Raw genomic sequence first — 70,966 nt, forward strand, 5'->3', positions numbered from 1 at the left:
GTGTCCCTGGTGGTTTCCAAACTCTTGATTTTTGTTAGAGCTCTAACTGACTTCCTCTTTTCTTTTAGCATTCAAATTGCTTGCTTTTCTCTCAAAGTCAGCTCCCTCGTCTTCATCCTGGTTTGTGTGTCATCATCGAATGCAAGATTCAGAATGCAGAAGTAATGGATATAACTGATATGACACATTCCCTGCTTTTAATATCTGAAGAATTAATGCAACAGGACACAGCTGATCACTTAGAAAGATCTGTGAGGCAACTGTTCCAATACTTATGCTCACATCAGATAGAGGGATGAAACTCTAAAAGTGCTGAACTTCTTAGCTGGTAAAACATCTATGTGTTGAATCATCCAATAATAAAATGTGACATTCTGTAGTTTTGTCTCATATTCATCTTTTAATCATATTTGCAAATGTCTTGACTCCACAGCCAACAGAGCAATTTTGTCTTTACTGTTCCAATACTTTTGGATGTATATATGGACCTAACTGTATAATCTTGACAAGACTCAGAATCACAATTAAATTAACCAAGCCTGCCTTGGATATCAGTGAGTGGTAAATCATATCAATACACACAATTTTTCAAGTTTAAGTCCACCAAAGTCAATCTATACTCTCCTGTCTGATGTGTTTGTCGGACAAAATGGCGGATTCAACTTTATGACTGGTCAGATTGCCTGTCAATCAAGCTCTTTGCGAAGGGTCAAATAAGCTGCGTAACAGCATAAAGAAATTACCTATACACAAGCGAGAAGCAAGAAACAGGCTGGGCACTGAGCTACTGCAACTTATATCCTTGTGGCTCGGTCTGCATCAGTTAAGGCTAGAAGGGATACAGCAAAAACTACTGGTCATGCGCACATCAGTATAGTGTAATTTTTCTCACACTGTAAAATTTTATTTATTGTTAGCTTCCGGTTTTTGCTGCATCCCTTCTAGCTACAACCGTCTGCATCATAACGTAACGCTGTTGACTTAGTTTTCTCAACCTATCTAGCTAATGCTGTGAGTGATTATCCACTAGTCTAGTGCTTTGCACCGACTCTGGCGGTCAGGAGGAATGAAACAGAACTTCCATTTGTTCAAAATCTCATTTTAGGTTCAATTTTCTCAACTTACTCTTGCTTTGGTGAAGAGGTCGTTTTAAACCATTTTTAAATTGGAGAGCTTAACTGAAAGAGACATTTTTCTTTTACATTTGAAAAATCTCACAAAACAACAAATCAGTGCAATCCATTATGCATCCAAAACATCATCAGTTTATGACAATTATCAAACATTGTACTCTCAGGGCATGTTTCCAAGTTCATATACATTTCATTTTGATGTGTTCAGGCATTGTCAAGATACATCCTCACTTTCTGTTTGGCACCTTTACCATCCAGTTTGAAATATTTAAAAATATTTTAATTACTTTTGACTATATGCACTGTAAAAAATCTAAAGTTGAGAAAACTTAAAAGTTTAAGGCAACCAGCTTCAGGAGATTTTTGTCTTTTCTCAACTTGTTGCTTTCAGTTTATACAACAAAAAGTTGAGTAAACTCAAAAATCTCCTGAAGCTGGGGTCATCGGATGAGAAATGCACTTTTACATGTTGTTTGAACCTTAATGTGTGTTGGCAGTGTGTCTACACAACCACCCTATAATGATAAAAATCCACCCAGTGCTTTTTTTTCAATCTACTAAAATCAATACCCCTTTCTCAAATCAAGACGTTCTCAGCTTCTTGTTTCTGTGATGTCACACAGACCCAGGTCCTCCCACGATAGTTGATCGACACTAGCTTTTACCTAAGACCTGCCCTGAGTGAGCTATCAACAGTCCAACCGCCATTGTTTCACCGCCGGAGCAGATGTAGACAAGAATGACTCCATAGCGATCAAAGTTTTGTTGTTGGATGTAATAATGAACATAGCAGTCGTCATTTACTCCCGACATCTGAGCCGCTGAAGACGCAGTGGTTTACGTTTGTTTTTGAAGGGAATGCGCCCCCGATCTGCCTAAATGCATTTATGTTCGCGCAAATCATTCGTGATCCAGCTTCACCTACATAAGAAGTGAGTATACGTTTTTTTAAATGAATTTTTGCAAATCGCCTTTCCTAATAATGTCCTAATTAGCAAGTTTCACGATGAATGCGGCTAAAGTTTACCGTCTCTCAAGAGAGCGGCTCGGAAGAGAGGGGCAGGGTGAGCAGAGCTCATTTGGATTTAAAGCGGCATGCAAGAAAACGGCTTGCTCTAAAAAGAGCTGTTTTTGGCAGGGTAAAAAAAGTGTTGTTTTACACTACCATTGAGAAATTTTAACCAAAGTATGTTATAGATTTTAATTAAGACCCTAAATAATCAACTTGTGGAAAATGGGCATCCAATGACCCCTTTAAAATTTAAAGTTTTCTCAACTTTTGGTTTTTCACAGTGTGGTCTGAAGATCCTAATCAGTGTACTATATTTCACAACATAAATAATGAGCTTTTTTTTCCGCCATATCCACTTAAAAAAACCCCATTTACTTCATGTAAAATTAATAAGGGAATAGAGTCAGGAAACTAACTCATACACAAGTAAGTATTCCTGATGGGTGAAGCTTCAACAATCCAGCACAATCCAGCACTGAGGTATGTTAAGACGGTCATTTCCATCGCAGGTTATGATGAAACCATATGAGGTCAGCATGGGAAACTCTCACATGTGTTGTGGCTTCAGTGAAGAGTGAGTTTTCACTGGTGGGTCTGTCGTAAGAGTGGAGATTCATACTTCAAAACTTTCACTTCTTACACAACAGGCCGGCTGACTCATGTAGCCGTGCCGTGCCAAATCCTGCCACACTATGGGGGGAGGGTAGCACTTTATTTTCAGAAAGGTCAGATTCAGGTGAACATGAATACTAGTCTATCATTCAAAAATTTGGGGTAATGTTTTTGAGAAAGTATCTTATGATTACCAAGGTTGCATTTATTTGTTAATAAATGAAAAATTTGTTAAATACAGCAAAAACTACGGTGGCCGAGAAGATTTGCAAAACAAATCACAATTCTGAAAACAAAATAACAAATTACAAAAGCAAATGCAAATCTAAAAAACAAAATAACAATTCAGAAAACACAACAACAATTCCGAAAACATAAGTCAGAAAACACAACGACAAATCAGACAAACCGGAAGAGGTAGGTATAGTTTGAGACCGCGCCATTGGTTTGGGAATAGATTACTCACCGCTGACAGGACGAGACATCTGTCAATCAAGGTGTACAGGAAAAACCAGAAGAAATACAGCAGAGCTGGATAAAGCATCAGCTCCAGTGGCGCAGATGGTCAATTACAAGTTATTGTGTTTCTTGACATGATCGACCCGGGTTTGAACCGCTTTTGCCGAACTTTTTTTCCCTCCCTTTTCAAATCTCATATCACATCGGAAAGGCATTTATTTTCAATAAAAATTAAGGAAACAATCAAACAGTTGAAAAAGTATCGGGTAGGGTTAGGGTACGTGTAGGGAGGGCTTTATTGTACCAATAAGGTGGCATCAATTTGAATTAAAATTATAATTTACACTCAATACGTTATTGCATACTGTTTTTTTTTACTACAATACTGAGGTGCAGATAATTGCCACTATTTGCAACAAGTATACATAACACAAAATCCTGCTATTTTCACTTAGTGTAAATACGTTAGCTGCTATCGCTATTTGACAGAATTGTCTAATTTACCCTCACTCCCATACACTGTATTAGAAACACCCTCGCATTAGCTTTAACAAGTTTGTTTTGTATTCTGATTCAAAGGTAATATAATACAAAGTACAGTGTTGTAAATGTACATGCATGTATATTTTTACGCAGCAGCTATTTGCACTGTGTAAATAGAGATAGAGGCTATTTAACTAAGTGCAAATACCTATTTACACTATATTCAAATAGCAGGATTTTGTGCTATGTATACTACTTGTTGCAAATAGTGACAATTATCTGCACCTCAGTATTGTAGTAAAAAAAAACAAAAAAAAAAAAACAGTATGCAATAAGGTATTGAGTGGAAATTATCATTTTAATTCAAATTATTAAATGGATGCCACCTTATTGGGATAATAAAGCCCTCCCTACACGTACCCTAATCATACCCAACACACAATTTACTATCTGCGCCACTGGAGCTGATGCTTCAGCTGACTCTGCTGTTTTTCTTCTGGTTCTTCCTGTACACCTTGATTGACAGATGTCTCGTCCAGTCAGCGGTGAGTAATCTATTCCCAAACCAATGGCGCTGTCTCAAACTATACCTACCTCTTCCGGTTTGTCTGATTTGTCGTTGTGTTTTCTGACGTTATAATGTTTTCTGAATTGTTGTTGTGTTTTCTGAATTATTATTTAGTTTTTTAGATATGCATTTGCGTTTGTAATTTATTTTGTTTTCAGAATCGTGATTTGTTTTGCACTTCTCGGCCACCGTAAAAAACAGCAATATTGTTAAATATTATAACAGTTTAAAATTACCTTTTTTTCTTTCTATTTTGTGTAGTTAAAGACGAAGGAGATCCAAATTTAGCCCAAAAGAAAATAAGTGAACATTAACATGCTCAGTTTTCATATACACATTATTATATTCCAAATGTTGGAGACATTTTACTGAATTTATGCTTCTCGTGGACCTGAAAACCTTTTGATTCACTTACACTTAAATGCTTGAATTACTTTTTTTACTTTTTATTTTTTTAAAACAAAAACCAATAGCATGATTTCTTAAAAAAAAAAAAAAAGGTTAAAAAAAGGTTTTACTGTATTTTATTAAAAATAAAGCACATTTTGACCACATAGTGAAGGAAAAGTTGTCAACAAGTGTTCATCATACATGTCAACTCTTAGCACAGTTTAAAAATGATCCCAGCATGCACCTCATGAAGTTTTGGTTACAATAGAGAGTGCAGAGCTATGATTGATGTAGGTCATAAAAGAGGCTGCTGAGGTATTTGTTTAGTGTATAATGGTAGACTTATCAAAGGATCAGAAGAAAAAGTTAAACAATGTGTAACATAGTTCCCACCCCTCAACAAAGAGTGTCAGAAAAGGGTGTGCGTTAACGGCTCAGAAATACGCCAAAGAAATGACTGTGCAAACAGCTGGTTGGCAGATTGCCCTGCTCAGATAAAGCATGAGTCTGCTGATATAACATCATAGTTGCTGGGAGGTCTCCCTGCACGCCATTACACAAAGGTTTAGAAAAATATTTCAGTGGATTTTACCACCATCTAGTGATGGACGGAAAAAATATTTACTTGTTAACTATAGTGTTACCTTTTCTTCACAAATGTACTCCTCTTTTTGTCCCATTGTAGAGAGTATGTAAAGTATGCTGAGATGAGATAAGAAGGACATGGAACAACATGTTAGAATAATTTGCACAAGTCACGTGCAGGCAGGAGGGGATATCAGTCTGTACATCAAGTCTCTAACCCGAGTATCTAACCCAGGTGTCATAACACTTCACATTCATGTCATGACACATAAAGGCAACACCAGCTATTAGAAATGTAATTGCCAGCAACTACAATAAAAAAGGAAAGTTTATGAAGATGAAAAACACATGAAATTAAACTACAGAGAGTCATTCCTTACAGCTGGATAGAAATAAACTAAAATATACTACTAAAATAAAATGTCTTTAATTCATAATCTGTTCTCACAAAATAAAATTAAGAAAATTTAAATAATTAGTCTTTTTTACGACGTTTCCGTGACTTGTCTAGGTCTTAAAAGACAGAAAAGTGAAATTAGCCAAACTAAGTATGATTTCAACAGATACATCAAAATTATGACAATGTTATAAGGTTATATAATTTAATAATAAATAAGGTTACCCTAGTAAAAAAAGTAATATTTAAAATACACTTATTTCATAAAGTATAGTTCAAATCTATTAAAATATTTACTGACATATTGCGCGAGACTTTACTGTATTATAATAAATTATTTTTTATTATAATAAAATTTATAATTAAACTATATTTGGAGTATCACTTGTGCACAATGCACATTTCTAAATGTCAAGCCTAAAATGTGTTTTAATGTCAATATTTATGAGGATTATATAATTTTTTGAATAATATCAGTCTTTAAATGTGAGAGAATTAAAGTGTACCCAAAGTATATTTGCAATAGTTCTACTTTAGCACAATCAAATATACTTCAGTAAATCTTTAGTTGGACTTCAGCACTACTTCCGCACAATTAAAGTGCATTAAGTACAAAATGAGTTGTTCCAATTTAACAGACTTAAGTATACCAGATTAGTAAACTAAAAGTACAGTTGCAGGGTACATAAATATGTAAATGTATTTGTAGTATAATTAAATTGAAACAAATGTATTTCAAATTGTAATGAGGGGTCTGAGGCATGGGGATCCATTTGCAGCTTTATTAGTAAGACGGGGTCACACAGGCAGGGATCAGACAACAGCGACAGGGGTGTCAGAGAAAAATCAGAATCCATAAACGATAACCAGACTTAAGTCGAGGCAGACGGCAGACAGGGGAAATAATCAACAGTTCAGAGATCGGGTCACAAAGGTAGGTAGCAGAGAATCACAGAGTCAGGAAAACAGTCCAAGGTCTAAAACGGGAGATCAATAAACATAGACGAAGCCCTGGTTTCACAAACAAGGCTTAAGCCTAGTCCTAGACTATAATGTAAATCTGAGCTGTTTCAACTGAAAGGAACTTGTACTGACTGATCTTAAAACATGTCAGTGCCTTTGTTTTGTCTTAAGATGAACACCAGTAATGCTTTTTTCTAAGGCATGTTTATAAAAATTACTTAAATGTCCTAATTGAACTATGGTTTAATTCTGGCTTAGTCTAAGCCCTGTCTGTGAAACCGGGCCTACATGTTCAGTGGCGTAAGCCGGGGTAATACAAGACTTTGCGAAGGGTATGAGGTGAGTGCAGCTTATATGGGGAAACAGATGGGAAACACCTGTGCCACAATCAGTCTCAGGTACAGGGCATTGTGGGAAATGCAGTTCAAGTTAATACTCCGGTGACGGTGCCCTCCGGTGGTGTTCAGGGAGGGCCACAGAGGCCGCGTTTGTGACAGAAATACATTTTAGTATATTTACTTTTCACTATAGGGTATAAATTCTAAAACACATTTCCCCGGTTTCACAGACAAGGCTTAAGCCTAGTGCTGGACTAAAATATAAGTCTGAGCTGTTTCAACTGAAATAAACTTGCACTGACTGATCTTAAAATATATCAGTGCCTTTGTTTTGTCTCAAGATGCACCCCAGTAATGTTTTTTTTTTTTTCTAAGCATATTTAAAAAAAAAAAATTACTTAAATGTCCTAATTGAACTATGGCCTAATCCTGGTTTAGTCTAAGCCCTGTCTGTGAAACTGGGCCGTTATGTCAAAATTATGACACTGCTGAATACTAACTGTTGGATACAGTTGAGAGTCATGAAAGTGGCCCCATTTACACTGTAAAAAATAATAAATTAACTTGCAACCAGTTGAAAAGCATTTTTTAATTTTGCTAACTTTTTTTTAGACCAGTTGTTAAGCCAAACTAACATTTTAAGTTAAATCGACCTTCATCAGTCTGCACACACTGTAAAAAAAATATATATATATATTGAGCCGATTTAAAATGATGGCAACCAGCTTCAGCAGATTTTTGAGTTCTCTCAACTTATTTTTGTAGGAGATTCTCAACTTTTTGTTGTATAAACTTAAAACAACAGGTTGAGAAAACTCAAATCAGCTGAAGCTGGTTGCCTTAAAATTTTAAGTTGGCTCAACTTTTTTTTTTTTTTTTTTACAGTGTAGATATGCTCAGGTACAAGCTTTATAAGCTTTATTTAAAGCAAAGGGAAACTGTCCATTTTACAGGTAAATATATATTGCAGCATGTGTGTGACAAAATAGAAGTTGAATCTCTTACACAGGCTGTGTTTTGTCCGTTTGTTTCTCTCTGTGACAGGCTGGTTTAATTCCTCTACTGTAATCCTATTACATCACACCATATTATTACCGAGATGCAACCATGATGTCCATGGTATTACTATCGGAGACATTACACAGCAGAGACAGGTACTCACAGCAAACACTCAGGTAAGAATGACATTTTCTGCCTATTCTACCTACATGCAACAGATTGAAATACTGAAAGCGTTAATGACCACTTAAACATGCTTCTCTGAGATATTTCTTTCAGTATTATTTACTGTATATGCAGGATACTCAAACAATACAAAAAATGTGGTGCTTTTGAAAGCGCTACAACACTCTACTTAAAATAAATAAAACCTGGTGAACAATATATTTCAACTAATAAGGTTTAATTACCGCAAATTTTTGGTGTTTACTGCAACAAAATAACTAAATGCATGCTTGATGAGTGGAAATCTGAGGTAAAATAGAGGAATGACAAAGCAATCTGTAGGAGCTGGATTGAAAAATATTACTTCTGACGTATGTCTTGTTCGTAGAATCCAGTGTAATATCTTATCAGCACATTTCTTTGCTATGCTCACATGCACACTGATAGTGTTTTGAGAAAACCACATAAATGTAGGTGGTTAGTTTAGATAGAGATGCTCAACATTTTATTATTCAGGTTTCATGTGCGTGTAGCATTAATACAATAATTTTACACGCAAGAAAACATTACTCACTCCAGTGTAATCGGATTCTAATTCTAATCCAACACCTACAAGAAACTAATCTGCTAATTCCACCTCAACCTGGATAATTGTAACATACTCTGACAGTATCATGAGCTCATGTAACAGAAATAAAATCTACTTTGATTATGTAGACTAACCACACTTGCGTATCCAATCATAACTTCCCATCTGCTTCTTCATCTCATATCGTCTGGAAATATACAAACCCGATTCCAAAAAAGTTGGGACACTGTACAAATTACGAATAAAAGAGGAATGCAATAATTTACAAATCTCATAAACTTATATTTTATTCACAATAGAATATAGATTACATATCAAATGTTGAAAGTGAGACATTTTGAAATGTCATGCCAAATATTGGCTCATTTTGGATTTCATGAGAGCTACACATTCCAAAAAAGTTGGGACAGGTAGCAATAAGAGGCCAGAAAAGTTAAATGTACATATAAGGAACAGCTGGAGGACCAATTTGCAACTTATTAGGTCAATTGGCACCATGATTGGGTATTAAAAGAGCCTCTCAGAGTGGCAGTGTCTCTCAGAAGTCAAGATGGCAAGAGGATCACCAATTCCCCCAATGCTGCGGCGAAAAATAGTGGAGCAATATCAGAAAGGAGTTTCTCACAGAAATATTGCAAAGCGTTTGAAGTTATCATCATCTACAGTGCATAATATCATCCAAAAATTCAGAGAATCTGGAACAATCTCTGTGTGTAAGGGTCAAGGCCGGAAAACCATACTGGATGCCCGTGATCTTCGGGCCCTTAGACGGCACTGCTACTGTAATGGAAATCACAACATGGGCTCAGGAATACTTCCAGAAAACATTGTCGGTGAACACAATCCACCGTGCCATTCGCCGTTGCCGGCTAAAACTCTATAGCTCAAAAAAGAAGCCATATCTCAACATGATCCAGAAGCGCAGGCGTTTTCTCTGGGCCAAGGCTTATTTAATTATTTAAAATGGACTGTGGCAAAGTGGAAAACTGTTCTGTGGTAAGACGAATCAAAATTTGAAGTTCTTTTTGGAAAATTGGGACGCCATGTCATTCGGACTAAAGAGGACAAGGACAACCCAAGTTGTTATCAGCGCTCAGTTCAGAACCCTGCATCTCTGATGGTATGGGGTTGCATGAGTGCATGTGGCATGGGCAGCTTACACATCTGGAAAGGCACCATCAATGCTGAAAGGTATATCCAAGTTCTAGAACAACATATGCTCCCATCCAGACGTTGTCTCTTTCAGGGAAGACCTTGCATTTTCCAACATGACAATGCCAGACCACATACTGCATCAATTACAACATCATGGCTGCGTAGGAGGAGGAAACGGGTACTGAAATGGCCAGCCTGCAGTCCAGATGTTTCACCCATAGAAAACATTTGGCGCATCATAAAGAGGAAGATGCGACAAAGAAGATCTAAGACAGTTGAGCAACTAGAAGCCTGTATTAGACAAGAATGGGACAACATTCCTATTCCTAAACTTGAGCAACTTGTCTCCTCAGTCCCCAGACGTTTGCAGACTGTTAGAAAAAGAAGAGGGGGATGCCACACAGTGGTAAACATGGCCTTGTCCCAACTTTTTTGAGATGTGTTGATGCCATGAAATTTAAAATAAACTTATTTTTCCATTTTTAAACATTTGATATGTCATCTATGTTGTATTCTGAATAAAATATTGAAATTTGAAACTTCCACATCATTGCATTCTGTTTTTATTCACAATTTGTTCAGTGTCCCAACTTTTTTGGAATCGGGTTTGTAAAACCGAGTGAGGAAATGTCAACCACCTCAGGTCATTTCATAGAGGAAGTTGCACAAACTGGGCATACTCAGATGGGGCAACAACTTACTATTATTTAAACTGAAACCACAAGCACAAACAAATGAATAAAGACAAAATAAAAAAAAAGTCTCTTAGGAACTGTAATTTCTATCATCAGGTCTCTTTAGAGGATTCATCATGTCAGGTTCACCTGAGATTGAGGAACTACCAGCAACACAAACAGGTGAAAAAAGATTTATTTACTGATATCCAAACAAGGAAAGATCTACATTCTAGAGAGTATCACACTGATTGCAGAACACATCCTGCAAACATCTATTCCTTATATTACAGTAATGAGGCAATACTGGAGATTTCCCTAATTATGCTTTGATAATTAAAGGCCGCATTATACAGTAGATCTGGAAACTAGATTTATCCACTGATTGAAATGACAAATTCAGATCTTAAATGACAAAACATGTTTGCATCTCAGGGCCTAAAGGTGTGATCCATGACTGGAGGAAGTTCAAACTTGAGAGTGAGGACCATGAAAGCGTCCCTCCAAAAAAGAGAGAGCTCCTCAGACAGATGTCCAACCCCAAATCCAGCAATGATGACACCCGGGAAAAATTCAACCGCAAGGTAACACAAAAAATTCCCAACTGGCATTTACATATAACAAGCACAATAAAATTAGTAATTTTAATTCCAAATACATCCCATTTTGATAGCTACTCATTCTGTATAATTAGTATTTTCCACATATTAAAATTATAGAAAAGTCATCAAAACTGTGAAATAAATTATTGCAGTGATCAACAAATCTTAAGTATATCTTCATGAGGTAATCACAGTGCTTTAAAATTGTGTTAACTATATTACCATTTCTAAAGACTGCCCTAGTGAAAAAATATACTTAAATGTATTTCAAATACTTAGTTCAAGTACAAGTATACTTCAGGTAAACTTTAAATATTTTGCATTTATAGTCTGATATTATTCAATGATGATACGATCCTCATCAAAAGTTAGATTAAAACACATTTTAGACTTAATATTAAGAAAAGTGCATTGAGCACAATATGCCAAGTAAAGATTAATTATCATTTTTATGTCAGTAAGTCTCGAGTTATCTGTCAGTAAATATGTTAATAGATTTGAACTAAACATAAATGTATTTTAAATATTACTTTAAGATTTTTCAATAAATGTCTTTTGAAAGACATCTCTTATGCTCACAAAGGTTGTTTTTATTTGATCAATAATATAGTTCTGTGATGGCAAAGCTGAATTTTCAGCAGTCATTACTCCGGGTATCACATGACGATCCTTCAGAAATCATTCTAACATGCTGATTTGGGGATTTGTTTTTTGGAAACCACAAAACATTTTTTAAGGATTATTTGATGAACAGGAAGTTCAAAACAACAGCATTTATATGAAACAGAAATCTTTTTTGATCAATTTAATGCATCCTTAATTGTTTTCTTTAAAAAAAATCTTACTAACCCAAACTTTTGAATGGCAATGCTTTTCCTTCACTATTTGGTCTAATCCATTAATTAAAAATAAATAAAATAATAAATACAAAAACGTATTTGTGTGTTTAACACTATAAAAGGTTTTTAAGATAATCAGAATCAATTCATTTAAATTTGTCCAGTATGTTGACCAGCAGTGTAGGAGTGCTTTGCATGTTTATTAAAATTGCTGTGTCTGACCACATGTAGATGAGCGTTCAGGAATACGAAATGATCCAAGAGGAGGACGAAAGGTGTCTGCGTAAGTATCGCAGGCAGTGCATGCAGGAGATGCACGAGCGCCTGAGTTTTGGGCCTAAATTCGATGCGGTGTTTGAGTTGGATAGTGGGGAGGCCTTCTTGGATGTCATCGAGAAAGAGCACCATCTGACCCTAGTGGTTGTGCACATCTACGGTGACGGGATCACAGGATGTGACGCTCTCAACAACTGCTTGACTTGCCTGGCAGCAGAGTATTCCTCTGTCAAATTCTGCCGAATCCGAGCCTCTGCCACAGGAGCAAGTGAGCGCTTTTCAGACGACGTTCTGCCCGCCCTGCTGGTGTACAAGGCTGGAGAGCTGCTGGGCAACTTTATGTGCATTACAAAGCATCTGAATGAGGAGTTCTTCGCTACAGATGTGGAGAACTTCCTAAATGAGTACAGTCTGCTGCCAGAGAAAGAGTTTGCAGCCTGTCCCGTTGAGGAAGAGAATACCGACGTGGAATAATTGAGGAAATTCAAAGGGTGGAAGTGAATTATATTAGTCAACCTGTCAGACTTGTTTCAGAGATAGATCGAGTAATGACGCTCTGACTGGGCCAACAAACATGCACACCTCAAAGCATTTACTAACACGTGATTTACAGCGGTTAAATACTTCATAGTGTTATCAAAGGCACACAGTCATGCTCGTTTCACTTGCCAGGGTTCCCACAAGTTTTGACTAATGAGTTTCCGTGACTTTTCCATGCCTTTTAGCTTGTGATTCCTGGATAAGGATTCTTCAAAAACTATTCAAATTTAGATTTACAGACTCATGGATCATTTTGACCGATTTATGAAGCAGATTTGCAGTGAAAGTAAAAAAAGGGTGATTCAAGAATGATTCATCAGATCGCAGTTGATCGACTAAGTGCTTACTTGATATCCTTTCCCAATCCTGTTCCCCTGCCTCTCCTCAAAACTAATGACTATTTAAAAGGCAAAAAAGCCCCAAAAATTGTATTCAAAAAACAAGGGAAAAAAGAGATTCACTCACAAATCGAACATTATTATGGTTTGCAAAGAAGCTGGTGAAATATTTTATTAAGGAGATAACCGTTTATACTGTGTTCACGGGTTTGGGGTCATTATTTAGTTTTTAAAATAAGATGATATCTTCATTCATCAAGAATGCATTGAATTGATCAAAATAAAGCCATTTATAATTTGACCAAATTTTTATTTCCAATAAATGCTATCTTTTGAAAAACATTATTCAAAGAATCCTAAAAAAAAAAAAAAAAAAAAAAAGGAGGATTTGCACAAAAATATTTGGCAACACAACTGTTTTCAATACTGGCATTAAGAAGCAGTGTTTTGTGAGCACCAAAACACAATATTTCAACGATTTCTGAATGATCATGTGACACTGGAGTAATGGCTGCTGAAAAATTAGCTTTGCCATCACAGAAATAAATTACACTTTAAAATATATTTATAAATATTTCATTTGTAATTCAAACAATATGACTGTATTTTTGGTCAAAACGTCTTTCAAAATATACTGACCTCAAACCTTTAAACAGTAGTGTACATTCATTACAGAAATGGAATTGTTTCCTCTGACATTTTTCAGCTTTAGAAAACAGAATTTTTAAATCTTATACAATCTCCTGGTTTTCTGCGATTATGGGAACTCTGATTTGCAGAGAATGAGTAGCAATCTTATTTACGCATGCTTAGGCTTGCCACATGAAAGTCGAACTGTCACACTGTACTTGTTATCCATTGTGTATCGAGCCGCTATCTGCTTAATGAATAAAAAATATGAAATAATGTGATTTCATATGGTGTAATGCTGCACTACATGACATCAGGGTGACTTCCTTCAATAAAACACAAGAAAGGCCAAGGACACTCCTTTATGTCTTCATGACTACTTTCGTGCTACAAATGACATTCCGGGTAAAACATGTCCTGACACTTCCCCAACTAAAATCACTGCTAAAACACTCTCAAATTCCAGGATTACTGTGTGTATGAGTATTCAAGTGTAAGCGCTCGTTTGAAGGTGCAGGTGAATATGGTTTTAGGTCAGGGTAACATTGGTAAAACTAAATGACTTTAATGACGCAACATGATGATTTTGGTACTTTAGAACAGGGGTCTTTAAAAGGGGGTCCAACAATTATGGTTCGATGTGAAACTAGAAAAAAAAAGAAAGAGGCATTAACTAAGAACAAACCTAAAGTTCCTCTAAATGTTTCAGTGCCCAATCACATTCAAATGTGAACAATTTTAATGGCTTAGCAATGTAGAAATCATAGGTCTGAAAAATAATTAAGTCCCCTGATTTAGAAGGAAGGAGCATCATTACCATTCCATCACAAAAATAGTTTCCAGCAATTATATTTCATGCCAAGGGCATTTTCCATTCAGTTAAACTTAATATAACAGTTTCTTTATGCCTTTAATGCTGCACTGTTACAGAAGCCAGAAGAAACTGGTTTGATAATGACTACATGATAATGAATATACTGAGGGAAACCACAAACATTCTACAACAACACATGCAGGATGACGACAATGAACGTTTTTCTTTTGATCTGTTATTGAGGCTGTATGAGTGCAAACATGTCCCTAGTGAGCAATCTTCCAACAAATATTCCAAGGAAAAAATCTAAACACATAACTGTAATTTACATTAAGTAACCAGTATATTATTACTCAATTAATCGGTTTAAAATATATATTTTGATGGCCAAATATAGCAGAACGGCCTCTTCGAATCAACAGGTTTGTCTATTCCACTAATTTCAGCTTTAACTTTTGTGACAGTTTGTGAAGTGTTTCTCAACAAACATTTAATTTCAGAAGAAAATGAACCTATCAGTGGGGTCAGACAGTGAATGTTGGGGACACAATTCTCTAGATTGTAATTGCATAGAGTAACATTAAGATTTGACTTTACCCAAATTGCCAAACCTATTGGTTATAAGGGAGTCTTCATATACTTTTGCCTTATTTAGCATTTTATATAATCCTATATTACTCCAAATTTAAAAATTATATTTGAAATCATATTTCGGATCATACAGTGTATTAAACAAACATGCACACTCACTTATGCATACAAACATGTTTGCCATTTCCATTGTCATTAACTGAAATACAGTAGAGATGTGGCTGTGGCAAGAAGAGCAATGGCTGCTGCTACGGCCACACCTGTGTGTCTGAGAGAGAGAGAGAGAGAGAAAAAGAGGTCATCAGTCATCAGGAGGTAGAAATGGACCGATGGAAATGTGAGAATGTCTCTAGAAATTAGAGGAATCACACACAGAAAAATATGGTCACATCAGCCCAACATGGAGTCACTCACACTGTATCATTATTCAACCTATTGTTATTGTTAACTAAAGTCAAACAAAAATTTAATTCAGACACCTTCAACATCTCACAATATCACAGTTTATTCACTTTAGAAAAAAGTAATAAAATATGACAAGAACTCAGAATTAAACTGTCAGAACAAATTCATCTTGATAATGTCAGATAACTTCGATAGAAAGGTATGTAATGAATTAGGTTGAACAGCTGTCAGCAAATTTAAGTACACAATTAGATAATACCAATTTAGGTCAACCAATTACCAAGCAATGCTTAATTTTGTTCAGTCTGTGGTGTAAAAAGGGTCGCATTAGTAATTAAAGAAAAAACACTTAAGCAAAACATGGTCAAAATGTCAAAGTGTCTGAATCATTTTTAGTCCCAAATTTTTTATACATTTTACTGGTAGTACACCGTGTGAAGAATTTTTGGGTATAATACGTCACAGTTTACTTTATTTTGCTATCCTCACTAATATAAATTAACTATGGCGTCCTGCACCCACTAGTAAAAAAATATAAATTATATCTGGTGTCTGAATAATTTTTGGTTTGACTGTATATCGTTGAGCCCCATTTATGATAATGTCATGATGGAAAGAGAATCATTTATTTTATGAATAAATTCATTGCACACATTCATCTATTTTAAAATGAATAATTCGGAATAACTTACCAGCATAATATTGAGGGGCTTTTTGAATTTTGGGATTTTCAGCTTGGATTTCCGAGATGACATGCTTATTGGAATCATCATCATGGCTGTTGGTCATTTCCGATCCAGAAACAGCGGAAAATACTAAAGATAAAAAACATGCACAAACATGTAAAAAATTTAATTACTAGGTATGGTAGGCTTGTACCACTGAAATAAAGAAATGGCACCAAGAGAAAAAAAAAAAAAGGTTTTAAATTATCTCCTCTTTCCAAGGTGGAGGTTGTGTTGTCCGAGACGATAATCCAAAGCTCCCGAAGGGCTTGTTATTAGAAGGGATCAGATATTCTATAGCCTGCGGCTAGTCATATTACCTCTTTCACATTTTTCCTTCTAACCATACATGGAAACCATTTGTGGGCAAACTTCAACTGGTTTGAACAAGGTGTAGCTGGCTATTATTTTGGAGGAGAAATGAGGCGTGTGTCACAAGAGGGCTGTATGCACCCATCTTGACTAGGTTTATCCTTTGGTATTCTATAGTCACACACCTATACACATTCTTTTACCATAAAGCTCCTACAATACTTGAGTTCAGTCATCTACATTGCACAATGGCCTAGTCACACATCTGAGGCCCACTTCGAAAAGCCTAGAAGTGACACTTGTAAATCAATACATTAGTGCAATGCCATAAGAACTGACGTTTCATTATTCAAATAAGCCATGTTATAACATGAGACACTCAAATAAAGTGAGAGACTTAATTAACCCTAGTCTCCTACTGAAATATGGAAACCTACATTGATTGCTCTCCAAACTAGTATCTATGTCCTCTTCTGGTGTGTCGCAGTCCAGCATCTCTTTTAGACGCACATCAGCTGTACTCTCGTCTGGGAACATGTAGTCACACACAGTCAGGCCGGAGGTGGGCATTGGTGCAAACACACGCCGAGGAAGGGCCTGCTGCCCACTGCACAAACCTAGAGAAACAATATGGGAATTATGAATTGGAACTATGAATACATTGATGAATTACGAACACATTTATTTTTGTGCTACGCACAAAAGCGGTCACTCAATGAAGACAATTGCGGCAACCTACTGCTATCTAGTGGTAAGTCTGATGTTTGCAAAGGTTTGTTGTGGGCTAGTGCACCCAAAAATCGAAGATTCTGTTATCATACTCGCACTCATGTCATTCCAAACTTGAATGACTTTCTGTCTTCTGTGGAACATAAAACAAGACATGTTGGTACCCATTGCAATGGATGTCAATGGGAACTAAAACTTTTTGGTTCCTAATATTCTTCAAAATATATTTTATGCAACCCAGAAAGAAGAATGTCAAACACATTTGGAACGACATGAGAGTAAGTAACTAATGACAGAATTGTCATTTTTGGGTGAACTATCCCTTTCACTACTACTTTACTACTGTACCTTTGTGACTCCCTTCGTTTATTAAAAGATTTTCCAGAAACATCTCCACTCTGGAGCAAACAGTGTTTATGATGTCTCTCTTAATGGCCTACCAGTACAAGGGAGAATTTAAATCAGTATTAATCTTCTCAAAGACAGTAAATAACAGGCAAACAGGAAAAAAAGTCAGCTTTCTAATCGTGAAAAACATTGTGTGAAATAACTTTCATGCTACGGCTGGTAACCAATAAATGGCTATGATTTTAAAATCCTTTCGTCTAAATAAGTGAATAGTAAAACAATAAAAACTGGTTTTAAATTCTACAAATGAATTCAGGCATTACAACATCATATTGTATAGTATAGTATATAAAAAAAAAATATATAATATTTACTTCATTATTAGTGTTTAAAATGTTTTAAGTTAGCGTTATATGATGACAATGGTAAACTAAATGTAAAAGAGGGGAAATGACCAAAAACAATTAAATACCCAACACTGATTTATTTGATAGAATATTGTCTCATAACAATATGGTAGTGATACATTGCACATCCCTAAGCATAAAGCAGTACGAGTAGGCATTAATGACCTGTGCTGCATGTCTGGCTTTTGGTTTGTTGTTGTGGATGTAGGCACTGCAGTGAACCACCCCTCGAACCCTTATGGAGCCACTGCACACCTGAACCAGAGCACTGCTCCGCTCATCCAGCTCTGACTGTTCCGGTGACATTGATAAACCTATTAAACATTTGACAACACACCCCACTGATATGAAGACACTATTATAAGATAAGACACTCACATCTGCGACAAAGATCCGTGCAGGCAGTGTCTGACGATTGGCTGTTTTTGGGTTCTTTTTCTGAAAAGAACAAACATGTGCCTCAGCTCAAATGTAGAATCAACATGACAGAGGAATGACAGAGCTTTTACCTGTCCTGATATGAGTTCAGAGTCATCTAATGTCTGTCTGCCATTTATGAGACAGTAAGCAGCCTCGATCTGTTTAGCCCACCTCCTAAGACCATCCTGGACAAGGGGGGCAAAGAAGATTAAATTCAAAACCTGTCAACTTACTCTGCTTATTTCCTTTTTTCAAATATTCATTCTAAACAAAATCCTTCACAGGGAAAACACTATATTGTTTTCATATGTACCCATCTCACCTTCATGCACTTGTCTGTGTTATCAGATGAAGATCCTGTCACAGGGATCTGCAGATTCACCTCAACAGAGCAGGTCAGCATGGGCCAGGATGATGAGATGCCTGTCTGATACTTCCAGTCTGCTGGCTTGGCCGAACTCTAGAAATTCAACAGTTAATAAAACACAACTAAATACACTATTTGCCAAACTACTCCAAGCTTTAAGACAAAAAAAAAAAAAAAAAGTGTCTCTTACCTTTGGATCTTTTACAGCAAATGTTTTGCACACAAGTCTGTACACTTGAAGTCAAGGATCATACAAACGTATGTGGTTATTCATATAAAGCAATGCTTTTAGATCACAGAGTTTAATATGTAGGTTAATAGCTGGAGGTAGTGCGCAGGATACTTCTTTGTTTTGGAGCAGATATGCAGGGTGACTCGATCAGTCACATCCTCCTCTGACAGTTCCCACAATCTTCCTTTAGTTATGCATTTATCCAGCACAAAAATAAGTGATTAAGTGACGATGGCCTACTAAATCACCTTTAATAATACAAGCTAAAATGTGATCCAGTCAATTTCTATATTATTACTATAATGTATTTAATTAAACAATTCAATTATTGAAAAAAATATAATAAATTAAATCATTTTTATTAAATAAAAGTAATTAAGAAAATGAATAAACAATACATCAAAGGCCATACCCTTTTTAGTGCATTTTGGGCATCTTTGGAGAGTTCGGGTGGGGTCACTAAAAACAGGCCAAGAATACAAAGACCTCCTGGTAACATGCGGGACACCTAGAACAGGGAAAGTCAAAACCCTTTATTGTACAACTAGACATTTCAAAGCCAGAGAGTTGTGTGTGCTGACATTATTAAATATAAATGAGTTTAGTTTCCTTACTTGACCAGCCAGGAGTCCAGTCACACATGATCCAGGAGCTACCTGAAGCCCACCAAGATATTCCTCCACAGCTTCATCTACAAAATAACTCCTACCCATTCTGCCTCTAAACATACAAATGAACAAATTCATAATTATTATGAATATAGTAATATGGTAATATTCCATATTACCTTGCTTGCAACTGTAAAATAGCTACCAACAATATGTTACACTTTCAAAACTGATGCAAAATAATGTTAAACTACTTTTATACTGCACTGAGAAAACATTGACATTTGGACAGGTATTGGAGATGTTAAGGGGATTAATTTGATTAATATAATTATTATTATTATTACACGTGAATTTCAAATGAGCATTTAAATCAGTGTCAGTCTTCTCAATGCCTGTAAATAATAGTGAAAAATGAAGTGCATTTAGTCAGCCTTTTGATCATGACGTACACTGTGTGAAATCATTTTCATATTATGGCCGATAACAATAAATTGACAATATGTTATTTTGACGAAATAAAACAATTACAACTAAAAGTAATTGTTTTAAATGCTAAAAGTAAATTTAGGAATCAGACATTGTAATGAATAGAATGATAATAATATTATTAGATTTTTTTTGCTATCATTGTTTATACAACTTGATGAAGAATAAAAGCAGTTGCACGTCTAACTATGAATGAAATCGAAAAGTTTGCAATGTTCAAACCTACCTTCAGCTCATGCACACTTCTTCAGACAGCTGACGAGTTTTCAGTGGGCGTATATCGTCGCATCTAATATACGCTACTCAGTTCAAGAGACCTGATTGGATGCTGCTTTGCGGCTTGAGTTTACATCGCTCAAATATGACGTAAGGGCAGCTAGCTGCTAATGCTAACTGTTGCAGTGTGCCGGAGAGATGGCGGCGCTTCTTCAGCAAACGCTGGAGAGAACAGAGATGAATAAACTACCGAAAGCAATTCAGAACAAGCTCGAGAAAGTTCTGTCAGAGCAGCAGACGGAAATAGACTCTCTGAAGTCCCAGCACGAGCGATATAAAGCAGACTGCGGTGAGTAACGGGAGCAGGCGGGCCAGAGAGTCATTCAACAGCTGTGTGTCTAATACACTTGTGTTCAGCCTCACTAGACAGCATGTTTAGGCATCATAAATGCATTTATACTGATTCAAGACTTTGAAGAATATGTTGTGTGGGTAATTATTTTGTAAAAGCTTGTTTGTTCCGCACAGATGAGCTAACGTTACCAGTTTGTGTCTACTACAAAACTCTTGATATAAGATCATTCTGAGAGGTAGTGTCAAACCAAAGAAAAGTTTGGCTCATGATTGTCTGTTTTGTCGTTTTTTAACTTTGAATTGTATGTATGCAATTGATCAGATCTCTAGATACAGAGATATAAAGGATAAAAGAGCATATAAAGCCATCCATGTTAACCTGGAAATCAACATTAATTAATTCTTAGTTACTATTTCACTCCAAATCAGTCTTAATCATAAATTCATTGTCATTATTTTTCAAATGAACTGTCAGTATGAATTGTCCCAGTAAAATGCTACTTTTTTTATATTTGTATTTTTTTAATGAACAGAGCAACAGTACTTTAATCTTGAGAAGAAGCTAGCTGAGAGTCAGGAGCAGTTCTTGTCCCAAAGTAAAGAGTATCACAGTATTAAAGAGGAGAACAGCCGTCTCGGTAAGTTCTGTAAGTTATTCTGTTTTTAATATGGGGATTGTATTGATGTGGCATTGCTGTATAACATAAGTGTGCTTGTTCTTTCTTAAAGCTGACGAACTTAAGAAGATAAAAGATATAGAGGAAGAACAGGGGGCAACACAAGAGGTAGCTACTCATCTCTCACCTGTCATGCTACACATGGACCTAAATACTCAAGCAGTTAAAGATGATGAAAATATCCCAATGTTTTTGCATTTCAGAGTAAGCCACAAAGAGCCAAATATGAAATCGAGGCAGAAAACAGAGAGCTCTCGCGGATGCTTGAGAAGAGATCTCAAGAAGTGGAAAACCTCAGCGGTATGAGTTATATTTATGGCACTGTTATTTGCATGAGTGATCAAGCTTGTCATTGACTTTGGAGTTTAATGGCATTAACCAAATCGGATTGTTTGCATTACTTAAACAACGTTTTGAGCACCAAAATATTATGGCCAACCCTAGCCCCGCCCCTGCGTTTATTGCGTTACATATATTTAACGCGTTAATCTGAAAAAATTTATTGCATGCGTTAACGCGCTAATTTTGACACCACTTGTATATATACACAGGTCCTTCTCAAAAAATTAGCATATTGTGATAAAGTTCATTATTTTCTGTAATGTACTGATAAACATTAGCCTTTCATATATTTTAGATTCATTACAACACAACTGAAGTAGTTCAAGCCTTTTATTGTTTTAATATTGATGATTTTGGCATACAGCTCATGAAAACCCAAAATTCCTCAAAAAAAAATTAGCATATTTCATCCAACCAATAAAAGAAAAGTTTTTAATACAAAAAAAAGTCAACCTTCAAATAATTATGTTCAGTTATGCACTCAATACTTGGTCGGGAATCCTTTTGCAGAAATGACTGCTTCAATGCGGCGTGGCATGGAGGCAATCAGCCTGTGGCACTGCTGAGGTGTTATGGAGGCCCAGGATGCTTCGATAGCGGCCTTAAGCTCATCCAGAGTGTTGGGTCTTGCGTCTCTCAACTTTCTCTTCACAATATCCCACAGATTCTCTATGGGGTTCAGGTCAGGAGAGTTGGCAGGCCAATTGAGCACAGTAATACCATGGTCAGTAAACCATTTACCAGTGGTTTTGGCACTGTGAGCAGGTGCCAGGTCGTGCTGAAAAATGAAATCTTCATCTCCATAAAGCTTTTCAGCAGATGGAAGCATGAAGTGCTCCAAAATCTCCTGATAGCTAGCTGCATTGACCCTGCCCTTGATAAAACACAGTGGACCAACACCAGCATCACTGACTGTGGGTACTTGACACTGGACTTCAGGCATTTTGGCATTTCCCTCTCCCCAGTCTTCCTCCAGACTCTGGCACCTTGATTTCCGAATGACATGCAAAATTTGCTTTCATCCGAAAAAAGTACTTTGGACCACTGAGCAACAGTCCAGTGCTGCTTCTCTGTAGCCCAGGTCAGGCGCTTCTGCCACTGTTTCTGGTTCAAAAGTGGCTTGACCTGGGGAATGCGGCACCTGTAGCCCATTTCCTGCACACGCCTGTACACGGTGGCTCTGGATGTTTCTAGTCCAGACTCAGTCCACTGCTTCCGCAGGTCCCCCAAGGTCTGGAATCGGTCCTTCTCCACAATCTTCCTCAGGGTCCGGTCACCTCTTCTCGTTGTGCTGCGTTTTCTGCCACACTTTTTCCTTCCCACAGACTTCCCACTGAGGTGCCTTGATACAGCACTCTGGGAACAGCCTATTCGTTCAGAAATTTCTTTCTGTGTCTTACCCTCTTGCTTGAGGGTGTCAATGATGGCCTTCTGGACAGCAGTCAGGTCGGCAGTCTTACCCATGATTGCGGTTTTGAGTAATGAACCAGGCTGGGAGTTTTTAAAAGCCTCAGGAATCTTTTGCAGGTGTTTAGAGTTAATTAGTTGATTCAGATGATTAGGTTAATAGCTCGTTTAGAGAACCTTTTCATGATATGCTAATTTTTTGAGAGGAATTTTGGGTTTTCATGAGCTGTATGCCAAAATCATCAATATTAAAACAATAAAAGGCTTGAACTACTTCAGTTGTGTTGTAATGAATCTAAAATATATGAAAGTCTAATGTTTATCAGTACATTACAGAAAATAATGAACTTTATCACAATATGCTAATTGTTTGAGAAGGACCTGTATATATATACACACACATATAGAGATATACATATACATGCATACATACAGATATAGATAGCTTTATTTATTTTGGAAATCCTGATACATTTTTCCCAGGATTTTCTGATGAATAGAAAGTTCAGAAGAACAGCATTTATTTGAATATAATATAAAATAATCTTACTGACCCCAAACTTGGTTTAAATATTAGTAATTAAAATTAAAACAGTGGAATGTAGCCATTAGGTATTTGTAAATTAATTAATATTAGGTATAATGAAGTAAACAGATTGAATTGAATGATATCTGCAGCTTTTTCTGAAGTACCAATGCTTTTGACATCCATATTTGCTAAAATGTATCTTATCTTCATTATACAGAGGATCTTAAACGTCTCAATGACAAACTTGTGGAGACCAACACAATCAAGATGGAGCTCCAGCTTAAATTAGATGAACTTCAGTCATCTGAGATTTCCATTCAGGTGAATTGAGACTCCCATTTACCTGTCATTCTGTCTCTACAATGAAATAATACATCTGATCATTGAGTCCAGTCCATACATTTATTTGATTGTTTAAAAGGTTTACTGTGTTTCTTTCTCATCAGTATCGTGAGAAGCGAATGGAACAAGAAAAGGAGCTCCTTCAGAACCAGAACACATGGCTGAATTCAGAGCTGAAGAGTAAGACAGATGAGCTGTACACACTATCCAGAGATAAGGGCAAAGAGATCCTGGAGCTCAAGTGCTTTTTAGAGAGCAAGAAGGAAGAGGTGTGAGGAATTTTTGCAACGCTTATTTATCAGTTGAGCTATATTCTTATTAGATCACTTATCTGTAACAGTCTTATGCACTGTATCTCATAATCAGGTGACCAGACTCCAGGATCAAGTGAACACGCTCAAGAAAAACAATGACAACATGCAGAAGAGTACTGAGGATATGATGAACAAGCTAAAAGAGGTTCACTATTACCTTCCTGTTCTTATTTAGTTTTCCATTTCACATGAAAGCTAATTTAAATTAAGATTGCGTTGTTTGTATTCTGCTTTTAGGCTAAAGACCAGCGGGCCTCCATGGAGGAAAAGTATCGCAATGAGCTGAATGCTAACCTCAAACTCTGTAATTTGTACAAGGTCAGTTAATGTTGATATTTCTTGTGCAGGGTCCAATGTTAATGTATGGTATGATTAAAATCTGAATCCTATTGTGTGTTCACAGAATGCAGCAGCAGACTCTGAAGCAAAGAACGCTGAATTGAACAGAGCTGTAGAAGAGCTCAACAAACTGTTGAAGGAGGCAATGGAAGGTTTGAAAATTTTAATGTTAATCTATATATTTTTGTTATTTTGTTCATTTATTTTAGTTCTTTCCTGTAGCTTAAGACGTTGGAGAATGGCGCTAGCAATCAAGGTCATGGGTTCAATTCCTAGGGACTCCCTATCTATCGATCTATCTATCTATTTGTTATTGTACAAGGTTATCTAATTTTGCACAAATTTCAATTTAATCTCTTTTCTCATATTAAAACATAGTTAAGATGCTAAAATTGTAGCAGATATTTCTTTTTCAGCCATTACAATGGAAAAGGAAGGTTGAGCACAATGCATTGTGAGATATATCTATAATACTGTGTGTAGTAAAATGCATGTGCAAAATTATGTTTTGATGTTATGTGGTGTTAAGCAGATATTCTGTCTCTAATCAACAGCCAATAAAGGTACAGAGAAGAAGCTGTCAGAGCTGCAGAGTGTGTGGGAGAGAGCACAGTCTGATCTACATGAGAAGGTCAGGCTTCTTGAGAAAGAGCTGGAGAACGCCGACACACGGTTTGCAGACTTTAAGAGGAGAGGTAATGAGCACAGAAATCCCTGTCTTTGTTTTAGGCTGAAGAATCTTTTCAGGGTAATTACATTTCATGATATCTCATTGTGCAAGACTTCAGTTTTTATTTTTGTACTTCAACAGGTGTTCCAGCTCTCACAGAAGAGGAGCTGACAAACCTCTCCCCAACTGCAGCTGTAGTGGCAAAGATTGTTAAGCCGGGCATGAAGCTAATGGAGGTATAAAAGATGTTTATCACAAACTAATACATTTTTTGTGTATCATTGTAAGTAATGTTCCTACTTTTGCTTTCAGCTGTATAATGCCTTTGTGGAGGCGCAAGACCAGCTGCACCTGGAGAAGCTGGAGAGCAAGCGTGTACACAAGGTTCTGGATGAGATAGTTTTGGAGGTGGAGACCAAAGCTCCCATCCTGAAACGCCAGAGGCAAGAATATGAAAACATGCAAAAGTCCATGACCAGCCTTTGTGCCAAGCTGGAGCAAGCTATGAAGGTTTGCACATATTTGAAGTAGATGGCAAAGGAGAAAAAACATGATGGTGATTTGGTATGACTTTAATCTGTGTCTTTTCTCTTGCATATCAGGAGGTCCATCGGCTGCAGAGGGAGACCGATGAAGCCAATAAGAGAGCTTTATGGCTAGAGAGAGATAAACAGAGATCAGAGAGACAGCTAACAGACATGTCTGAACAGGTAAGCCACACATTGACTGTCTGTTACAATAAACATTGCGATGTAACGCTTAGGGGTTTGCAATATGGATGTACAATAATATTGGAATTGTTGTTGTGCCTTAAGAGTACACACTTTCTCTGTGTGATGTAGCCTATTAGAATGCAAAAATTCAATATATGGGGGCAGTATCACACAAGCAAGTGTGCTGTTTTCCCAAATATCAGCATGAATAGAATTGTGTATAAAATCAGTAAGTTAAGATTGTGAGTTACATTTTAGTCTCAATATTTTCTGTTTCAATATCGCACACCCCTATTAACACCTAGTCTTAGCCAGAGACAGCACTGTAATTCTTATGACAATTATGACTTTTTTTTAATGATTCAGGTACGTGTTCTGCTGGTGGAGGTGGAGGAAGCACGTGGTCATCAGGTGGTGCGTGAGGATGTGAGCTCAGCTGTGAGCAGCAGCTCTGAGGTCCAGGGCTCACGGCAGGTGGCTTTCCGCAACGTCCAAGAGCTTCAGCAGCATAACCAGAACCTGCTGGCCCAAATCAGAGATCTGGAAGAGCAGAGAGAGAGGGACCAGAACCAGGCTAAGACTGCCAGGTACTGATCATCTACCTTACATTAGTTCTCATTTTAGAGAAGGTCTTCCAGCACATACGTCAGTAAAGCACAAAATCAGTAAAAACAAAAAATCATATGCTCTCTCAGGCAAACAGAGTTGGAGCAGGGTCTAGAGAAGGTTCAGAAGGAGCTGGAGCAGATCAAGGAACAGCTAAACCACCAGAAGCAGCTGGCTGACTCTGCCACCCGACAACGAGACATGTACCGTATCCTGTTGCAGACAGCTGGAGTCGAACTTCCACCACAAGGTGAAAATTTACGCTTTAGACAAAATGGTCTCTTTTTATGGCTTTTAACCCACATTAACTTAAGTTACTAATTTGCCTGTGGTTGTGTTCAGGTTCAGAGGCTGGGTCTCAATCCACCACTCCCAGCAAGCCAGGACTCATGGCCACCAGATCTATACCTCTGAGGTCTGCAGCTGCAGAATCTGTCCAGGCAACTCAGGCTAAAGCAGCACTTAAACAGGTTAAACACATGCCATGATTTCATTTTGGTTGTTCTTTATTTTACAGTACATGCAGTTACATGTACTTACAGCATACTTGGGGGTAGGTTCAGGGTTAGTAACCAGTTATTGTAAATACTATAATAAGTGCATAGTATGTATAGTGGGGAAAAACAATTGATCCCCAGCTGATTTTGTATGTTTGCCTACTGACAAAGAAATTATCTGTCTATAATTTTAATGGTAGGTTTATTTGAACTGTGAGAGACCTTATAACAACAAAAAAGTCCAGAAAAACGCATTTAAAAAAAGTTATAAATTGATTTGCATTTTAATGAGTCAAATAATTATTTGATCCCCTCTCAATCAGCAAGATTTCTGGCTCCCAGGTGTCTTTTATACAGGTTAGGAGCTAAGATTAGGAGCACTCTCTTAAAGGGAGTGCTCCTAATCTCAGTTTGTTACCTGTATAAAAGATAACCTGTCCAAAGAAGCAATCAGTCAATCAGATTACAAACTCTCCACCATGGCCAAGACCAAAGAGCTGTCCAAGGATGTCAGGGACAAGATTGTAGACCAATTGCTGGACACACAAGGCTGGAATGGGTTACAAGACCATCGCCAAGCAGCTTGGTGAGAAGGTGACAACAGTTGGTACGATTCGCAAAATGGAAGAAACACAAAATAACTGTCAATCTCCCTCGGTCTGGGTCTCATGATCATTGAAACTCCACGAGGTGAGATCTTGCATGGAGACCCAGACCGAGGGAGATTGACAGTCCAGCCCGGAACTACACAGGAGGATCTTGTCAATGATCTCAAGGCAGCTGGGACCATAGTCACCAAGAAAACAATTGGTAACACACTACGCAGTGAAGGACTGAAATCCTGGCATCAACTCAACTCGTCGTGTTTGGAGGAGGAGGAATGCTGCCTATGACCCCAAGAACACCATCCCCACCGTTAAACATGGAGGTGGAAACATTATGCTTTGGGTATGTTTTTCTGGTAATGGAACAGGACAACTGAAAATGGGTCGTGGATGGGTATTCCAGCATGACAAGGACCCAAAACACACGGCCAAGGCAACAAAGGAGTGTCTCAAGAAGAAGCACATTAAGGTCCTTGAGTGGCCTAGCCAGTCTCCAGACCTTAATCCCATAGAAAATCTGTGGAGGAAGCTGAAGGTTCGAGTTACCAAACGTCAGCCTCGAAACCTTAATGACTTGGAGAGGATCTGCAAAGAGGAGTGGGACAAAATCCCTCCTGAGATGTGTGTAAACCTGGTGGCCAACTACAAGAAGTACTAAGTCATGTTTTGCAAAGGGGTCAAATGCTTATTTCACTCATTAAAATGCAAATCAATTTATAACTTTTTTGAAATGTGTTTTTCTGGATTCTTTTGTTGTTATTCTGTCTCTCACTGTTCATATAAACCTACCATTAAATTTATAGACTGATCATTTCTTTGTCAGTTTGCAAATGTACAAAATCAGCAGGGGATCAAATAATTTTTCCCCCACTGTACATGAGTAACAGGACTGTAAAATAAAGTGCTACCGTCATTTTATTACAAATCTGTATGCTTTTGATGAATAGAAAAGAGGAGCACAAACTGTGCTAGACTGCTCTTTTTGTGTTCTGTGGACGTGTTACAGGTTTGGAATGACAAATATGAGTAAATTATAAAAACTTTTGGGTGACTCTGAAGCACAATTCTTATTTGAACATTCAGTATTAAGCATTAAACTGACTGTTTTCTTCTCACAGCTTAATGATGCCTTTACAACATATAAAAAGGAGAAGGCAGAAAACGACAAGCTTCTGAATGAACAGATTGAGAGGCTTCGTGGTCAAGTGTCTGATCTGCTCTCACAAAAGGCTAAACTTTCCTCTCAGCTGGAATTCGCCTTCAAACGGTGAGCACAATTTGCCTGAAATATCTCACATTTCAATCTAAATTTAAGTTTGATTTGAATGTTTTAACCTCAGTTTATCCTGAGCTAAGCAAGCTAAAGCCACCGCTATGCGTGTGCAGTTTGTTGCATGAGTCATCTTCGTTTTCTTTCTTTCTTTGCCAACATTTCAAACACAACATATGCACATTGGTTTTCCATCATACTAAAGAGGTCATGAAATCGAGAATCAAAATGGTCTTGATTTTCATGTATATAAGAGGTTACACGACCATAAAAAAAAAACCTGCAACTTGATGTCATGATTTTCCTCAGCCCGCCCCTTAACATGCGTCGTCATTGTATCTAATCAAGGAGGTGTGTTCTAAACAACTCTTGTTTGGCCCCTTGGAGCTCAAACATATATGGCTCTGTCACAGCATTTGCTGCCATCTTAAGTATGAAAACAGTGGGCAGTGGGTGTTTACTTCCACTTCTGCAAGAGTTAACGCCCATTGAAGTTGACTGTTTTTTCCAAAGAGTGACACTGAGGATTTATCATTTATCATAGGAATTATCATTTTTACAGATACTGGACCTTTTTTGGTGCAAAAAACTTTGCAGACTTTATAAACTAACCTCGAGAACCATAATATAAAACATGGCGTTTTCTTAGTGGTGAATTTCAAAATAAAAATTGAATTGAATTTGAATATTTATTTTAATCCAAATTCCAACACACATTTAAAAATAATTAAATAAATAAAATCTAAAATTGTCTATGGCAGGTATGAGATGCTTCAGGAAAATGTGAACGCCTTTCGACGAGAGATTGAAGCCCTCCGTGAGAAGAATCAAAAGATGACTGCCACTCATCAGAGACATGAGCAAATCATTTACACAATGACTCAAGATCTAAGGGAGGCCAATGAGAAACTAGCAATGGCTGAGGTAAGAAGAAATTATAATAAACCGAATGGACTATCAGCAAATTATTCAGCTGGTATTCAGTTTCACTGATATTGTTTTACCCTCTCTCCAGATGCGCGTTGAGAATATCCGTAAGGAAAGAGACATTTTGAAGCAGGTGGAGAACAGACTGACCCAGGAGAAAGAGTCCACCCTGACTGCACAGCGGGGACAGAACCTCCTGCTTACCAACCTCAAATCCATTCAGGTACAGTTTGCCTACATATCCCAACCAACTTGGTCAAAGCACTCTTCTCTTTGGGCATTTTCCTATTAACTTCCTCATTATGTTACAGCTTATTATGGAGCGCTCTGAGACTGAGACCAAGCAGCGCTACAACAACCAGATCCAACGTTTGGAGAAAGAGATAATTCAGTTTAAGAAGAAGCTGGAACAGGAAGTGGAACAGAGATACGCACTGGAACGCAACCAAGATGTATGATTGTAAAATTCACTTCCTTTTTAGTAGGGATGATTTACAATTGTCAACTAGTTGGTGGAATTGTCTACACCTGAAAGACAAATTTCTCTCATTTCTATCAACTAGGTTCAGCTGCTGGAGGCTAAGAAGCAGTTGGAGACACAGACAGCACTACATCAGAAGACCAAAGAGCTGCTTAGAACGGCTGAACAGCAGGTCACCTCCATGAGACAGCAACTGAACAACAACGAGAACCTGAGCACAGCGCCTAAACAGCCTGTTAGGACATTACCCAGAGGTAAACATAGAAGATGAAATTGTGAGTGTCATATTTTCCAGTGCTGTGTAACTCAAGGTCATGTTATGTGCAGTTTCAGCTCCAGGTGTTCCTCAACAAGAGGTGGATGAGCTCCGAGCACATCTACAGCAGGCCGAAGAACAGAACTCTGACCTGAAGGAGCGTTTGAAGAACACCACCACCAACCTAGAGCAGTACAGATCCATGGTGCTCAGCTTGGAGGAGTCTGTAAACAAAGAGAAGCAGGTATTAATCTGCTTCAACTTGTTCAGTTGTTTTTAATGAAAGTCATAAGTGGCCACAGTACAAAAAAAAAAAATTGCCCTGTGTTTCACTTGCAGTTGGCTGAGCAGGCACGCACCTCCACTGACAGCCGGCTGAAGACAGCGCGGGAGTTGAGCCAGCAGCTGGAAGCTCGGCTGGTGGAAGCAGAAAAGGAAAAGCTGGAACTCCAGGAGGAGAAGATGAAAGCTGTGGAAAGTGTTGAAGAACGGGTATGGAACTCACGGATGGAACATTCATGTTTTTGTAGCTATTCTGAATAGGAAAGTTCTGAAGATTGAAACCAATTGTTTAGGTGAAGGAACTGAAAAGGAGCATGACAGACATGCAGACAGAGCTGCAGGATGCCCTCCAGAGAGCTGCGGAAGCGGTGGCCCAGGAGCAGAGAGCCACGCAGGACAGCAAACTACAGGTGGGCGTGATACTTCTGGGTCAAGTCAGCTAATTGTTTTTTCACACAACTACCCACTGATTTTATTTTGCTTACCTGTGTCTTATAACGGGTTCCAGGCTAAGCTGGCTGCAGAGGCTCAGAATAAATATGAGCGAGAGCTCATGCTGCATGCTGCAGATGTGGAAGCCCTACAGGCTGCCAAGAAACAGGGACAGCAGTCCGTACAGACCATGAAGCAGCTTGAGGAGAAGGCTCAGAAAGCTGCATCTGAGCTGCGTCAGGGCCGCGTTGACTGGGAACAGCAAGAAAAGAGACTGAAGGTAAAATCTTGTATCAGGGTTGGAATGACTTCAATAAGTGTTAACAGGATTTTCAATTTTGGGTGGAAATCTCTTTAGCAGCATAGCCTTTGTTGAGCGATTACTTGATTGACTTCCTCTACAATGTTTCTCCCCAGGAGGAACTTTCTAAAGGGCAAAAGAGAGCAGAGGAGCTGCAGAAGCAGAACACCATGCTCCATGAGCAGATGGAGAACCTGAGCAACAAGATAACCGCCTCCACCCAGCAGCAGACCACTAGAGAGAGCAGTCTGAACATCTCTCTGAACGAGGAGGGCAAATCTCATGAGCAGATCCTGGACATTCTCAGGTAAAACCCTTCATTAGCGCAACCCTCTCGAAGAATGACATGCTGTTAAAAAAATGCCTTGCAATACTAAACAAGAAATGTTTAATAGTCATGTGGCATTTCTTTCCCAAAAGGTTTGTACGGCGAGAGAAGGCGATAGTTGAGACCCGGCTGGAAGTGGCCGAGGTTGAGACCCTGCGCTATAAACAGCGCATGGTGTACCTGGAGGGAGAGCTGAAGGAACTGCAGGACAGCCTGAATGCAGAGAGAGAAAAACTACAGGTCCTAAAAAAAATTTCAGACAGTTTTCTCAAACTTTCTCTGCATATGCTATTGGTTGGGCAAACATAGCTCTGCCACAAACCCATGTTATTTTCCCACATTGTTTATATTCATGTAGTTTTATTTGTTTTTCTTTATTAATTTTATATTATATACATTTTTAGATTTTTTTTAATTTATAGATTTTGTTGCTGCTGCAGATTTAGGTTTGATAAGAGAAAGTATATAACATCAAGGTGTTTAACACGCCACCTAACTTGAGCTGATTTTGAAAAATATTGCATATTCTTGCAATCGGTTAACATCTCAAATCTGCAGGTTACAACGAAAACTTTGGCACAGCAGGATGATATGATGAAGCGGATGGAGAGTATGAGCGTTCTGACTGAGACCAACAAGATGCTGAAGAATGAGAAGAACAGACTGGAGCATGAACTACAACAGACTCAAGCAAAGGTAAGACTTTAAGAGCACACAGTGTGCATCAACCATTATACATAATCGGATCAATCAGATATACCTAAATTTTGTGATGCATAGATATTGTATATTTGCTTCAGACATGGCCAATCAGATTTTAGAGTTGGAGGTTATATATATATAAGAATAACACACTATATGTAAGATATTGATTGTCTCATGATGTTGTAGATGCGCAAGCTGGAAGCAGACATCAAGCCCCTGCAGGACTCTAATGCTGAGCTGAGTGAGAAGAGTGGCATGCTACAGGCTGAGAAGAGACTCCTGGAGGAGGATGTCAAGCGCTTGAAGACTCGAACACAGGTCTCAGAATCTCACTGCTCACTCATGAATTTCTGTACCTTGAATGTATCATGTAGAATCTTATATGAAACAACACCAGTATGTTAGGTCAGTTTAATTCATTCAAACTTGACTTGTAGTATGGTTCTCAGTGTCTAACACTTTGATTTAATTGGTCATGCAGCAACTGCTTAGTCAGCAGAAGGATAGCGATCAGGAGGAAACTAAGAAGCTTCATTCTGAGAGGGAGGCCCATCTTAAACGCATCCAGCAGCTCATAGAGGAGACGGGCAAACTCAAGAATGAGGTGGCCAGGTCAGTGTGCAGTTAGTATGACTCATTTAACTTTTTTAAAATGTGAGTTTTTTTTTTTTTTAGTTTTGTTTTAACAAAACAATCTTCATTCTCTGTCTACCAAACAGGAGCCAAACTTCAATCACCACAGCTCAGAGCCAGGTGCAGAACCTGCAGGATAGCCTTGGGAAGGTCACCACCGAAAGGGACAGTCTGAAGAAGGAGCTGGAGGCAAAGACTGTGGACATCCAGGAGAAACTCAAAACAATCACGCAGGTCAAGAAGATAGGCCGTCGTTACAAAACCCAGTATGAAGAGCTCAAAGAACAGCATGATAAGGTACACCACAACATACTGTTGTTTTCCTTTTTTTCATTTGAACCAATTTAACCAATGAAAAGGTCCTGATTTAAACTGAGTTGGTCACATCTCTCTGACAGATGGTGGCAGAGGCTGCTTCTAAGCCAGCACAGGAGCAGGAAGACCGTCAGGCCTCAGTGCAGGAGATTCAAAACCTGAAGATCTCACTGAGTCAGAAACAGAACAGAACCTCAGAACTGGAAACTCAGCTGGACAGCATACAGAAGGTACTCATTTATGGCTTCATGTGCTCCTCTGACAAACAAGCCTTCCCATAGCTGGGACAAACTATTATACAAGATGATTATTTCTTGCATTGGTTCACAGAAAAATGTGAATCCCTCAATTGGATCAAGTAGGAATTGCAATGCATTTGTGCTTTACAAGTGCATGAACAGAAGTGAGCATGTTAGTTGAATATTAGCCTCTTACTGTATGTTCTGACCTCATTAGATCTGAAACGCATTCAAAACCCGTAATATCAACCATGAACAAACCTTACTGGTTCTTGCGGAAGCTTAAACATGCTTGTGGGACACACAAGAGCAAACCTCATTGGTTTGAGCTTCTGTTTACCATATTTGATCTACACTATGTATGTTGGTCTTTTTTTCTATATTTTTATATATATATATGTGAATAAAAGGCTAAATTAAATATTTTTGGGTGAACTAATCATTTGCATCTTCATTAGAATAAAGCTTTCAACATACAAATCAAACAATTAATGGTTCCTCACAATGATTGTTTTTACAGAGCCACAGTTGTATAATCCCTCAAAGCACTGGGACATCCGGTCTTGTGCTGTAAAAGTACACAGCACACAGTCACAAACATCGCCATTGTAGGTTTCTCTGGTTTGGCTCACGTTATATAACTGTAATAAAAGTGTTTTATTAAGGAAGTGAGCGAGTAATAGTGTTATTTTGTTCATTTGCTATTGAGACAGTGAGGTGTGAAGTTAGTTTGATGGAGTGAGACAAATGTTTTTTTGGGCTTTAGTGGACTTTTTTGGAAAAGAGTTTAAAGAGGTTTTTTTTCTTTTTTTTTTCTAGTCCTCCTTCATTGTTGTTTATGAAGGATTTGTTGACTTCATAAAAGTGACGAAGTGAACAAACTCAATGAGATTGTCAGCAGTGCATTCAAAACACATGTGGTGATTGTTTGTGTGTGCAGACAGTGCAGGAGCGTGAAGCCGAGGTGAAGAGCCTGCAGGAGCAGCTGGCACAAGTGCAGCTGGAGCTCAGTCGTCTGAGAACAGAGCTACAGGAGAAGAATAACCTGGAGGAGCAGCTTCGACAGCAGATCGCTGATAAAGAGGAGAAGACCAAGAAAGCCTTCATGGGTGCCAAGCTGAAGATCAACCAGCTCAACAGTTAGTAAACCAGAACACGTGACAAGCACATTAATCCTGCTGATACTGCTATGGTTCAAAGCAGTTTAGTCCGTATAGTAAATCATGAACATTATTTATAAGGTAAAGGGTTACTTCACTCAAAAATGAAAATTCTGTGATTAATTACTCACCCTCATGTAATTCCAAAAACCTTCATTCATTTTCAATATTTTGGATGAAATCCGAGAGCTTTCTGAACCTGCATAGGGTCACTGAAACGCAAGTGAAATGTTTTATGGCCCAGAAAGCTAGTAAGGACATCGTTTTCCCTCTTTTCCTCGCTTTCCTTCCATTTTAAATGGCTTGTAAAAAAAAGAGTTAACTTTCAAATTAGCAGCAATTTGGCGTCAATTGCTTGAATTCGTTTCAAGCGACAACAAAAAAACAACGTAGAACATTAGAACTTTTATTAACAAAAGAATAAAAATACAACATGCTATATGCCTAAAATAAAATAACAAATAACTTGCATAAAGTTTAAGTATACAAAACTGAAGATCAGTAAACACTGTAGAACCAAATAAATGTTCGTTTATTAGCAAAACGAATAAGAAAGCTTAGGAGACACGGCATACTTGATGTAAAAAAAAAAAAAAAAAATGCAGTTTAAACAAATAAAAATCAGCAAACACTGTGGAACCAAATGTTTAAAAAAAACTTCCAATATCACCTTAGATAAATGGCAGAAGTCAAAATCCAAAATATTTTTAATTCAGGCACTTTTGCATGTCGTTTTGAAACTCTTCTGCCATTGTCTTGTCTGCCTCACGTGATAAATGGAATCTGATTTGTGATGCGACTCGTTCATTCAGCATGCTGCATTGAGCAGCCACGTTCAGTTTTTAATTGTAGTGTCTGTTCTCTAACTGAACTAAATTATTTTATTACTATAAAGAATAACGGTGCCACTGTGGGCAAGTGACATAGCCGGTTTTGCGGCTTCGCAATTGTAAAACAGTCAACACAGTCTATCGCAGCAACCCTAGTAGCTTCATAAAATTAAGGTTGAACTACTGATATTACATGGAGCTATTTTAACTATGTCATTGCTACTTTTCTGGGCCTTTAACGTGTCAGTTCCATTGCTGTCTATGCAGGGTCAGACAGCTCAGAAAGTTGTGTTCCGAAGGTGAACAGATTTGGAACAACATGGATGAGTAATTAATGACAGAATTGTTGTTTTTGGGTGAACTATCCCTTTAAAGATTGAATATTCTGAACCATATACATTTTTTGGCATTTTAATTAACAGATCCATTTCTTCAGTAGTATGTGATGATTTAGATTGGAAAAAAATGCTTTTTTTTTTGTGGGAAAAGGGGGGGAGAATACTTTTAAATCATCATTTACACATTTTTTTTTATCTAAATAGGAGAGGTTTACATTCCATATTTGTTAGCTAGTGTACTTCTAAAAATTGGCATGCATATTGAAAATTTGAATATTTACAGTATTTCGTTTGTGTGGTAAATTGGGCTGAAAGACTGTTTTTGTACGCAGGGGCATATGCCAATTTTTGCCCAGTAAAGTGCTCTTTAGGATGCAAATGTCTTTCCACTTAATGCCACACACTGCTCTTGGCCTTTAGTTATGTCCTATATCCTTACATCCCTATATCCAATGTGTTTTAGGTGCGAAGGAGCAGTTGGCGAAAGAGAATGAGGAACTGAAGCAGCAGAGAGAGGAGCTGGAAGTGAGGATGAGTGCGCTCAAGTCCCAGTATGAAGGCCGGTTGAGCCGACTGGAGAGAGAGCTGAGGGATCTCCGTGAGCAACAGGAGAGACACGGGGATCAGAAAGATGAAGCTCAGGAGCCTGGCCAGAGCAAGGTACAGCACCACACATGCCCTCTGAACAAATTTATGTAGAAATATTATGCGTTATGTTTGTAGAAATGCATGTATGAATGCTATGTGACTTTATTTGCATTCATAGGTTTTTACTGTTATGTTTTATATATCTGACAAGAGACTTCCTGGGCTTTATTTGCTGAATGAAAGGATTTAATTAAATATGCAGTATCTCACAGAAGTGAGTACACCCCTCACATTTTTGTAAATATTTTATTATATCTTTTCATGTGACAACACTGAAGAAATGACACTTTGCTACAATGTAAAGTAGTGAGTGTACAGCTTGTATAACAGTGTAAATTAGCTGTCCCCTCAAAATAACTCAACACACAGGTCTAAACCGCTGGCCACAAAAGAGAGTACACCCCTATGGTTTTGGCACAGTGGCCAAAACCATACACTTATTTGGTTCAGATGGTGTCAAGCATGTGTGGCGACAACCAGGTGAGGAGTACAAAGACAAGTGTGTCTTGCCTACAGTTAAGCGTGGTGGTGGGAGTGTCATGGTCTGGGGCTGCATGAGTGCTGCCGGCACTGGGGAGCTACAATTCATTGAGGGAACCATGAATGCCAACATGTACTGTGACATACTGAAGCAGAGACTGGGCCGCAAGGCAGTATTCCAACATGATAACGACCCCAAACACAACTCCAAGACGACCACTGCCTTGCTAAAGAAGCTGAGGGTAAAGGTGATGGACTGGCCAAGCATGTCTCCAGACCTAAACCCTATTGAGCATCTGTGGGGCATCCTCAAACGGAAAGTGGAGGAGTGCAAGGTCTCTAGCATCCACCAGCTCCGTGATGTCGTCATGGAGGAGTGGAAGAGGACTCCAGTCGCAACCTGTGAAGCTCTGGTGAACTCCATGCCCAAGAGGGTTAAGGCAGTGCTGGAAAATAATGGTGGCCACAAAAAATATTGACACTTTGGGCCCAATTTGGAAGTTTTCACTTAGGGGTGTACTCGCTTTTGTGGCCAGCGGTTTAGACCTTAATGGCTGTGTGTTGAGTTATTTTGAGTGGACAGCAAATTTACACTGTAATACAAGCTGTACACTCACTACTTTACATTGTAGTAAAGTGTCATTTCTTCAGTGTTGTCACATGAAAAGATATAATAAAATATTTACAAAAATGTGAGGGGGTGTGAGATACTGTATGATCGTCAAAGTACTTATGATCTTTTCTAGGTTCAAGAGGCACAGAGGTCATCAGATGCTCGCCAGATCACTCTCAAACCTACACCTGCGGCTGACAGAGGAAGGTAATGCATTATATCCACCTAATTCTGCACTGCGGAAATAAACTATTTTCCATGAATGTGCAAGACTTCTGCCTATTTTATTCTAGGGTTGTTAAATATTGTCTCTATATTCCATCTGTTAACAGCGCCAGTACTTCTGAGCCGCCCACTGCTAACATCAAGCCCACACCAGTTGCTGCCACCCCCAGCAAGCCTTCACCAATCACAGGGAGCAAGTCCACCCCTAGGGCAAGCATCCGCCCAATGATAACACCCGCTCCCGTGACAACGCCCACAGCCACAGTTATGCCCACAACACAGGTGGAAACGCAGGAAGGTATGGATGGAGTTCAGGCTTTGACATTTGATAGGATTTATATTAGTGAACAAGTTGTAAATTGTCATTGGTTCGTTCCATCAGCTCTCCAGTCCACAGAGGGTCCAATGGAGCATGTGACGGTCTTCGGCAGCACCAGCGGCTCAGTGCGCTCCACCAGCCCTAACATACAGACCACACAACCAATCCTCTGCCTGCAGCAGAGCCAAGCCACCGCCTTTGTCCAGCCCACTCAGCAGCAGACCAGTCAGGAGCCAGCAACGACCATAATGGAGGCAGTTCATAGCTCACATATGGAGAGGCCGTCCACTTCCACTGCTGTCTTTGGTACAGGTACGAAGAACCATGAAGAAATTGTAACACAATTTACAGTCGTACATGTTCTTAGTCTTACTTAATTTATTTAATTCAATAGAAAAAAATATTGAGTCAAGATAATTTTGCCTTAGGTCAGAAAAAATGTTAACTAGCCAAATAGATAATAAAAAACCCATTTCTATTTTAGGAGAAAATGGTAACCGTGATATTAGAGAGACACCAATGGGATATTTTTCACTGACCTATCCCCCTCCCTCCCCAGCACTCCCTTTATTAATATGAGGTTTCTGACTAACATGTTGTTCTTCTGTCAGTGTCAGCAACAGCAGGCTCATCTGTGCCCAAGCGAGTGCGAGAGGAAGAGCAGGAGAGCTCCACTGAGGTGACAGACACCACACAGGATGACCCCACCCATCCACCCATCACTAAGAAGCTCCGCATCATAAGAAAAATGGGCCTGGAGGTGAGCAGTGTACGTACATGTGCACATGTCATCTTGTGGGAGTGGCTTATTTATTAAGAAATTTGCCTGATTTAAAATGGAAACTTCCTAGTTTGTGAAAGAGATTCTAAAAATTGTCCTACTGCATTTGGGTCAGTTTTGACCGTGAAGAGGGACATAAAAGTATCTGAAGTCCATAGTTTATTTTTAGTATAATTTTAATATAGAAACAAAACTTTGGAAATAAGATAAGACTATCAAAATACACATTTGTTTTTAAAATAAATTGTACATTGTAACAGCGTGTTATTAGCTAGTTTTCACCCAGGCGTCAAATGAGGAGGGCTGTGTATTGGCAAGAATCTGGCGATACGTATCACGATACAGGGGTTGCAATACGATATATTGCGATACTGTAAGCAAGGCGATATATTGGGATATTTCATAATTTAGGAATAGGATATATTTTTAGGAAAGCTGTCATTAAGAAGACACCACTATATGCAAACCTTAGCAATAAATAAATAAATACACATTGTTTAACCAGGACACACTGGGATCTGCATTTGCAATAATCAGTCCCTGTAACATTCAACATTACTGAACCACTTTTTGTGCAGTATGAGTAAAGGGGGGGTCCAAGTGCTTGCAGGATTCTTTAGTTAATTATATAAAATGCATTCATAAAAAGACCATATATATTTTTAGCCTGTACTTTAAAGATTCACAGTTTAAGTTTACAATTGTGGCATACAATGTCATAACATTTGATCAGAACAAAAAATTACATCTGCTTAATATCAATGAAAAATAAAGTGCTTGCAGGATTCCTAAAGAAAACAAAACAATTGTAAAACAATAAAATAAATACAAATGTTGAACATTCTCCGAACATTTCAACTTGGATTTCACAGGTTTTTGAGTTTGCATTTATGTTCCGCGTGGAATCGCTGAGCGCCGTCCCAACTGCACAAAATGCCCCTGAATTACGAGACAAAGCTGCAGCCGTACGGCGACCCTACCGCCCGCCGCGCCCCGCACGAAGGCTCTTCACACGGGACGCTGCAAGCGGTGGAACCGAGGCGGTGCTTACGCCGTGGTCCCGGGGCGGACGTTACCACAAAAGCCCAAATGATGCCACACTTCAGCTTTGTACACCGAAATGGGAACTGGAACAATTCTTTCATCCTTCATTACTGGCAGCGAACTATATTAATGCTAACATTAGTGGCGTGCCCTGATGGTAGTATTTTCCTGTCCCTGTTTAAGTTCAGAGATGAAGACTGCTCTCTATGAACTCGAAACGAAACAACTGCCATGAATCTTGTATGATTATTATTGTTGTTTCTGTTTTTGAGAATCGATACCGTATCGCCAAACAAAATATTGCGATACTCGCGTGTATCGATATTTTCTTACACCCCTACAAATGAGGCTTTTTACACTGCAGATTTTTTTCCCCTCGCTGTGAGTTAGATTTGTCTCAAATACTTATGTGAAATATATTTTATTAACAAAATAGCCTTGTAGATACTGCACTTGAGGTGCAGGACACACTCACTGTGGTTATAACCTTGGCTATTAAAAATACTCTTTTGATTATACGTAATCCCACTCTTTTTGCAGGATGCTTCCGGCACTGAGGAGAGTAACGATGCTATGGGTGAAGCTCCAGGAGAAGGCCAGCAGCCTCCTGATGCCAGTGAGGTACCAGCAATTTATCCCTTAGTAACAGTATAACCACAGCCACTCATCCCAACAATGAACAACCAGTGCACTGATCCTGTCTGTTCATCTCTCACAGGAAGCATATCCCGTATTAGGAGAGGGAGACGAAGAATCTTTGTCTCAGTCTGTCCCAATGGATCAGGTGAGCGAGTCCCAACCCTCAGAATCTCAGATCAGCGGACAGGACTCATCCGAGGAGTATAAGCATGAAGTCATCGTCATCGAGACAGATAGCGGCACTGAGGAGGAAGAAGAGCAGGAGGAGCCTGGACAGGTCAGTCTACAGTAATTCTTAAAGCGTAAACTCTGTAATTATTAGCATGTATTAACCTCCCTTCTTCCTGCAGTATGAAGAGGATGCAGAAGATGAAGATGATGAAGATGGTGACGGAGGGATGGCAGAAGCAGCAGAGGAGAGTAATGAAGGCAGTGGGAGTGCAGATGCCAATGAGGCCTATGAGGGGGATGAAGCAGAGGTGACCCCTAGTTTCCTAATGCTCCGGGGCATAAAGCTGATTTTGTAATGAAAGCCAGTTGGTTACTAGAAAACAAGTTGTTCCATTGTCTATGCAAACACTGTCAGATTTTAGTTTTTTTTTTTGTTTTTTTTGGAGTGGTTTTGTTTATTGTAAGTTTCTGTGAGCTGATTGTGATCCTTTTGACTGTTTAACTTTTTCTGGTGGTTTTGATGTGATTTATGTTGTGTTGGCAGGGCGATGGAGCAGCTGATCCAGACATTGACAATGAAGAGAGTCAAGAAGCATCTGATTCAATCCAGAAGCAAGCAGACTCTCAGAGCAGTGGTACAAAAACACACACAATTCATTAATTTCTCTTCTCATGCTAATGCTGCAATACGCTGCCATTCAAAAAAGTTATAAGGTTATTAAAGCTATGACTTTTAAAAATGGTTTTGAAAGAAGTCTTTTATGCTCAGCAAGGCTGCATTTATTGGTTCAAAATCAGTTTGAAAAAAGTATTTTTATTTTGATGTATCACTTCAGTCCTCATTGTCACATGACGAAAATCTCAAGAAATCATTTTACTATGCTGATTTGCTACTTAAGAAACATTTCTGATTATCAGTGTTGAAAACACTTGTGCTGCTTAATGTTTTTGTGGAAACTGTGCTGTTATACTGTGGTTCTTTGGATAAATGGTTCATTATACAAAAAAGTTTTGAAATTTCCATGAAGTTGCCTTGAAAGTCTCCTCCTCAGGCCAAATTTATGGTATCTCCTCCTATAGCTTTAAAGCTACAACCACCAAACCAAAGGTCAGGTCAGAAGTTAGTTGCTGTCTTTGCAAACAGATCTGGCTAAAGGTTTTCGAAAACAAGACCATCAAAAACAACAAAAATCCTTTTGACTTTCATTGAGGGAGTGAAAACATTTATACAATGAGACCTATGGTGTATTGCTATAGCAAAACTTAACTGACTGCTGAAAAAACAGCTAAAACCAGCCTAAGCTTATTGGCTGCTCTGGCTGGTCTCCCAGTCTGGTTTTAAAGTGGTTTTGGCCACTTAGCTGGTCAGGCTGGGAGACATTCTAAAAGACCAAAACAAGCTTAAACCAGTTACTTTCAGCTTAAACCAGCTAAGACTAGACAAACCAGCTTAGGTTGGTCTTAGCTGTTTTTAGCTTTTGTTTTGCTAAATCAGCTGGTTAACTTTTTTTGTTGAATCAGCTGGGTTTAAGGTTTTTAAATTAATTAGTTTTTTTACACTAAATCAGATGGTTTTAGCTGTTTTTAAGGTTTTTTTTTTTTTTCATGTTAGCAACTTGTTAAATCATACTAGCAACAGCTTAGCAACCATTCTAAGTACCCTAGCAGCAACTGCATAGCATCTATCTATCTATCCATCTATCTATCAAGTCTGTTTTACTGTCTATCGAACATTCTAGCTTTGAAAACTATTAAACTAAAACTATTAATTTCATTAAAAAAAAAATTATTGACCCAAACATTTGAATGGTAATGTATACTTTTGCATATTTTCCCTGTTCAGTCTACCCAGGCTTCATGGAAAAAGGGTTATACACTGAAGTCTAGACTATGAAAGTGTGCAAAATGGTACCTTTGCTCTAGGAATAAGTGACAAATCTATGAATAATGAATCTAAATAACTTTCCTGTGTGTTCACAGGTGAAGCTAGTGTCCGTACCCAGGAGTCCTTCCCTGCTGAGCCTGTGAGAGAGCAACAGCCAGTCCCCAGCACCACCACCTCCTCCCTGGGCCCACGTCTTCCCCAATCCCCCCGGAGACCACATCACACCCCACCCCCACGCCTCAACATCCACCCTGTTCCTGAACTTGGACCCCCCATTATGCAGGTATGTCCAGGGCTCGCAAAATCGCTAGCCCGACGTCCCGGGGCTATAGTGTTTCCCAGTCGGGCTACCAAAATGTATCACCGCCCTGCCCGACGGGCTATCTTTAATACAGGGCAGGGAGTTTAAGGCCTAAAAAAAAGTTTGAAGTACGTTAAATGGTAGAAGAAAAGTCTTCATTGTAATTTTAAGAGGTCTTACAGTTGGGGGTGGAAAGGCAAGAACCGCGATACAGCTGGATTAAACTTCAAAAGGCAATTATGTCATTGTTTTAAAGTCAAAACACAGCACGGATGTCTTTGTGAATGCATCTCTGAAGGGAACCAACTGTCCTCAGAAACGTATCGTTGGTATTTTCATTTAGAGATATTGTCCAACCCCACTCATATGGTGTTCATTTTACTTGTGCAGCTCAGTCATAAATTGCCTTAAATTGACTTTTAAAAATTCTTCAGATACCCTGTAAATAGTAAAATAAAACTCTTTCCTTGATATTTGTGTATTGTTTTTATTATTGACATTTATGGTCTCTTTTTATTTGGGCTAGTTAAATAAATTTTCGGGCTATCAAAATCTGAAGCGTACCTACCCGAAGGGTTACCAGGGATTTTGAAATTTTGCGAGCCCTGATGTCCTATACTTGAAACCAGCTCAATATAAGGGTTCTGATAATTTTCTACAAATCACGACTACTTTTCTGGACAGAGGCAGTCAGGACAGAGCAGACGGCCCTCGATGAGTCGTGCACCCCAGCTCACGCCTGGAATTGGAAGCATGGTGAGTGAAGTTTTGGTTTAACCAATATAAACATCCTGCGTCTTTAGTGCTTCATAATTTATTAATTCATAGTATTTTTGGTTCCTTTAGCAACACTTCTTTGATGATGATGACAGAATGGTTCCTAGCACTCCCACCCTCGTCGTGCCACACCGCACAGATGGCTTTGCAGAGGCCATTCAGTGAGTCACAGCAACTTTTATGCTTTTATACCACGAAAGGATACATCATTAAACACCTTGATTAATGATGCATCCCTCCATCTCAGTTCCCCACAGGTGGCCGGAGTTCCTCGCTTCCGTTTTGGTCCTCCTGAGGATATGATGCCCCAGGCCAGCTCCTCTCATTCTGACTTGAGCCATCTGGCCACACATGGAGGCGAGTACAAACATGACACAGTAATGCTGCTTTCAAATAGTTTTTGAATGACCTTGATTACATGATGGCAGCCTAGAGTTTGTGTTTTTGAGCCATTCATGTCCTCTGTACGCAAGCATTACTTTCTTTGGCAACACTGAACAGTATTTTTTATAGTATTCATTGCTATATAATTTTTCATTTAGTAATACACTACTTTTAAAAAGTTTGTGGTTGGTAGAGTTTTGGAATAGTTTTGAAGAAAGTCTCTTATACTCACCAAGGCTGCATTTATTAGATCAAAAATATAGTAAAACCATAATATTGTGAAATAATTAATAAAATAGAAAATATTTTACTGATATTTTCTATTATATTAAATTATTTTAAATTGTAATTATATTTTACAAAGTCAATTATTCCTGTGATGGCAAAGTTGAAAACTCCAGTCTTCAGTGTCACATGATCCTTCAAAAAATATTCTAATATGCTGATTTGGTGCTCAAGAAACATGTCTTATCCTTGCGGAAAGCTATTTTGCTTCATAATATTTGTCTGACCTCTAGTGTTACTAGAATGCTCATAATGATAAATAAAGCCATGTACATTTTGATGATGGCAGCAAAGTATTAAATTGCTTAATTTTGCATTTCAGATTTGTACAAAGTCAGCTTTCATAAAATTCAGTTTCCAACTTGAAAATTTATTTATTCATTTTTTTTTTTATTAGTTGAAAATGAATTTAATGAATTGTAATAATTGTAATAACTATTATAATTACTATGAACAAACAGCATAATTCCTGACATTCTTCCTGTCTTTTTTCAGGGTTGGGCATGTATGAAAGCCCTCTCTTCCTGCCTGCTCATGATGAAGAGTCTGGAGGCAGGAGTGTCCCCACCACTCCTCTACAAGTGGCTGCTCCAGGTGAGCTGCTGGAGGAAGTCATGTCAAGTTTGTTTGGTTGATATCCTTTAGTCAAATCTAACTGCTCTCCTCCTTTTATTTGTGTTGACAGTGACCGTTTTCACTGAGAGCCACCCCTCTGATGTGTCAGAGACAGCCTCTCAGTCGGTTCCCATGGTCAGCACATCCACCGCCAGTTTGACCGTACCAGGAGAAGCTGTCCCAGGGGACGATGGAGATGATGTTTTTGTGGGGGAGGCTGAGAGTGAAGGGTGAGCAGGAGCAACAGTTTCATGCTTAACTTCAGTGAATCACTTGTAGTGATTGTGTTATGGGTGTGCAGGGCGAGTAGTGAGGCATGTCTTGAGGGCCAGTTGGAACTGGAATCCGCACAGCCGACCGATGATGCCAGCCTGCCCTCCACTAGTCAAGAGCCCACGTCAAGCTCCGCAGGTACACACCATTCACAGACTTGCCACTTTGATTTTTTATTTTTTTTTCTGTATCTGGTGATTTCAAAAATAGATAAAGTTTAATTTGCCCTAATTCCGTCTAAAGTAAAATTTACTTTCTTATTTTTGGGGGTATAAAGTCCAAAATACATTAGTGTGATGCAGCTATCCTGACATCATTAACAAAACAAGCCTAATTAAAAGAAGTTCTTCCTAATTAAAATAAAAACCTTGAGTAGTTTAGAAAGTTTAGTTAGTATTTAGAAGCAAAGAACCTCTGTGTCAATTTTTCCAGAGTCTAAATACAGAGTGATCTTGATAAATGGAAATGTGTGTGCATTCTGTGCAATATTATTTTATAATATACACTTCTCCAACTACGGGCTAGGCCACGGGTCAAACAGAAAATGCGAGCTGCGTTAACTTTGTAAAATATATATATGTGTGTGTGTGTGTGTGTGTATGTGTGTGTGTGTGTGTGTGTGTGTGTATATGTATACTCACCGGCCACTTTATTATGTACACCTGTTCAATTGCTTGGTAACACAAATTGCTAATCAGCCAGTCACATGGCAGCAACTCAATGCATTTAGGCATCTAGATGCGGTGAAGATGACTTGCTGAAGTTCAAACCGAGCATCAGAATGGGGAAGAAAGGGGATTTAAGTGACTTTGAACGTGGAATGGTTGTTGGTGCCAGACGGGCTGGTCTGAGTATTTAAAAAACTGCTGATCTACTGAGATTTTCATGCACAACCGTCTCTAGGGTTTACAGAGAATGGTCCGAAAAAGAGAAAATATCCAGTGAGCGGCAGTTGTCTGGACAAAAATGCCTTGTTGATGTCAGAGGTCAGAGGAGAATGGGCAGACTGGTTAGAGATGATAGAAAGGTAACAGTAACTCAAATAACCACTCGTTACAATCAAGGTATGCAGAATACCATCTCTGAACGCACAACACGTCGAACCCTGAAGCAGATGGGCTACAGCAGCAGAAGACCACACCGGGTGCCGCTCCTGTCAGCTAAGAACAGGAAACGGAGGCCACAATTCACACAGGCTCACCAAAATTGGACAATAGGAGATTGGAAAAACGTTGCCTGGTCTAATGAGTCTCGATTTCTGCTGCGACATTCAGATGGTAGGGTCAGAATTTGGCGTAAAGAACATGAAAGCATGGATCTATCCTGCCTTGTCTCAACGGTTCAGCCTAATGGTGGTGGTGTAATGGTGTGGGGGATATTTTCTTGGCACAATTTGGGCCCCTTAGTACCAATTGAGCATCGTTTAAACGCCACAGCCTACCTGAGTATTGTTGCTGACCATGTCCATCCCTTTATGACTACAGTGTACCCATCTATTGACGGCTACTTCCAGCAGGATAATGCACCATGTCACAAAGCTCAAATCATCTCAGACTGGTTTCTTGAACATGACAATGAGTTCACTTTACTCAAATGGCCTCCACAGTCACCAGATCTCAATCCGATAGAGCACCTTTGGGATGTGGTGGAACGGGAGATTCTCATCATGGATGTGCAGCCAACAAATCTGCATCAACTGCGTGATGCTATCATGTCAGTATGGACCAAAATCTCTGAGGAATGTTTCCAACACCTTGTTGAATCTATGCCACGAATAATTAAGGCAGTTCTGAAGGCAAAAGGGGTCCAACCCGGTACTAGCAAGGTGTACCTAATAAAGTGGCCAGCGAGTGGATGTGTACTTTTTAGATGCCTAAAACTTATTTTAAAAGCTTAAATTATTCTATTTAATTTAACATTTTTGTGTTGTTGGATTTAGCAATTTACCACCTTTTGTCATCAATTTGAACACTTTTTGAAATAAATGATTTTACACACATTCCAACATGTGTACATTTTCCAAGAACTTGACACATTTTAAAAAAACTTTTCCTGTTCTTTATCATTGACACTTTTATTTGTCACTGACCCGTAAGTATTTGACCCTGTTTATCACCCCATTTCTCTTCCTCTTTTTAGATACGAGCACCAGTACTGGTCAGGCCAAACCTGCAAGCCGGCTCCTTCTACAGCACCAGCTTCCCCGGAGAAACCAGATCATCAGGAGAGGTCAGGACTCCATTTCTCACTCATCTGTTTCTACATCCATCCTCTTACTCGTACATAAAGTCATTAGTCACACATTTTCTCACAAAAAGAAACAACACAGACTGGATTTTAAACTTTTCTGTTTTTAATGAAGCAAAGATTACTTGAAATGCATAAAAAAGCTTTTCATTGGTCAGTTTGTGCTTGTTTGGATATTTGGTATCTGATCTGAAGATCTTTGTATACATCCAAATTCGTGATCTGTTTCTACAATGAAATTTGATTTGGTTTGTCTGGGTCTTTATCTCGATTTACTCCTGTAGGTGGTATTTTTCCTCGTGGAGGTCGGGGTCGAGGATTTAACAGAGGCACTCCCATCTAAATCCATCCACTTTTACAGCGTGTGCCCAGCAGAAGCACTGATCACGACTCTTCCAAGTACCCAGAATCAACCTACTTCGGATTTACTTTAATGTTTTGTTTCAATCTGCTTTAAAACATGGATTAGATTTATTTTATATTTTGTGAGCAATCATACTGACGCAATGTTCAATGGTTTTGCTAATAAATGGAGAATCTTTCTCGCCATGCTGCTGCTGGTGGTGTTTGTTTCATGCTGCTCTTTCAGGCACAGTTGAGCCACTTGCTGATGTCATTCTGCTGGGAGGAATGGCTGGCAGGGGCCGTCAGAGCGGGCAGGTCATCGCTAACCTTGATGTTTAGGACTTTAGCTGTAAATCACAGGGATCGTGTTATGAAATGCATCACTTTAAATGTACTGATTCAAAAAACTGAGACTCAGTAACATTTTACATTTGAATCTTCTCACAAATAGTCTTCGCTTTTAATTACACAGGTAATGCGTGTAGTGTTGCAAGATGAAATGTTGTCACTTACGCCAAGAGAAAACAAAGTAATCGAAACCATCTGACTTCCTGGGGTTGGGCATGGACAAGGCTGATGTCACACGGGTGGGGAAGCCCTTCATTTTGAGTTTGATGTTGATCTCCCCTGACAACTGGATCGCTGTCAAATTAGAATAACACAAAATAATTTTGTATCTTTTTTTTTTTTTTTTTTTTTTTTTTTCTGTTGCAGCATTAACATTAACCAAAATGGATACCATTAAAATCTTTTCCATTTGAAATAAAGCTGAAATAAAATATTAGATTAAATGCAATAAAATGTTGAAGTACTAAAATTACTAAGTTAAAGCTAAGTAAATATTAAAAAACAAATAAATAAATTTGTATTTAAAAAAAGTAAATATTAATGAATGCTGAAAATATGAGAGCAACCTGAAAATAAAAGCAAATATGAATAATGCAATCATCATATATGACCCTGGACCACAAAACCAGTCATAAGGGTCAATTTTTTTAAATTGACATTTATATATCATCTGAATAAATAAGATTTCCATTGATGTATGGTTTGTTAGAATAGGACAATATTTGACCGATATACAACTATTTGAAAATCTGCAATCTGAGGGTGCAAAAAAAAAAAAAAAAAATCTAAATATTGAGAAAATCGCCTTTAAAGCTGTCCAAATGAAGTTCTTAGCAATGCATATTACTAATCAAAAATTAAGTTTTGATATTTATGGTAGTAAATTTACAAAATATCTTCATGGAACATGATCTTTACTTAATATCCTAATGATTTTTGGCATAAAAGAAAAATTTATAATTTTGACCCATACTATGTAGTATTGGCTATTGCTACAAATATACCCGTGCTACTTATGACTTATAATTGCTATAATTTTAAATACTCTTTTCAATGCATTGCAATAGGTTTCTTGGAGTACCTCAATTTAGTATTAAAACAATTCAGATTACCTGCTTGTTTGCCATTTTTGGGAACTTTGTCTGAATTTTTGGATCTCTTTCCACTGCAAGTCGGTGCACTTCCAGGAGGAAAAGTTAATTTCTGAACTGTGCCTCCTGATTAAAAAACAAATTATAATGAATTTTCTCATTTTGGTAATTTCTAATTATTCGAACCAAACATAGGATTCAGAGGGCTCCAGTCAGCACCTTTCTTGAAGAAGTACACAGACTCTGGTCTCTTTCTGGTGGCTGGGATTGGCAGAGCAGCAGTGATCTCACCGGTGAGCCCACCAAAGTCCTGGGACACAGATCTGGGATATCCAGGTTCCACAACACCATTCTCCAAACTCCAGTAGTTGTCACCCTTAGTGAGACAAAATGGACAATTCAGTGGATTTTCAAGAGTTGCAAACACAGTTAGTGACTGTTTTCCATGTTCTTCAGTACCTTGATGATGTAAGTCTTGCCCTGGCAGTTGCAGCGGGTGAAGGCCGTGTCGATGGGAGATGGGATGCCCAGTTCTTCAGTGATTCTACGAGCAGGACCAGCTCTTTTGGTCTTGGGGTTCAGCATCCAAAAAAAGTGACCTGAGATGGATAGCTCTTTTCTTAATTCGTGATATTGGGGGGGAAATATTGCACTATATGCAGCAGTACATCTATACAGAAGATGTACCTCTGAAAACTATGATGGAGTTGTTTGAGAGAGTTGCCATTCCATCAATGGCAAGGCCACTGCAGAGATCAGGGTTCGAGTTGGCATCTTAAAAAAACAGAAATGAATAGTTCAAATATATTCAGATTTAAGTTACACTTCTGGTCAAAAGTTTAAAGAATGATCAAGATAATGTTTTTGAAAGAAGTCTTCTGTGATCAGCCTTGCATTTATTTGATTAAAATACATTTAAAACTGCAATATTACAATTTAAAAGAAGTGTTTGCTATTTAAATACAATTTAAAATGTAATTTATTCCTGTGATGGCAAGGATGAATTTTCAGAAGCCATTACTACAGTCTTTAGTATCACATGATCCTTCAGAAATCATTAATATGCTGAATTGGTGATTAAGAATCAACTCTTATTATTATCAATGTTGGAAATTTTTTTTTGCTGCTTGTTATTTTTAGGAAGCAATTTTTAGTGATGGACTACTATTCAAACGTTTGGGGTAAATACGATTAAAAAGAAAAATATCTTGTTTATTATTAAACCGATCAAAAGTGACAGTAAAAGTTTTATAATGTATGTATATGCAAATATATGCTGTTTTTAACTTTCTATTCATGAAAGAATCCTGAATTTTTTTTCAGTTTTCACAAAATTGTTAAGCAGTAAAAACTTTTTTATTGATATTAAGAATCAATATTAATAATTGTAATAGATAATAATTGTGCACCACCTTGTCTAAATCTACCTTTGCCATCAGGAATAAATGACATTTTAACATTTATAATTAAAAGTTGATATATATTGTAATATGTCACAATATTGCGGTTTTACTGTATTTTTAGCCCAATAAATGCATGCTGAGCGAAAGAGGTTTCTTTCAAAAACAATTAAAAAAATCGCAATTATTGCAAACTTTTGACCAGTAGTGTATTTTAATGAATCGATTAAACAGATATATTTAACATGAAAGAATGACACTGTAGCAGTATTTTTAATATGGTTAGATAAAAAAAAATGGTAATTTCAGTGATGTGAACGAATCCAGGTGTTATGTAAGTTCCATACCTGGTTCTGCAGGGCTGCTGGCCATGGCCTGGGCGATGTCTGCAAGAGTTCTGGGTCTGTGTGTGGCAGATGGCCCCTCACCTTGTCCTCTGACGGACAGGGAGACCTGCACAGGGATGGTTAGGGGATTGTTAGAGGAAGGTTCTGCTGCAGGAGCAGGGCCGGATCCTGGCAGACGGAACCCAGAGGGGTTGAACCCGATGCCTGCGAGGGCATATATGTGGTTTGGTTAATATTTAGATTTTTTGGCTCACAACTTTCTGTAGATTTGAATTTGTTGTCTCTTTCTCAGTAAATTCGTTTTAAGCTGTTACCGGGTATGTCAGAGGGTGTAAGAGGAGCAAGGATGTCCCGGGGAAGAGGGCCACCAGCAGGAAGTGATGCAGCATCAGATGGAGCCATAAAGTAATTCAGTCTGCTCCCTGGAAAAAACAAGCTATTGGTCAAAGGTTTAGGATCAGTAAGAATTTTATTTATTTTTATTTTTTAAAAGAAATTAATACTTCTGTTCAGCAAGGACCTATTAAATAGTTCAAAGGTGACACTAAATACATTTATAAAGTTGAGTTAATCTAACAATCTTGTTTAACTGTTTTCAACATTGATAAGAAATGTTTAATAAGTACTAAATCAAGATATTACAATTTTTTTGAAGGATCCCGTTACATTGTAGACTGGAGTAATGGTTGCTGAAAAATTAAGCTTTTCCATCAAAGGAATGAATTACATTCGGAAACTGAAAACAGTTATTGTATAGCAATAGCAGTAGTTTTTCAACAATTTTATTGTTTATTTAATTAAATAAATGCAGCCTTGATAAGCATAAGGGACTTTACATATACTAATATCTTACCATCTCTCACGAGATCTGGGTTTTGCTGTGCAGCGAGACATGCTACCATACACTCATCAGTAAAATCTAAAAACAGCAAATAAAAATGCACTTCGTCATTATCCAATCTGAATTTAATAAAAATGAGTCAGACTTCTTTCTACCTGGGAACACACTTTTATTGGTGTTATAAACCACTGCTGCTCACAACTGATTCATATACCTATGTTTTGTTTTTTCTTGGATATTAAAAGTTTTAGTATTTTGTTTCCACCGGGCTGGGACACCGGCAAAGGATATAAGCATCACTTTTGATTTCTCCTCTTTTCTACTACTTGTTTCAGTTTTTATAACCATTTCTTACTATGTGTAAGTAAGTTGTTGTTTTTAGCATGTGTGTTTGGCAGTGTTATTTCTTAGGATTACTGATAAACTATACTGTCGTGATTTGTATTTATCTATTTTAATTTTAGTTAAATAATGTCTGAATTTATTATGTCTGTATAGGTCTTTTATTAAGTTTTATTTCATTTGAGTTATTTTAATACTTCAACAAACTAAATGGAAATGAAATTATATATATATATATATATATAATTTATAAATGTGTATGTATATATATTTATGTGGTTATATAGTTCTTTTTTTTTGGTGTTTGGCTTAGTGTTATGTTAGAATCATTATCATACCTTTTTGTTCTTTAATATTTTGAATTATTTTTAGCTTTAGTTTTTGTTTTTCATTTAAATGTTAAGTTTTGACATGTTGTATGTATTTGTCATTTTTAATTTCTTTATTTTTAACGTGTATAGGTAGTATTTATAAAGTTTTAGCTTTTAGTTTTGGATCTGTTTTTAGTTGCTTTAATACTACAATTGATTGCTTCTGTTGTCCTCATTTGGATAAAAGCGTCTGCTAAATGACTAAATAATAATAATAATAATAAAAGGTTCACAACTAGGATTAAATAGACATTAATATAATACCTGTTGGTTTGTTTAGTTTTGAGCTTCTTGCAGCTTGCATTTGGGAGAAAGCATCTGATGAAGACAAGAATAATTAAATCAAAACAGGAAGATTACTGAAGATCATATATACATTTTAAAATATTTATTACATTATTAACAATTTCAGTGAACGTGCTAATGATCTATAAGTAGTCTATATAGTCAAGTAATTTTAGATAGTGCTTTTATACTGTGGGTCCCTGAGTCTACATATATATATTATCTACATATATATACCTGAGTCTATATATGTGTGTGTATATAAGTCTGTAGTTCATGAGTGGTCTTGTGTCATACCGCACTGCGCGCTGTAGTCTGGGCAGCAGGAGTTGTGGAGCACACAGTCAGAATCACACTCACACTGTCTCCCGCGCCGGAACGCCTCACCACAGCGACCCCTGCAGGAGTCACCTGCCAATGACACACAACAGCTGATCGAATCCACTGCATCCTGTCTGATGCATGCATAACTAAAGCCTCTAAATTAACATGATCAACCCTATGCGCAAAAAATCAAAATAAATATAATAAGAAAAATCATTTTAAACTCTTAAGACCCGAGAAAAAAAAAAGTTTTTTCCCATGTCTTTACATTGTTTAGAGCATCAAAAATAATGTAAAAAAAAATATTTCATTCATAAGTTATGCAATGTCCTCGGTAAAGGAGATCGGGACTCAAATTCTTAAAAAAAAAAAAAATCCATGAATGAACATGCATAGGCAAAAACAATAGATTTTTTAAGTTACCAAATACATTTTTAGTTTTGAAGATTTATTTTTATTTTTTTACCAAACTTTGTATAAAGATGATTCTCAACTATGTTATAACAGAATGATTCTATATACCATTTTTCTTTCTGCAAAATGTGTGTAAAATGGCCATAAACGTGTTTTCTCATTATATACAATGTATATATAAACTAATTTGCATATTAATGTGTTTTTGGGGCAAAATGTAATGAAAAAAGAAGTGTAATAATGGGAGTAATAATTAACATGATTTTCATAATAATATTTCATAGAATATTGAAATATAATTTCGTTCCCTATTCATTTGTTATGTCTCCCAAAATGCGTAATAATGCTTTTAGTCCCGGTGTCCTCATATGAGATCAACGTCCTGTTTCGTAACAGAAAGTCATATTTTGATTTGAAACCCCATAACATTTTCCTGAGATGCTGATTTATGACATACAATTAAAAAAAATTGACATATTTAAATGATAATTACAAAATATTATATTTCCATAAGAGTGTCACTAAATTAATTTCAGACATTTTTGAAGACCAAGGAGAGGGAGCGGTCATGGTGAAACATTTAGTATTTCTGAAAAGCCCTGAATGTGCTCTGTAGGACATCCAGACTTAAAACTGTGGCATGTATAGTCTCAGAGAAATTCACTAAAATATAATGTCCTCATATGAGGCCGCAGGATCTTAAGAGGTTAAAATGCCAGAATCAAATATGGTGCATCAGGCCTTTGAGGAACATTTGTACATCTTTCTACGGTGGCCGAGAGAGCTCAACGAATAGAAAAACACCTGCAAATTAAGAAAACAACTTTGCCAATTTGATAACACATGCGAATAAATAAAGAAATACACTGCAAATACTCACAACACAACCAAACAAAGAAACTCGCTGCAAATACAATTCTTTATTTGGTTGTGTTGTGAACATTTTCAGTGCGTTTCTTTATTTGTTTGAGTTGTGAGCACTTGCAGCACCTGCTGTCAGATTGATGAAGATGTTTTCTTGATTTGCTGGTGCTTTTTCTATTTGTATGTGTTTTCTGAAGTTGCAGCGCGTTGAGCTCTCGGTCACCGTATCTTTCAGTCATCATTGCGTTGCATTATGTGTTGCCCCCACAATTAAAACTAGCATTGATCACAAATAAAATAAAATTTTTGTCCATGCCTCTGAATAAAATCTATGTGTTTTTTCCCCTCCTAGAGTGTAAAATGAAATAATTTTAGGAAAAGGTTTAAAAATGAAGAACCTCATTATAGAGATGATGTATAAAAATGATGTATAAAATGTTAAAGTACAAATAAACTAATAGTCACTATTTGCAGTAATAAATCTGCAGTCCCTGTAAACTTTTGGACCCACTCATGAAAACTTTTGATCTTAAGGCTTTTGTTTACATAATAAAATAAAATAATTGTAATTAAAAAAAGATTTTGAATGAAAATTGATGAATTAGACCAGGCAGTGAAGGAAAAGCATTAACAAGTATCCAACATTCTAAAATAAAACTTACATTTGGTCACTACATAAATTCATAGTTTTGATTATTTTACTTTTATTCAAGTTACAAAAATATTTACAAAATTAAAAATATTTTTGGTCACTACATAAATTAATAGTTTTGATTATTTTACTATTATTTAAATGTCAAAAACAAGTAAATACAGAACAAGTGTCATGGTGGGATAATAAGGGTCTTACCAACAGTGCAGACATCGTCAAAATCCTTGCAACATTCGCCATGGACAAAGCAGCTGTAGTCACAGCTACAGACCTGTCCGTGGGTGAACTGCTCACCACATCTGCCCACACAGCTGCCTGCACATAACACCACAAGCTGAATCCAACCAAAACCCTACCAGAACCGAGATGGACAGACCCCGAAATGATCCGACTCACCTTGAGCAGCACACAGCGGCAGAAGAACACAGGCCAGGGCCAGGAGAAATGAAACCAGAGCAGATCCAGTCATGATAATACCTCAGCAGTGAAGCCCACACTGATAAAAACACCTGTATGTCTAAAAAAAAGAGATACTATATGATCACAAAACATTGAAGTTAGTTTGTCATCATCAAAGTCATCTGCATGCAGAGAGGGACTTACCAAAGAGAAGCGTCTTTCTCAACTCACCTTGTTCTGTCCTTAGGCGCTTTGTCTCTTTTATACTGTATGGCAGCTGGATTTCTCCTGTTGGCTAGAAACTTTAATTAACCACCACAGCCCAATTAAAGCATGATGATGTAAAGACTAACCTCCTACACACACACACACACACACACACACGCACACACACACACTAGACAACAGCAGCAATGTGTTCACAGTGCTGACAGAAGAGTCAGTGTTCTCTGTTAAAATGTCCTTGGATCTCAATGTTCCACAATTGGTTGATTTTTTTTATTATGGCTATTAAAATTTCAGTGTCCAGTGGTTCTGATACTGGATTTCAGTGCATGAATGTTCACAATGCGGTCAGCTCATGGGTCAAAATGAAGCTTTTTAATCAAATTCAGAGAAACCAAAACATGTCACTGCAGAGGTCCTGCACTTTTTCCAGACTTTATTTAGTTGACACAGATGGTGTTTGACCTTTCTAATGTGGTCATGAAAATGAAGCTATGTACTATTGACAAAAGGCCTCTCAGGTTTCTCTCATTTCAAATCTGAGTCACTCGATTGGGTCCAAGAGTTGGTTTCATGTAGGAGGTCGTGGTCGTTTGAGTGTTTGGTGATTGTTTGGGTGGTTGGTAAGGTATGTATGAGTCTCACATAGCTGCCAAAACTGATTCATAAGCTGAACTGAGAAGGACGTTGGTGTAATGACCTCCTAATACCCAAAATCAAACCAAATCCAACAATGTAGTCATTAAAAAAACTATATGTGCTATGTAATAAATGTTTCGGCTTTTCTCTCAGTTCCTGTCACAATAAAATGACCATGCGCTGTGAAGAAACTTAAGTGAGAGAGAAAACATCCTCTTTATGGGAAGTGGTTTTTGTTCTGAAGTAATGTCTTTCAGATGTTAAACAATGTACCACACCTCCAAACACACTGCAGTGATTATTTCAATCTTCTGGTTTGGTCATGCGCTTCAAAACGTCAACATTGCCTCAGGGACACCCACCATTCAGACACATTAGTCCACATGTCCCCAACAGCAAAGTCAATAGATTTTCTGCTCAGACGTTGTTGTTGTTGTTGTTAATAGTCTGAACAAAGTTGGAGAAAATGAACAAAGCAAAACCTTAGAGACAGATCATGTTCTCACTATTATCATTCAATGCTTAGAAAAAGAGAATTTAAGGAAAATTTAGGCCACTTCAATCAGTGTCAAGTCAAGTCAATATTATTTGTATAGCGCTTTTAACAATGCAAATTGTGTCAAAGCAGCTTTACATCGGCTTGATATAAAGCTGGGTGGCTTTATATCAGCTTTACAGGAAATAGTTTGTCGAAATAGTGTCATTCTCCTCTGGCCAGACAAAATCAGCACTTTAAATCTAGGCTAAAGCAGATTAAATCAGATAAATCAGATTGTGCAAAGGACTCATCTGGTTCCTGTGGTCTTGTCCCGATGGCCGTCTTGGAGACAGGGTCTTCACTGGGGATCAGTCTCTGGGGCTCATCTAGATGTCCTGGCTGTAGAGGTCATCTCTAGGTGCTGATCCACCATCTGATCTGGATACAGTCTGGATCTGGGTGGCTACGGTGACCTCGGAATAAGAAAGAAACAGACTAATATTAGCATAGTTGCCATTCTTCTAACAATGTAACAAGTACATCAGGTGTTTTGGGAAGTGTTCCCGGTTCCGGTTGATGTAATCCAGCCTAACAATTCTTTAACTGATTTGAATTATAGAAATGCGATAGTGTATTATGTGTAAGTCAGGTTAAAGAGATGGGTCTTTAATCTAGATTTAAACTGACAGAGTGTGTCTGCCTCCCGAACAGTGTTAGGTATATTGTTCCAGAGTTTGGGCACTAAACAGGAAAACGATCTCCCGGCCGCAGTTGATTTTGATATTCTAGGTATTATCAAATGGCCAGAGTTTTGAGATCACAGCGGACGTGAAGGACTATAATGCGATAAGAGCTCACGCAAATACTGAGGTGCCAAACCATTCAGGGCTTTATAGGTAATTAGCAAAATCTTAAAATGTATACGATGTTTAGTAGGGAGCCAGTGCAGTGTTGACAGAACCGGGCTAATGTGGTCATACTTCCTTGTTCTAGAAAGAACTCTAGAAAGAACTGAGGGGGTGGTGATGGCGCAGTGGATAAGACACATGCCTTTGGTGTGAGAGACCCGGGTTCGAATCCACTGTGAGACACCAATGTGTCCCTGAGCAAGACACTTAACCCCTAGTTGCTCCAGAGGCGTGCGACCTCTGACATATATAGCAATTGTAAGTCGCTTTGGATAAAAGCGTCAGCTAAATGAATAAATGTAAATGTAACTCTAGCTGCTGCATTTTGAACCAGCTGGAGTTTGTTTATTAAACGTGCAGAGCAACCACCCAATAAAGCATTACAATAATCTAGCCTCGAGGTCATGAATGCATGAATTAATGTTTCTGCATTTGACATTGAGAGCATAGGTCATAATTTACATATATTTTTAAGATGGAAAAATGCAGTTTCCTAACTGATGACGAAGAATTTACAGAGCAGACATCAAGTATTAGACAGTGATCTAGGTTATTACATGCAAAAGTTTTTGGTCCAATAATTAACACCTCTGTTTTTTCAGAATTTAGCATTAAGTAATTGCTAGTCATCCAGTTTTTGATATCAACTACATTCCGTTAGGTTTGCAAATTGGTAAGTTTCATCAGGTCGCAAAGAAATATAGAGCTGGGTATCATCAGCATAACAGTGAAAGCTAACACCATGTTTCCTAATGATATCTCCCAAGGGTAACATGTAAAGCGTGAAAAGTAAGGGGCCAAGTACTGAGCCTTGAGGTACTCCATACTGCACTTGTGATTGGTATAATACCTCTCCATTTACTGCCACAAATTGATGGCGGTCAGATAAGTACGATTTGAACCATGCCAGTGCACTTCCTGCCAGTGCACTTCCTCTAATGCCAACATAATTTTCTAGTCTATTTAAAAGAATGTTGTGGTCGATAGTGTCAAACGTGGCGCTAAGATCCAGTAGCACTAATAGAGATACAACCACGATCAGATGATAAAAGCAGGTCGTCTCTAATTAGAGCAGTCTCAGTACTATGATAAGGTCTAAAACCTGACTGGAAATCCTCACATATATAATTTTTCTCTAAGAAGGAAAATATTTGTGATATACTACCTTTTCTAATATCTTTGATAGAAAAGGTCTGTAATTAATTAATTCTTTGGGGTCAAGTTGTGTTTTTTTATTGAGAGGCTTAATAACAGCCAGTTTGAAGGTTTTTGAGACATATCCAAATGACAATGATGAGTTAATAATATTCAGAAGAGGATCTATTACTTCTGGAAGCACCTCTTTTAGGAGATTAGATGGAACAGGGTCTAAAATACAGGTTGTTGGTTTAGATGATTTAACAAGTTTTTACAATTCTTCATTTCCAATAGAAGAGAATGAGTGGAATTGTTCCTCAGGGGATCTATAGTGCACTGATCTGATGCGATACTGTGGCTGACAGCTGCATGGTTACAATTTTATCTCTAATAGTTTCGATCTTGGAAGTAAAGTAGTTCATAAAGTCATTACTACTGTGCTGCTGAGTAATGTCTGCACCTGCTGATGTTATATTTTTATTAATTTAGTTGTAGTTTAATTGTATTAAATAAATACTTGGGGTTGTGTTTGTTTTCTTCTGAAAGAGACGTAAAGTAAGCAGATCTAGCAGTTTTTAATGCTTTTCTGTAGGATAGGGTATTTTCCCGCCAAGCAATACGAAATACCTCTAATTTTGTTTTTTTCCAGCTGCGCTCCATTTTCCAGGCTGCTCTCTTTAGGGCCCGAGTGTGCTCATTATACCACGGTGTTGGACTCTTTTCCTTAATCTTCCTTAAGCGTAAAGGAGCAACCGTATCTAAAGTGCTAGAAAAGTGAGAGTCAGTAGTTTCTGTTACATCGTAAAGTTGTTCTGAGCTATTGAATATGCTGAGGAATTGAAATAAGTCAGGGAGATTATTTATAAAGTAGTCTTTTGTGGTAGAAGTGATGGTTCTACCATATTCGTAACAAAGAGTTGGCTTTACAGCTTTAGCTATATGGAATATACACAAAACTAGATAATGATCTGAGATATCATCGCTCTGCTGCAATATTTCAACGCCACTGACATCAATTCCATATGACAGTATTAAATCTAGAGTATGATTTTAGGTCCTGAAACGTGTTGTTTAACACCAATGGAGGTTAGAATGTCTATAAATGCTGATTCCAACGAATCTCTTTCATTATCAACATGGATATTAAAATCACCAGCAATTAGAGCTTTATCTGCAGCCAGCACTACCTCAGATAGAAAATCAGCAAATTCTTTAATAAAGTCTGTATGGTGCCCTGGTGGCCTGTATACAGTAGCCAGAACAAACATCGCAGGGGATTTATCATTAACACTTGTTTCTTTGGGTAACGTTATATGAAGCACCATTTCTTTAAACGAATTATACTTGAAACCCGACCTCTGAGAAATACTCAAAATATTGCTATAAATTATGGCAACACCTCCCCCTTTACCTTTTGGACGCGGTTCATGTTTGTAACTGTAATCTTGGGGGGTAGACTCGTTTAAAATAATGTAGTCATCTGGTTTTAGCCAAGTTTCTGTCAAACAAAGCACATCTAGTTTATGGTCAGTGATCATATCATTTACAAAAAGTGCTTTTGTAGAAAGGGATCTAATATTCAATAAGCCAAGCTTTATCATTTGTTTATCTGTATTATATCTGTTTTTTATTTGTTGAACATCAATTAAATTGTTACTCTTTCTTTGGTTTGGATGTTTTCTGTATTTTCTAGTTCAGGGAACAGACACAGTCTCTATAGTGTGATATCTAGGTGAAAGAGTCTCTATGTGCTGAGAATTAACCGATTCTGTGAAGTGAGACAGCTAGCAGATGGTCTCGCGTCACAATCTGTTTGAGCTCAGATATATCTATCGTTGCACCCCAGCTGTTACTGACACAGCTTCTTTGAGGTTTCCATCATGTTATTGATTGCTCAGTCATTGCTTTGCAGTCTGAAGATTTGTAGACTTTTTGAAACTAATGAACATAAAAGTTCAGTTGATTTGAAATGTGTTTGAAAGAAATCTTTTATACTCACTTTTTTAATCCATTAAAAATCCCAAAATTAATGAATGTAATTTATTCCTGTGGCGGCAGGAATCCCTTTTCAGCGGTCATTATTCCAGTCTTCAGAGCCACATGATCCTTCACAAATCAATCTAATTCTCAAGAAACATTTATTATTATCAATGTTGAAAACAGTTGTGCTTGGCAGTATTGTTGTGTAAACTGTGATACAATTTCTTTCAGGATCCTTGATGAATAGAAAGTTCAAAAGAACAGTATTTAACTGAAATAGAAATGTTTTACAGTGTTAAAGTCTCTTTTGATCAATTTAAATGCATCATTGCTGGATAAAAAATAAAATAAGATCAAATAAAATAATCTTACTGGCCCTTAACTTTTGTATGTGTATATATATATATATTGTCTCAGAAAAAAAAGGTACTACAGCTATCTTGTCAGCTTGTCACTGGGGCAGAGCCCTTTCAAAGTGTACACCTTTGTACCTTATTTACCCCTAAAGTGTTCATATTAGTACCTAAAGTGTTCATATTAGTACCTAAAGTGTTCATATTAGTACCCAAATGATAGTACGTTTTGAAAAGGTAAACCTGCCTCAGTGACAGCTTGTACCTTTTTTCTGAGATTGTATGTATAAAATAGCATATATATATATACACACAGTATATGGCTATTTTATACAATCTCAGAATATATATATATATATTCAAGTATGATGTTCAAGTATGATCTTCCTGTATAATGAAAATCCAGATAAAGAACTTGACATGACTATTCAGTGACTATAGTGTATATATACATAAATATATATATATACACACAGTCATGGCCAAAAATATCTGCACCCTTGGTAATACGATCAAAGAAGGCTGTGAAAATTCATCTGCATTGTTAATCCTTTTGATCTTTTATTTAAAAAAATCACAAAAATCTAACTTTTCATTGGATGATAAGAATTTAAAATGGGAGGAAATGTCATTATGAAATAAAATGTTTTTCTCTAATACACATTGACCACAATTAACGGCACCCTTTTATTCAATACTTTTTGAAACCTCCATTTGTCAGTTTAACAGCTCTAAATCTTCTCCTATAATCCCTGATGAGGTTAGAGAACACCTGACAAGAGATCAGAGACCATTCCTTCATCCAGAATCACTCCAGATCCTTCAGATTCCCAGCTCCATGCTGGTGCTTCTTCTCTTCAGTTCACTCCACTCATTTTCTACAGGGTTCAGGTCAGAGGACTGGAATGGCCATAGCAGAAGCTTGGTTTTGTGCTCAGTGACCCATTTTTTTTTTTTTAGGTTTGTGTTTGGATTATTGTCCAGTTGGAAGATCCAAACATGGCCCATTATAAGATTTCTAACAGAGTCAGTCACTTATTGATTTTTTTATCTGTTGATATTTGATAGAATCCATGATGCCATGTGTCTAAACAAGATGTCCAGGACCTCCAGCAGAAATATAGGCCCACAGCATCAAAAATACAGCAGTATATTTCATTGTACACATGGGGTACTTTTTATCCCTGTGTTCACCAAACCCATCTTGAGTGTTTGCTGCTAAAAAGCTCATTTTTTAGTTTCATCTGACCATAGAAGCTAGTGCCATTTGAAGTTCCAGTCGTGTCTGATAACTGAATATGCTGGAGTTTGTTTTTGGATGAGCTAGGAGAATTTTTCACTAAAACCCTCCCAAACAACATGTGGTGATGTAGGTGCTGTTTGACAATTTTTTTTAAGGTTTTCTGACCCCGAGACTCAACTATTTTCTGCAATTCACCAGCTGTGTTCCTTGGAGAGTCTTTAGCCATTCAAACTCTCCTTCTCACCCTGCATTTGGACAATATAGATACACGTCCTCTTCCAGGCAGTTTCGTAACATTTTCTGTTGATTGGAAATTCTTAATTATTGCCCTGATGGTGGAAATGGGGATTTTCACTGCTCTAGCTCTTTTCTTAAAGCCACTTCACTAATTTGTGAAGCTCAATTATTTTTTGCTGCACATCAATATATTCTTTGTTTTTTCTCATTGTGATGGATGATTAAGGGAATTTGGGCTTTGTTTTCCCTCATATTTATATTTCTGTGAATCAGGAAGCCATGGCTGGATAATTGCAGTTCATAATCACCCTGGAGTGCATATTCAAAATTGTGAATATGAATGGGAATATACTTCAGAGATATTTTACTCATAAGAAATTCTAGGGGTGCCAATAATTGTGTCCAATATGTATTTGAGAAAAACATTTATTTCATAATGATATTTTCCCCCCATTTTAAATTCTTATCCAATGAAAGGTTAGATTTTTGTGAATTTTTTAAAATAAAAGATCAAAAGGATTAACAATGCAGATTAATTTTCACAACCTTCTTTGATCATATTTACCAAGGTTGCCGATATTTTTGTCCATGACTGTAGATGAACAATGACACTGGTGATGATCTACAACATTATAAGTCTAACCTTGTCATTCCTCTCACAGAGGAACTTAAGTCTTTGAGCTCGCTTGTGCATGAAAACACCATCCAGGTGGCCCGTTTCAACAGAGCGGATCTCAATGGCTTTCTCTCCCCATCCCATGATCTGGTTGGAGTGGATATAAGCTGCAAAACAGAACATCTTGTTGAGTTCTCATGCATAAACAATCTTTATACCAAAAACAAAGTACAGTACCATAGTTCTCTCAAAAATGTGAACAACTTTCATTTTACTTTTGAAAATTACACTCTGCTTCTAAAAATCCCTGTTGGCCAAGATAATATCTGTGATATTTCGCTCATTTCTTATGGAGAAAATGTTTTAAAGAAATAGATGAATAATAAATTAAAAATTGAAAACACAAAAGTAGTTATTTATGCAGAATGTCCATATAATATGTTCCATATAATGACAGTGGTATATTTACTGAAATAATGACTTCTTAAAGGGATAGTTTACCCAAAAATGAAAATTCTGTCATTAATTACTCACCCTCATGTCGTTCCAAACCTGTAAGTCCTTTGTTCATCTTCTGAAAAAAAAATTACAATATTTTTGATGAATTCCGAGAGCTTTCTGACCCTGCATAGACAGCAACGCAACAAGTTCAAGGCCCAGTTTGTTTTTGGATGAGCTAGGGGAATTTTTCTTGAAAAATATGGGCTGTTTGACAATTTGTTTAACGGTTTTCTGACCCTGAGACTCAACTATTTTCTGCAATTCTGAAGCTGTGGTCCTTGGAGAGTCTTTAGCCACTCAAACTCTCCTCCTCACCATGCATTAGGATGATATAGACACACGTCCTCTTCCAGGCAGTTTCGTAACATTTTATGTTGATTGGAAATCCTTAATTATTGCTCTGATGGTGGAAATGGGCATTTTCACTGCTCTAGCTCATTTCTTAAAGCCACTTCACTAATTTGTGAAGCTCTTTGGTTTTTCTCATTGTGATGGATGAGTAAGAGAATTTGGGCTTTGTTTTCCCTCCTATTTATATTTCTGTGAAACAGGAAGCCATGGCTGGATAATTTCATGTTCATAATCATCCAGGAGTGCTCAAAATTGTGAATATGAATGGGAATATACTTCAGAGATATTTTACTCCTAAGAATTTCTAGGGGTGCCAATAATTGTATCCAACGTGTATTTGAGAAAAACATTTATTTTATAATGATATTTCCCCTCATTGTAAATTCTTATTATCCAATGAAAGATTTTTGTGAATTTTTTAAATAAAAGATCAAAAGGATTAACAATGCAGATTAATTTTCACAGCCGTCTTTGAACATATTTTCCAAGGGTGCTGATATTTTTGGCCATGATTGTATATATATATATATATATATATAGTGTAGATGAAGGGGCAATAGAGATGAGGTACTCAACAAGACGGATAATAATAATGTTTCTTATCAGCTACATAAATTTGCAACATTTTGCAGCGCATAGTATGGTGAACGGGAGGGGACGTCTTCGGTTCAGTTAGTTTTGTCGTGGCCGACATATTAACTCGTGGGAACTTGATATGTCGTGGCCACCATAGACAAAGTCGCCCTATTCGATATTCGATACGCATCTATCTGTGGTGGCCACAAGATATTAATTTGTGGGAACGTCATATTAACTCGTGGGAATGTGATATTATGTCTTGGCCATGAGATCATTTTGTCGAGGTAACAACATGTCGTGGCCTTGAGATGTTATGTTGAGGGAACAACATCCATTTCAACAACATATTTTTCTTGTGGCCACGAGTTTAATGCATAAATAAACCTAGTGACCATAGCAACCCGGGATTATCAGAGATGGATAAAACATTTTTATTAATATTAAGCATTTCATTTAATATTTGTGTATTATTATTATTATACTAAGATTATTATACTAATAGACGTCTACTTGACATCTAAAAGGAAACGTCCTATAGACGTATTGCAGATGAGCAAACACCCTAAAAAATACGTCTTGCAGATGTAAATGCAGACATCAAATAGACGTCTCTGAGATGTATGTGTCCTATCAGGGATACAAATTAATACCTAAATAGGGACATAGTAGTATACTTAAAGTATGATGTAAAGTTCACTTAAAGAAAACTTAAGAGTATACTTGCAGTATAAAACTACTAAACTAGTGGTTTACTGCATGAGACTATACTTCAAAAAGTACTAAAAATGCTACTACAAGTATTTAATTAGTAAACTATCAGTATAAATTCACTTTTGGTATAGTTGCAGTACAAGCTAAAAACATTGATGTAAACTAGTTGTGTACTCAAAGTTTACTACTTTTATAAGTATACTTAAAAGTATACTTTTATATACTAGAAAGTGGGCCAATTTAATTCAATTCAATTCAATTCAATTCAAGTTTATTTGTAAAGCGCTTTTTACGATACAAATCGTTGCAAAGAAGCTCTACGGGAATTTAAGTTTCCACAATATATTTATATATTGCAGAACCTTAATATGTTTGACTTATGGCAAAATTTGGTAATTCTATATGTTGTCTGAGCATTGGCATCCTCTGAGGTCCTCTGAGGGGTTGGCAATTGGCATTATCTTTCCTCAGGTGTTCGGTCATCTCAGATCATTTAAGGGTTGGATCCAGACTGAAGCTTCTGTAATTCCTAGTTACCATGGGATGTTAATCCCGTGGCAGAAACAGTGAAACAAATAGAGACATAATTAGCCTAGCTGCTGTTCCATCTAAGCAAAAATTATTTGTTCAACCCAAGCTAAAGAATAATAATAATGTGCATTTCATCAGATATAACTGCAGTACAAGATTATAAGATGCATTATGTGAATGCTTGGCTAAAGAGATGTGTCTTTAATCTAGATTTAAACAGAGAGAGTGTGTCTGAACCCCGAACGTTATCAGGAAGGCTATTCCAGAGTTTGGGAGCCAAATGTGAAAAAGCTCTACCTCCTTTAGTGGACTTTGCCATCCTAGGTACTACCAAAAGTCCAGAGTTTTGCGACCTTAGGGAGCGGGTTGGATTATAGCGTGGTAGAAGACAAGTTAGGTACGCAGGAGCTAAACCATTTAGGGCCTTATAGGCAAGTAATAATATTTTGTAAATGATACGGATTTGAATAGGTAGCCAGTGCAGAGACTGTAAAATTGGAGTAATATGATCATATTTTCTTGACCTGGTAAGAACTCTAGCCGCTGCATTTTGGACTATATCTATATCTGTAGCTTGTTTATTGAAGATGCAGGACAACCAGCTAGCAGTGCATTACAATAGTCCAGTCTAGAGGTCATGAATGCATGAACTAGCTTTTCTGCATCAGAAAAAGGTAGCATGTTTCGAAGCTTGGCAATGTTTCTAAGATGGAAGAATGCTGTTTTTGTAACATGGGAAATATGATTTTCAAAGGATAAGTGGCTGTCTAATATAACACCCAGATTTTTGACTTTAGAGGACGTAACAGTGCATCCGACTAGTTGCAAATTATAATCCAAGAGATTCTGTGTACTGTTTTTTGGTCCAATAAGTAATATTTCTGTCTTATCTGAAATTATTGGTCATCCAATCTTTTACATTTTTTACACAATCTATTAGCTTAGATAGTTTAGAAGTTTCATCTGGTCTTGTTGAGATATATAGTTGAGTATCATCAGCATAACAATGAAAACTAATCCTAAAAACTAAAGCCTGCCCTTGAATACCAGTATAGTTTTGTAATCGATCTATGAGTATATCATGGACTATAGTGTCGAACGCAGCACTAAGATCAAGTAATACTAGCAATGAGATGCAGCCTTGATCTGAAGCAAGTAGTAAGTCATTTGTAATTTTAACAAGTGCAGTTTCTGTACTATGGTGAGGCCTGAAACCTGACTGAAATTCTTCATAGAGATAATTTTTTTGCAAGAAGGAGCACAATTGAGCAGACACAACTTTTTCTAAAATTTTAGACATAAACGGAAGATTTGAAATGGGTCTGTAATTTGCCAGTTCATTAGAATCTAGTTGTGGTTTCTTAATAAGAGGCTTAATAACCGCCAGCTTGAATGGTTTTGGGATGTGACCTAAAGATAACGATGAGTTAATAATATTGAGAAGCGGTTCTTCTGCTACGGGTAACAACTCTTTCAGTAGTTTAGTGGGTACAGGATCTAAGAAACATGTTGTTGGTTTAGATGCACTGATAAGTTTATTTAGCTCTTCCTGTCCTATAGTTATAAAGCACTGCAGTTTTTCTTTGGGTGCGATGAATGAAGCTGAAATACTAGACGCAGTAGAATCTACATTTGATATTGTATTTCTGATGTTATCTATTTTATCAGTAAAGAAATTCATAAAGTCATTACTATTAAACTGTGAGGGAATATTTAGATCGGGTGGTGTCTGTTTATTTGTTAATCTAGCCACTGTGCTAAATAAGAACCTTGGATTGTTTTGGTTATTATCTATGAGTTTGCGGATATGCTCTGCCCTGGGAGATTTTATAGCCTGTCTATAGCTGGACATACTGTTTTTCCACGCAATTCTAAAAACTTCCAAGTTAGTTTTTCTCCATTTGCGCTCAAGATTACGAGTTTCTTTCTTGAGAGAATGGGTATAACTGTTGTACCATGGCGCAGTACGTTTTTCTCTAACCTTTTTCAATTTGAGGGGGGCAACAGCTTCTAATGTATTAGAGAAGATAGTGCCCATGTTGCTAGTCATTTCGTCTAGTTCATGTGTATTTATGGGTACACAGAGCAGTTGAGATAAATCAGGCAGGTTATTTGTGAATCTGTCTTTGGTGGCTGGAACAATAGTTCTGCCCAGACGATAATGCGGAGCCATATAACCAATATCAGTAATACGCAGCATGCACGATACAAGGAAATGATCAGTAACATCATCACTTTGAGGTATGATATCTATATCGGTAAGATGAAGTCCATGCGATATAATTAAATCTAGCGTATGATTAAAACGATGAGTGGGCCCGGTGACGTTTTGCTTGACTCCAAAAGAGTTTATTAGGTCAGTAAACGCAAGTCATAGCACATCATTTGTATTATCAACGTGAATGTTAAAATCTCCGACAATCAGCACTTTATCAACATTAACCAACAGATCTGAGAGGAAATCTGCAAATTATTTTAGAAAATCTGTATATGGCCCTGGCGGTCTATACACAGTAGCCAGAGCAAGATATAGGAGAGATGTATTTTGCATATCTAACAGTGTAACATTAAGCAGAAGTATTTCGAATGAGTTAAACCTCCTGTATCCTGTTTTCTGAGTAACATTGAGAATATCACTATATATTGTTGCCACACCTCCACCACGACTAGTCTGACGGGGCTCATGTTTATAACAGTAGCTTGGTGGAGTAGACTCATTTAGACCAAAATATTCATTTGGTTTCAGTCTGGCAGACTACATCAAAATTATTATCTGGGATCATTTCATTTACAATAACTGCTTTGGGTGCGAGTGATCTAATATTTAGGAGCCCAAGCTTTAAAAATAGTTTTTGTTCGTTTATTTTGCGTTTTTCTGGTTTAATCACGATCAGATTTTTTCTAGATCCTGCATTAAATTTATATTTTGACCTCGCTATTCGGGGAACAGACACAGTCTGTATAGCTTGGACAACGCAAGTACTTCTATCATTTAAGTGGGTAGAACAAAAGTCATCACAGCAGTTATTTGAGAATTGGCTTATTAGTCAGATGGAGCGTAGCGTCCTGGAGATGTTGTCCGACAGGAGTTCCGCTCCGACTCTGCTGGGGTGCAGGCCATCAGCACGGAAAAGCCTAGGACGCTCCCAGAAAAGATTCCAATTATTAACAAAGAGCAGTTTCTGTTCTTTACACCATGACAATAACCACTCGTTTAAAGCAAACAGTCTACTGAACCTTTCGCTTCCTCGTCGATACGTGGGAAGCGGTCCTGACACGATGATCGTCGTCGCGGGCGATGTCCGGCGTACCATCTAGACTAGTCCCAATGAGTATTGAAATAGTACACTTAGTATACTACTAGTACACTGATATTTGTATACCTACTACATAAAGTATACTTAATAAAATAAACCTGAAGTGTATACTACTTTTTGGTAAGGGTTTGTTTGCCCTACAGATGATTATATAAATAACGAATGAGCACGGAATGTCATGTGACTGAATCAGATTTGACTGAATCCGATCAGGGGTGAAACTTTAACAAAAAATCTCTGCCATTTTGTGAAGTTTGTGGTATGTCTGTTTAATCAAGAAATTATTTATCCACATATTTTTATGGCATTGTTATCAAAACACATGGAAACATAAAGTGCATTTTCAGTTCCATAAATACCATCAGTCTAGACACACAACAGAGACGGATGAAAGAAGCACATTTCATTCATGCCTGCTGAGAAACGCATTAATGGTGTTCCTTTCCTGCCTGCTCCAGACATTTTACAAGTGCTTTTTAATTTCAGGGGGAAAAAAAGTAGTTTCCCATCTAGAGTCACAGATTAATTGATTTAGAATCAGACAGACCCGAATAACACTATGACACCTCACTTACATAAAGTTACTGCACGGGGGCTCATGATCTAACTCATAAATAGTTTTATGATAAAATATTTGTATATAATTAAATAAACTGAAATAATAACACAGATGAAGGCAGATAGCCGAAACATGTTTTTATACCCTACTTTAAAATAAAAAAAAAAGATTTTAGAGTGCAGACCAATCTTTGTATATCTTATAATTAAATATAAATAACTATCTTCTATATGTTAAGAAATTTTAAAATGTAATTTATTTCTGTGATGGCAAAGCTGAATTTTCAGCAGCCATTACTCCAGTCTTCAGTGTCACACGATTCTTCAGAAATCATTCTAATATGATGATTTGATGCTCAAGAAACATTTCTGATTGTCATTGTTGAAAACAGTTGTGCTGATTAATATATTTGTGGAAACCATGATCATTTTTTCCCCAGCATCCCTGATAAAGAGAAAGTTCAAAAGAACAGTTTGAAAAATAAATCTTTTGTAACAATAAAAATGTTTACTGTCAATTTTTTAATAAACTGTTGCTGAATAGAACTGCTAATTTATTTATTTAAAAAACTTACCTAACTTTTGAATGG

At 37.5% G+C, this 70,966-nt stretch overlaps 4 protein-coding genes across 11 annotated transcripts; 2 read left to right on the forward strand and 2 right to left on the reverse strand.

The window, feature by feature from the left end:
- The first annotated feature begins 8,033 nt into the window (after positions 1-8,033).
- LOC306881957 (phosducin-like) lies at positions 8,034-14,391 on the forward strand. 3 transcript variants are annotated; one of them, XM_079436353.1, is made up of 4 exons: positions 8,034-8,094; positions 10,640-10,705; positions 10,958-11,106; positions 12,195-14,391. In XM_079436353.1, exons 2-4 carry the CDS (start codon positions 10,660-10,662, stop codon positions 12,711-12,713), a joined length of 714 nt encoding a protein of 237 aa, XP_079292479.1. In that variant the 5' UTR covers positions 8,034-8,094; positions 10,640-10,659; the 3' UTR covers positions 12,714-14,391. The 3 variants fall into 3 exon arrangements, with proteins under 3 accessions (XP_079292479.1, XP_079292478.1, XP_079292480.1); XM_079436352.1 differs by having other exon boundaries at positions 8,037-8,115; XM_079436354.1 differs by lacking the exon at positions 10,640-10,705 and having other exon boundaries at positions 8,056-8,115.
- A 940-nt stretch (positions 14,392-15,331) lies between these two features.
- LOC306881571 (protein odr-4 homolog) lies at positions 15,332-20,465 on the reverse strand. Its single transcript, XM_079435756.1, has 13 exons — positions 20,421-20,465; positions 19,712-19,817; positions 19,510-19,605; positions 19,209-19,281; positions 19,056-19,092; positions 18,821-18,958; positions 18,588-18,683; positions 18,457-18,516; positions 18,244-18,369; positions 17,672-17,759; positions 17,032-17,211; positions 16,250-16,372; positions 15,332-15,420 (listed from the first exon to the last, which is right to left on the reverse strand). Exons 2-13 carry the CDS (start codon positions 19,737-19,739, stop codon positions 15,401-15,403), a joined length of 1,065 nt encoding a protein of 354 aa, XP_079291882.1. The 5' UTR covers positions 19,740-19,817; positions 20,421-20,465; the 3' UTR covers positions 15,332-15,400.
- A 77-nt stretch (positions 20,466-20,542) lies between these two features.
- On the forward strand, positions 20,543-48,545 carry LOC306881359 (nucleoprotein TPR-like). Of its 2 annotated transcripts, none has more exons than XM_079435423.1 (51): positions 20,543-20,759; positions 21,298-21,402; positions 21,494-21,549; positions 21,645-21,741; positions 23,937-24,040; positions 24,166-24,330; positions 24,428-24,520; positions 24,613-24,693; positions 24,779-24,866; positions 25,269-25,409; positions 25,526-25,620; positions 25,697-25,894; positions 25,987-26,094; positions 26,464-26,684; positions 26,793-26,953; positions 27,046-27,173; positions 28,924-29,072; positions 29,837-29,999; positions 30,091-30,225; positions 30,314-30,454; positions 30,566-30,737; positions 30,811-30,983; positions 31,079-31,231; positions 31,315-31,431; positions 31,530-31,733; positions 31,871-32,061; positions 32,175-32,322; positions 32,641-32,778; positions 32,974-33,105; positions 33,269-33,399; positions 33,507-33,717; positions 33,819-33,965; positions 34,915-35,113; positions 36,766-36,962; positions 38,177-38,250; positions 38,376-38,566; positions 38,651-38,899; positions 39,199-39,347; positions 40,953-41,033; positions 41,131-41,328; positions 41,402-41,530; positions 41,767-41,857; positions 43,203-43,390; positions 44,093-44,164; positions 44,255-44,346; positions 44,433-44,542; positions 45,350-45,448; positions 45,540-45,699; positions 45,771-45,880; positions 47,882-47,971; positions 48,274-48,544. In XM_079435423.1, the coding sequence occupies exons 1-51, from the start codon at positions 20,609-20,611 to the stop codon at positions 48,330-48,332; spliced, it is 7,035 nt and encodes a 2,344-aa protein (XP_079291549.1). In that variant the 5' UTR covers positions 20,543-20,608; the 3' UTR covers positions 48,333-48,544. The 2 variants fall into 2 exon arrangements, with proteins under 2 accessions (XP_079291549.1, XP_079291548.1); XM_079435422.1 differs by having other exon boundaries at positions 20,545-20,759; positions 39,199-39,356; positions 48,274-48,545.
- LOC306881361 (vitronectin-like) lies at positions 48,075-57,827 on the reverse strand. Of its 5 annotated transcripts, XM_079435427.1 has the most exons (15): positions 57,239-57,827; positions 56,244-56,307; positions 56,010-56,130; positions 55,812-55,928; positions 53,657-53,770; positions 53,339-53,392; positions 52,374-52,439; positions 51,835-51,942; positions 51,521-51,724; positions 50,461-50,547; positions 50,233-50,372; positions 49,993-50,149; positions 49,795-49,899; positions 48,848-48,976; positions 48,075-48,681 (listed from the first exon to the last, which is right to left on the reverse strand). In XM_079435427.1, exons 3-15 carry the CDS (start codon positions 56,080-56,082, stop codon positions 48,575-48,577), a joined length of 1,461 nt encoding a protein of 486 aa, XP_079291553.1. In that variant the 5' UTR covers positions 56,083-56,130; positions 56,244-56,307; positions 57,239-57,827; the 3' UTR covers positions 48,075-48,574. The 5 variants fall into 5 exon arrangements, with proteins under 5 accessions (XP_079291553.1, XP_079291554.1, XP_079291551.1 ...); XM_079435428.1 differs by lacking the exon at positions 52,374-52,439 and having other exon boundaries at positions 57,239-57,359; XM_079435425.1 differs by lacking the exon at positions 57,239-57,827 and having other exon boundaries at positions 56,244-56,578.
- Positions 57,828-70,966: the final 13,139 nt, after the last annotated feature.

This window comes from Barbus barbus (assembly GCF_936440315.1).
Source record: "Barbus barbus genome assembly, chromosome: 15".
Taxonomy (NCBI): Eukaryota; Metazoa; Chordata; class Actinopteri; order Cypriniformes; family Cyprinidae; genus Barbus; species Barbus barbus.

Bases quoted from the DNA above. Each gene is read 5' to 3' on its own strand.
- LOC306881359 (XM_079435422.1), top strand. From the start codon at position 20,609: ATGGCGGCGCTTCTTCAGCAAACGCTGGAGAGAACAGAGATGAATAAA. The intron at 32,323-32,640 runs GTCCTAAAAAAA...TCAAATCTGCAG, and splicing joins CAGAGAGAGAAAAACTACAG to GTTACAACGAAAACTTTGGC. The intron at 36,963-38,176 runs GTACAGCACCAC...GATCTTTTCTAG, and splicing joins AGGAGCCTGGCCAGAGCAAG to GTTCAAGAGGCACAGAGGTC.
- LOC306881571 (XM_079435756.1), bottom strand. From the start codon at position 19,739: ATGTGTGACTGGACTCCTGGCTGGTCAA. The intron at 18,517-18,587 runs GTAAAAGCTCTG...TGTTCTTTTCAG, and splicing joins CTGAACTCATATCAGGACAG to AAAAAGAACCCAAAAACAGC. The intron at 16,373-17,031 runs GTAGGTTTCCAT...TTTTATCTTTAG, and splicing joins TAGTTTGGAGAGCAATCAAT to TATTTTCCGCTGTTTCTGGA.
- LOC306881957 (XM_079436353.1), top strand. From the start codon at position 10,660: ATGTCAGGTTCACCTGAGATTGAGGAACTACCAGCAACACAAACAG. The intron at 10,706-10,957 runs GTGAAAAAAGAT...TTTGCATCTCAG, and splicing joins ACTACCAGCAACACAAACAG to GGCCTAAAGGTGTGATCCAT. The intron at 11,107-12,194 runs GTAACACAAAAA...GACCACATGTAG, and splicing joins GGGAAAAATTCAACCGCAAG to ATGAGCGTTCAGGAATACGA.
- LOC306881361 (XM_079435427.1), bottom strand. From the start codon at position 56,082: ATGACTGGATCTGCTCTGGTTTCATTTCTCCTGGCCCTGGCCTGTGTT. The intron at 50,150-50,232 runs GTACTGAAGAAC...TGTCTCACTAAG, and splicing joins GCAAGACTTACATCATCAAG to GGTGACAACTACTGGAGTTT. The intron at 48,977-49,794 runs GTAATCTGAATT...CTAATTTGACAG, and splicing joins CAAAAATGGCAAACAAGCAG to CGATCCAGTTGTCAGGGGAG.